Source organism: Euleptes europaea, chromosome 12, assembly GCF_029931775.1.
Source record: "Euleptes europaea isolate rEulEur1 chromosome 12, rEulEur1.hap1, whole genome shotgun sequence".
In the NCBI taxonomy this organism is placed as follows: domain Eukaryota; kingdom Metazoa; phylum Chordata; class Lepidosauria; order Squamata; family Sphaerodactylidae; genus Euleptes; species Euleptes europaea.
Genome location: NC_079323.1, coordinates 51,583,924 through 51,644,871, shown reverse-complemented (window position 1 = coordinate 51,644,871; position 60,948 = coordinate 51,583,924). Strand labels below are relative to the sequence as shown.

Sequence of the window (60,948 nt, the reverse complement as noted above, 5' to 3'; positions counted from 1 at the left end):
CCATTTCGGAAGCATACATGTACCTTGTCAGTACACATGGAGTTCCCAATGGGGCACATAGCACTTCATGGGGTTTTTTGATGTTTGCCAATTAGCATGGGGGAGATTTAAGCCTTATTCCCTGCACCTTGTTGCACTCTCATTATGATTCAGGACTATGTGCATGTGGGAGCTATGGACTCCCAAAACATATCTGCCAACAGAAGAGGGTTGGGCCATAAGGCTGCCAAGTCCGGGTTGAGAAATTCCAGGCTTTTTTGGGATATGGCCAGGTGATGGGGTTTTGGAAGGGGAGGGACCTCAGCGGTGTATAATGCCATAGAGTCCACCTTCCAAAGCAGCTATTTTCTCCAGGGAAACTGATTTCTGTAGTCTGGACATCAGTTGCAATTCTAGGAGATCTCCTGGCTTCAAGGTTGGCAACTCTATTAGGCTCTGAGGATAATTCAAAATAAAGAAAGCATAGCATTGTCTGATCCTGTATCTCCTACATTACATCTGTTTTGATCCTGAGATCTGTGATGAGTACTTCCAACTGAAAGCCACTGTGGTCTAATGGGGAGGGTGCTGGATTGGAGCCAGGGTGACTTGGTGTGAAATCCTCACTCCGCCATTAAACTCTTCAGATGACCTTTGGGTAGTCACCGTGTCTTAGTCCAATTTACTTCACAAGGTTGTTGTAAGGATAAAATGGGGGCAGAACCCTGTATGCCACCCTCAGCTCACTGGTAGAAGAGTGAGATTAACAAAATAGAACAAAAAATAATTTGGGTCTTTCCGAACCAAAAACAAAACAAAAACTCTTCCACTAAGCTGTGGTGTCTCCAGTCTAATCAAACAAGTCACATTTTCAAGTCCCCATAAAAGCAGCAGTACTAAAAAGACAGTTTGGGTTCAAATATCACAGTTAAAAATGTAAAGAAAATAAATAGTGCAAGAAGTGAGCTTAAAAAACAATGGAAAATAGGTTAAGGAAAATTGATTTCCTATTGGATGAAGAAGGTTTGGAACTTGAAGGGGACTGGCTATATATCGTTTGGTTTGCATGTCATATTTTGAATTGGTAAGCTGCACACTTGAGTGGTGGGAGATTAAAAAAACACAGGGCTGTGCAGATAGTTAGACAGTTGGGGTGGGGCACTTGAAGGATCCGAGGCGCAACAACTCTGCAATGTAAAGGGCTATGCAGGAGGAAAGGACTAGAACCTTGCACATTTTTGCCTGTCACAGCGAATACAGGGTGTTACAGTTTGTTTTTATATCATAGACTTAGTTCTTAAAATCTATACAGCAAGCAATAGCCTTTTTATTTTATCAAAACGTCAGTTGGTTTTCAGTGAATCAAATGATGTTTGCATTGAATTAATTTGCCGTGGGTGGAATGATTCATAGTGACTCTGGACAAGCCAATCATAAAGATAACTCAGTTGTTAGCAAAACGTACTCATCATAGTGAATCACTAGTTTCCCCCTGTCTTTTGGAAGCTTAACATTGCAGAAGGGATGCACAAGAAATAACCAGATTGGCCTGCTCAACTCAACCCATGTGGTTTTGAATGATTTACCTCGGAGCATGGTACAGAGAAAACACCACCAAACCTTTTTGATTGCTTGTTGAAGCCTGAGTAGAAGTATATTTTCATCATATTTCTATTGTTATTTTGTTCTGTTCCCCCCCTCCATCCTTTATCTTGTTTCTTTATTTTGCATTCCTTCACTGTCTTTATTTCTTTCATTCCTGATTTGGGGTGTTATCATGGTCCCTTACTAAGTGTGTTCCCTTAGAGACTCATACCAAGTGTCCTCAGACTTCTGTAACAGTGAACCTAGACTGGCCATGCCTCCGTTAGATTGATGTCTCTGAATGATTGATAGACAAATGATACTAACCATTCAGAGATAGCAGAATGATCATGGGGCTAAGTATCCGTAGGACTCTATCCAGCTGAATGGAAGGTTAAGGTGCTTTCCAATGTTGCTGTGACACAGTTAAAACCCATGGTGTCTAAAAAGAAACAGCTGATTTCTTGAAAAACAAAAAGTGAATAATTCAACAGAAATGTTAACTCATTGCGGAGAGGTGCAGTTCTGATTACAATTATATCTACTTGCACTTAGAATAGAGAAGAAGGATCTCTTTAAGCCCCACTGATCCACATAGGAGAGATTAATGTTCCTTATTATTCTGTCTTTCCAGAGGGAAGGAAACCAAAACAATAGATCTCAATGTCAGCCCATTTACAACTCTGGGAAATGGAAGTAATTTTTTTTTCACACTAAGGAGCACATTTTAATAGGTTAAAAATAATTACCACCCCCAAACGATATTAAAAAGCATAAAATAAACATCATAGTGACATAAAAAGAATTGTCTGACTTTAGATTTTGAAAAAAGGAACTAGGGAGTAATGACGTTTGTGCATCCTTAACTGCAGATGACCCTCACAGCACTTTCAAGCACCTTTACTGAAGTGAATGAAAGTTAGAATAACAGTGAAATCACTTGTGATACCAATCGATATTTTATCAAACTTTTATGCAAAGATAAATTACTTTGTTACACTGTAAAGTTATACTAACTGAATTTACAGTACATCAATTAAGGTACAATGTATGAGAAACTAACAAGGGGGAAAGGTTAAATTTAAACTAGAAACAATGGTTTTAGAACTGGCATATACATTAGACATTTTCCCATATATATTCCAAGTGATCAGTCCGTCTCCTTGCTATCTGTAGCGGAGTTATTTTCCTTAGCAAAATAAATGCATTCTTTTCCTTTTAAAGTGGCACATTTTGCTGCTGAATTAAAAATAAAACATTGCATATAAAAAAAGATTTGAACAGTTGCCTCAAGGGGGAGCTTCCAGTTCATGTTGCTGATCCTTTGCAATTTCAAGCCATTCCAAGCAAATATCTGACATGACAATATAAGAGACCCTGCATGTAAAAAAAATGTTATTCCTCCTTTCTTTTCAGTCATATCTTTATACCTCCATGCTATTATCTTTCCTTGGGTTCTTTGAAATCCATAGTGTAGACTGGTCCGGACTAGTTTTTGTTCTTCCTTTACTGAAAAATTAAAAACACATGTGTATGTTTATCGATCTACAGGATATATATTCCTCTCTTAGATTCAGCTAAGGATACAGTAGAAGATTGATGATAGGATAGAATGAACTATTATAAACAGATGCAGAATTGCTTCTACGACTGAATATGCTTTATTTGGCCACCTGTAAAAAACATTATGCACATAGCTGCAAACTGGTTGTAGTCTTAACATTTCAAGCTAAGAGAACATACCAGGGTATTCCATAGGGCATGCACTACTTCATAGATCTGCACAGTCCATTCTGGGGGTAGATGCCTGTTCTTGGACTGTGCTAGACCCAGTAATTTACCATACAAATGGTTTGGATTCTCTCTCCATGAGTGGGAGGGCATTTCTATTTGTAGAAGAGGGAGGAATTATTTCTGCCAACCCCCTCCCCCTTTCCCATTGGGGAATGCCATGGTAAATCCCACACCATTTCTGAGAGTCTCCTGAACTTCATGGGAAGCTTTTTTTATTTTATTTTAAAGGAGACAGAACATGAAGGGAAAGACAGAAAGGTTCATTCTGTAAATGAAGCTCCACTCATGGTTTTGTTTTGTTTTTTGCTCCAGCCCCAATAACATGTTTCACATGTTGTAGGTGTTGTTTCACACCTTAACTGTTTAACACCAAGAGTATTTTAGACTTACCTGTGAAATTATATGAGGTTTCTAAAAATTAATAACCTGATCCAAAGCTCCTGGTAAGCGATCCACAATCCCCCAAATATCTACTAATGACTACTGCATTTGGATCAGACATAAAGTCACTGCACAATATGACTAATAAAGTGGTGTAGATCCCTCACTCTGTTGTTAATATACTGTGCTTGGAAACCAACTTTGCATGTAAAGACATTTCTCCATTACCATAGGTTTCCTTCATACTTTTCCAGAACTGCTATGGCAGCTGCTTTTCCATGATGTCCCTCCAAGCCACTGCTGCACCAATCATGCAAGATCTCTCATTCAGTTGTTACCCAGTCTAAATCAGGAAAGACAACTGGGTGAAAGGACCCACCCAGCTTATAACACACAACTGGTGTCAGCTCTTTAAACATTATACTGGCACTGTGGGATGAAGCCAAGGAACACTGGCTACTATACCACAGCTGTAACAATGTACAAGTGTGTGTTGTAGGAACTATACTACAAAGCACATCCATAAGTAATTATAGATAATCTTAACTTTCAATATGAGGGAGACTAACCAATACCAGGTCAGGAGTTTGTGCAACTTTTCTGGGGAGAGCATGGGATAGTTTGAGGAAATTGTCGGGAATTGTAGTTCCAACTTTGAAATACAATCATACAAACTGAGAAATATACCAAGTTAGAATCTAAACTTTCTGCAAGGCATTCAGATGATAATGGAGATGTGTCATTGAAGCAGTTTCTCCTTGCTTCCCTGGAAGAAAGGAAAGGGAAAGTAGCTAAGCATGAATGAGGAGTTGGTTGCCATGAAGCACAGGGAAAACGCTTGGCTTTATTACCACCTTAATGATAGGACAACACAGAATTTTCCATGCCCTTACTTTGACATTTAATATTACAAGGGGCATCATCATAAGTTGTTATCTCTACAGAAGCAAGAATAACATGGCTGAAAACTCCTCCCTCAAGATGGATGCAGTGTTTGACACAGGTGATTGGATAATATGGATTTGTTCTGCAAAGTAGCACCTTCTTCTTGCACAAGGTGTCTTCTTCTGATGCCAGAGGAACATACTATAATTAGCATAACAAATCCATTGGAACCAACCCAAGATACTGTGTCAACTTTATCTTTCTCAAGCTTTTATTCAGACTTTCCAGTGTCATATGTCATCAGCCAATTGTCTCCACATCCCACATCTACATCATTGGATGCTACTGACAGAAACAAGAATGCAGAAGAAAATTATATCAGTAAGTCTGATTAAGCAGTTTTAGTGCCAGTTTTAGTGGGACCCAATGAACACGTGAACACATGAAGCTGCCTTATACTGAATCAGACCCTTGGTCCATCAAAGTCAGTATTGTCTACTCAGACTGGCAGTGGCTCTCCAGGGTCTCAGGCAGAGGTCTTTCACATCACCTACTTGCCTAGTTCCTTTAACTAGAGATGCCAGGGGTTGATCCTGGGACCTTCTGCATGCCAAGCAGATGCTCTACAGCTGAGCCACAGTCCCTCCCCATGTTGAGAGTCATGTCTAGTTCCATCTTGGTCTTGCTCCTCCTTGTATGTGGCTGAGACTAAATTCACTGGCTTCATACAGTGCAGAACAACAACTGTAATATTCTGACAGTGAGCATAATATGGATGAGGAGACTGCACTGATCCAGCCTTGGAAAGTAGCCATGGATCTTGGCTCCACAGTAAGTAGGTTTTCCAATGGAAATGTGTGCAAGTAGAATAGAAAAGATGATAAATTCAGTTTTAAGTTGAGGAGCCACTAAACCAACATACATCAAGTACAGTGCCAGCCTGCTATTCTTAAACCTTTTCCATATGTATGGGAAGATGGCTTTTTCCAGTCATTCTAGAAGAATGCTGTTTGTGCAGTAAATATCCAGAAGCAAAAAGATTTTGCTGGATGAATATGTCATTAAATACTATAATATGTGTATCCACTCTAACTGCTTTGGTGCATCATTAAATATGCTTTTCTGTTATTCTAATAGATAACACTGGGGCAGAGTTAATTTTGCAATGAAAATGTGAATGGTTCTGCATTGCATGTGGAATGGCCTTGAACATGAATAGCTTGCAAATGGAAATATGAATTTCACAGTGATTGGCCCAAGATCCAATCTTGGCCATGCATAATATTTACCTTTTATGCAGCATCTGGAAACAGCAAGTCCCAAAAGCCACTAATATCAACAAGAGCAGTGGTATAGTTGGTATAACAACATAAATTAGATTGGGAATTAAACCTACAAGAAAAAGGGTCTTATTAATGCCTTTTGTTTGAGGTTACAGCATTGCATTTCTATCTAACAAAACTATATGTAATGTCTCTTTTGTTGTACTCATTATATACAACTAAGCACAATAAGAGAAAGGTATCTAAAGACAGTTGTTCACACACTGAATTAGGGAAACCTGAGTCCAGAAATGTTGATGTCACACATGTTAGTATTTAGGATGTTACAGAATATCATAATGTTGATATTTTTCAAATAGTATTATTTGAGCAGCAATTGGTAATTGCAGAAACAAGACCTTGAACTTAAAAACTTGCCTGCAACTAACCCATGCGCAGGGTGGTTGGAGGAAGAAAATGCCATGTCCCTTTAATGGAGACTTAATGGGAAATTATTTACCAGGCAGTTCTTTTATCTCTACGCCAAGAAAATATTCAACTGATCATTTCTACCTATTAAGCCTCTATTAAGGGGATCAAACATTTTTATCCAGTCCAGTTGGCAACCACAAACAAGGCCGATGTTAAGGACTTCCTCAGCAGATATGTGGAAAGAGTTCATTGAAAGTATAAAGTCTGAAAAACATTTCCCTGAGTATTCTATTAATTTTCTATGCTTAAGCACAGCTCCTTTCAGTGGGGCTTAAGCAGGCCTATTCAAAATAAGTCCAATTTTATTCCATTGAGTTTACTTCCAGGAAAATGTTCTTTGGATTGCAGCCATAATCATATTATACATAGTGCTCAAAATGGGTTGGGGTGGGATGCCATCCCACTTTTCACTAGGTAAAAAAATGACCTAGCAGATCATCCAGCAGATGAAAACCATCCTGGACTGGTCCACGATCATACACATATCACAAAAAGTCACCTCAAAAATGTCTGTTTTTCCATACCAGCCTTAGCAAGGCTAGCTGTAAGCAGGCACTGCTGAGTCCAGGGCTTCAGGATATTGGAGGAAGATGAAGATGTCTCTGGCCAAAGCTCAGTGGGAAAAGCCCGAGTCTTATTCTGTCTAGGCTTGCCCATGCCGTAGATATTTATGGATTGGGAAACAGGAGACACAGGAACTGTGCAGCTTTCTCTTCTTCAAGAAACTAAATCCCCATGAAAGTGATTCTCCAAGTTCCTGACCTTCCCAGCCGCATAAAAAATTATGAGCTGAGCAATGGAAAGAGGCTCTGTAGGGATCGCACACATTTATACAACAAAAATAACTGGACTTATTTGAAAGTATATTATGCCTAATGTTAGGTAGCCTTAATCTTTTTGACTTCGTGTATAGTTATTCTGTGTTGGTAATAGATGAAAACGGGCTGTAATGATTTCAAAAACCGAGTTCAAGGTTGTTACCCAGCAGATGACAAATTTGAATCTGGACTAATCTGAAATGAAACTATTATTCCTTTTGTCCTCCACTGCAAGCACTGGTTGTTCACGTTACATTTTTAGCCAATACATAGTGCCGGGCAGAGAAATCCTAAGGGGGGATAGGTGAGGAGCACCCGCGGATGGCACAGCTGCTCTACCTCCTGAGCAGTTTGCAGCGGTGCGGTTGGAATGAAGAAACGAAATCCTCCCAAAGCCCCGTGAAAATGCTCCATTGAGTTTCACAGGGCTATGCCACCATTTCTGCAGGCACAAGCTGGTGCCGGCAAAGTGGGCGTTCCCAGGGTGATAGTGCTCAGGAAGCCTACTAAAGTCAGCCCTGCCCCCAAGGAATGTCCCCTTTGGCGCTGGTACAAGCCCTTGCACTGGAGAAATGCTGCCATAGTGACTGCTCTGCTGCCCAAGCATGGCGCTGTGGTGCCGCACTCCGGCACTGGCACAAGTGTCCTAGTGCCACCATAGATGTTCATTTCGATGCTGCAAGTGGCATCTATGCTACCACAGGGGTCAAGCTGTCTCCAAATCCCTTTTGCCCCCTTGAGGATCTTTACTGCAAGAGAATGAGCTGTAATTTGGCAGATCACTGGTTCAAATTTCATCTCAGTTAAAAACTCACTGGATGTGGGTCATGGGGGTGAGACAGTCTCGTTCTCAGCATCTAACCTTCATTTACAATATATATGAAGCACTTTTAACACCAAAAGCACAATAGAAATGCTATGAATTATTATACAAATATGAACTTCTAAACAAAAATGTGGCATAATGAAGCTGCATGTTCAGATGGGAATCTGGCTTCATTCTTGTGGATGGAATTTTTTTCTGGTTTGGGAATGATCCCAAAACAGAAGTCAGACAGATCTTCAGAACTTGTCATGCTCCACCAAACTACTACAGCAAACTGTTCCCCAGCTCATGAACTTGTTGTCAAAATCCCTGAGTGGAAGGCATTGATTCTAAAATGTCTTCATGGATAAAACTTTTTGCAAGATCATGTTAATTAACCATGATGGGACCTATTCCCTTAAAATACGGTGCAGAGAACCAAGGCTGGACATGTAAATCTAACTGCAGGTTCTTTTCTTCTGTGCGGTCCTAGAGATGAGGAAGAGAAAATCCTTTCTGGGAGAAAAGGATTGGCAGAATGGATAGGAAACTGTGCCTAATGGTGACTCCCCTCTAGTTTCTAACTTTTCCCCTTTAAAAGCCATTTGCCTTCCCTTAAAAAGCAGTTTGCAAGAACAGCATCCTGATATTTTATCCTGGAGCTTAGTTTCATTTTTCGGTTCTGGGAGCACGGCCAGTTTACTCACATTAGTAATAAATGGCAACTGCACGTCTGCATGGTCTATGGCTTTTGCAAAAATATTACTCAAATATTAGAATCATATGTGCATCAATTACCAGTTTCAGTAACGACCACAGGAAAATTATCTTCTGGGTTGCTTGAATCATGAGGCCTCCCTGCTGGCACTGTTGTTTGGACTTCTGGAAAATAAATTAAACATTACAACAACAACAACAACAACAAAATTAATTTCTGTATCGCTGCATCTGCTCACATTTTTGCACTTTGACAAGGCAATGCTGACTTCACAACTCAACTTCAAAAGCAAATCAAGGGTGGGTGATACAGTTGTCTACAGGACTTTATCGTACCACTGGGATCACATCTGGAATAGGAGTTACAACCTACAATATTTCAAAATATATCTATCTGCTTATAAAAACACACATCGCAAATATTACTCTCTATAGGGTTCATTTTTCTCCCTATTCTACTGCTAGTCTGCTTTTCTAATTTATAGGATTGTTTGGATTTTGTAAATGATGAATTAGATTATATTACTTCACCATTGCAATTCAATCCAAATGTTTCTTACCATAATCTGGATCTGCTCTATCTCCTAATTCTTTTTCAAGGATGTCATCTGTCAAATCAATGGGTCAACAATGAAAAACAAAAACAGATTGTTTACGTTGTTTTGCACAAATCACCATATATCGAAAGACAGACAATGTTAATTAAAAAACCTGTATCATGTATTTTAATCTAAACCTCCACTTTCAACAGACTAAAAGGAAGTGAGCTGTCATGCTCCAGGGTTACTGTGTTTTATTCATTATTATTTACAGCTTTTGCCAGAACATTTATTTACAGCTTTTTGCCAGGGATACTGTGTTGTGCTTGGGGGGGATGGACCAGTGAACATATGGAGCTAGTTGCCTCATACCATTGGCCAATCTAGATCTAAATTGTCTACTGTGGCTGTCAGTGGTTTTCCAGGAAGTCACACAGAGAACAAGCTTTCCTAACACCATTTACTTGGGATCCTGTAATTGGAAGTGGTGAGGACTGAAATGGGGAAATACTGCATGAAAAAATATGGTCCATCTCTGAATAATGGCTCCTCCCTCCTGCTGGGTTCCTAACAATGTGTTTCAGGGTCTGTAGGCACTGGTCCAGTTATTTACTCTTAATTCAACAGTGGATTTGAACCCTGGAAAAGCTTTGGTGCTCTCTTATATACAGGGGAGAGTTATCAAATTGCACACTTTTTAGATAACTTCGTTGGAGGTCATGCCATAACCTGCAGTACCTTCACACTTAAAATATGCTATCACACAGCTATGTCATAGTATATGTTACATTATGGCTATGAGAAAGCAAAGGAAACTTTAAATATGTAGGCCCTTGGGTCAGGTGCATTGCACTATTATTTCCATGTCCCTTTTGAGACCAGAAATACAGCCAACTGAATGTGAACAGTGTAGACTATTTGCTTACTACATTTTTCTCCTGCTCTTTTCCCCAAGGGGCCCAGGGCAGCATTTGGTTGGATTCAGTACAAAATTTCCACTTGTGCAAGTGCAAACATAAGCAAAAAAACCACAGTAGCTGTTGCATGAAGTCATACTTCTTGTATCCCCATTTGTGTTTCTGTTTGTACAAGCTCTTGTGCAACCACTTTTGGGACACTATAATGTACAGGCAATAAAGCATTAGGTGATGGATGAGATCTTGCTCAAGCAGAACTGAATTAAGTTAGTTTATGTTTCCACTGTTGGGTTGCTAGAACCAAGCCATTGTTTCTACCACATTTTATTTTTTTCAACATAAGAGTCTACTTGCATACCAAAACATTGTAGTTGTGAATCAGTGGGTGCTACGTCAATATATCTAATTCTCAACCTGGCCAAATCTGTGGAAACTTAAATCCAAAGACTGGAGACAAGAACAGGCAAGGCAGGCAAAGACAAACCTGAAAAAGCCCCATGTTTGCAGGAAAAAAATCTGAAATGTAAACAAAAATGCATTGGGTTGTGTTTGAAAACCCCAAAATAATAGAAGCCGTGCCTGTAGCTTCAAGAAACAAATGCCCTCTGCTGTGGCCATTGTGAGGGTTGCTGTGGAACCACAACATTGCTAGTTGAGCTATGGTTTCTATCAGGAAAAAACAGGGGAGAGGGCAGGACCCTTTCCAAGGCTGGCCGGAGCTTCGAGGGAGGACTCATTGGGTCCAGGCCTGGCAACAACCACCAGGAGACATGATACCAGGGAACTTGCAGGAGTCACCCAGGACTGGCTGCTTGATACTTTCACAGTGGCTACCCCACAAAGTATCTCTCTAGGATCAGATATGATACCAGGCAACTTGCATGAGTCACCCAGGACTGGCTGCTTGTCACTTTTCAACAGTGGCTACCCCACAAAGATCTCTCCAGGATCAGAGGAGCATGCCTGTTATCTTGGGTGCTGTGGAACACAGGCAGGATGGTGCTGCTGCAGTCATTTTGTTTGGGGCCTTCCTAGAGGCACCTGGTTGGCCACTGTGTGAACAGACTGATGGACCTGATGGCCCTTGGTCTGATCCAGCAGGGCTTTTCTTATGTTCTTATGTTCTTATAGTCACAGTGTAGTCTAGTAGTTAGAGTTTCAGACTAGGATCAGAAGATCAAAAATGAGATGTCCTTGTGGGTCGCCCATTGTTAATAATAATAATAATAATAATAATAATAATAATAATAATAATAATAATAATAATAATAATAATAATAATAATAATAGGTGAATGTAGTAGGTGAATAGTAGGTGAATGACCTACTGATAAATGTGCACATTAATGTGTCAGGTCTTAAGGAGGGATCTATACAGTTATGCAATATGTTAAGAATTCTTTGTTATGCAATATGTTAAGAATTTTTAAGCTGCAACTTGCAACCAAAGGTTATTTTGAAAAGTTAAACAGAAATGACATATGAAGACTGGCTTTGGCATTGCTTACCTGGAGCATACTTGCAGATAAAATTGTGCTTCATGTTGCATCTGTCATCATTCCATTGGTAAAGATAAGGCCCTCCTAAACCAGGATTAGCAGTTGGCTGATGATACATCACAACACATGCTTCACTCCCACAGGAAGGTTCATCTGTATACCAATTTCTGACATAATGTACAAATACAGCAAAAATTTCATTGGAAATCTGGATTGTTTCCTACCAATCTTTCCTCTTCTTTTGAATTCAGGCACTATTCAACCCTGGAGATTTTTTCACTTCATAATAAAATATAAAGTACCAAAAATGTTTGATGCTAGGCTGGATTAGAGGTAACCACTTTGTTCAGAACCTCAATATAATTCTCCCAAAATAAATATAATATTTACTTCATAAGGTTGAACAGACTCCCTCTGCCGTATCAAAGCTGAACACAAAATAAAGTCTATAGAAAAATGGAAACAACCCTAGCTTTTAACTAAAAGTATGCTAGTCTGACCCTTTGATCTCTTTGGCTATTCCAAGTGCATTTGTTATTGGAAACAGAACTACAAGGTAGATCATTTCCTGCCACTATTTGTTCTGTGGCTCTTTGTCACACAATTCCTATATTCACTTGCAGGCACAGAAAGGGCAAAAACGCACGGTCGCTTTAGCCTCCTTTATTCCCTGTTTCAGACAGGATTCAGCCAGGATCAAACACATGTGTTTCACCGAACATGTGTTCTATCCTGGCTGAAACAGGGAATAAAGGAGGCTGAAATGACCATGCGTTTTTGCCCAAAAGTCACATAAGAATTGTCGCTAATGGAACTGGAATAGACTGCCTTGCTTAATCGGTCTGGAAAGCAAAAAGCTCAAGAATAAACGGAAACATACAGAGCTGAGCAACAGCCCGCAGTTATGATCTAGAAAAACAAGGGAATTATGAAACGTTCCTCCAAGATGTGGGTCTCTAAAAACTATAAACTCTATTATTGTCGAAGGCTTTCACGGTCAGAGTTCATAGGTTCTTGTGGGCTATCCAGGCTGTGTGACCGTGGTCTTGGCATTTTCTTTCCTGTCGTTTCGCCAGCAGCTGTGGCAGGCATCTTCAGAGTAGTAACACTGAAGGACAGTGTCTCTCAGTGTCAAGTGTGTAGGAAGAGTAATATATAGTCAGAATTCCACATTCCACATGTTGGATTCCACATGTTAACAGATCACTTCAGGATACAATGGTTCCGTATTAACATACCACACCCTCATTAGCACATTATCTGGATACTTACGGGACAATGGTTAGCACATTACCTTTGTTACCTTTTGCAGGACAATGACTCAGCGCAAACCCAACCCCCTTCTGACTATATATTACTCTTCCTACACACTTAACACTGAGAGACACTGTCCTTCAGTGTTACTCCTCTGAAGATGCCGGCCACAGCTGCTGGCGAAACGTCAGGAAAGAAAATGCCAAGACCACGGTCACACAGCCCGGATAGCCCACAAGAACCTATAAACTCTATTGTTTATGCAGGGACTTACTTCTCTAGAAGCATTATTTCTATACAAACTCTCCAAATATTCCCATAATTTTGTGGACATCTCAATTAGGGCTGTCAGTGGGAGGGCTCCTGCCAGCAGCCCTAGTTGCCTGCCACCACTAGGGCAGCAAGAGAAAAAAAATAATGCCATTGGGCTGCTACATCACTTCCAGGGGAAACCCAGAAGAGATGCAGGAATGTAGGAATCACTGGAAATTTTATGGTTTTACCAGAGTTTTTGGTGATTCTTATAGCTACTCTACATCCCTTTGGGTCTTCCCTTAGTGACACAGTGATGCAGACAGTGTCATTGCCCCACCGCCAACCCTCCTGCCAATTGCCAGGCATGGCCTGGGGGGCCCTGATCACAATATCACTGCAATATAGTCGGACTATAGGTGAACATTACTTAAGGGAAAAGAGAAAGGAGGCAGGAGCCTTATTGAAGGATGCAGACGAGGCTGTGGGAAGATGAAAAGATCCCAGGGGTCAGTGAGGAGAAGGAATCCATGGCCAAGAAAAGAAAGATGAGGAAAACCAGCAAAACAGAGAAGTATGAGGGGGATAATACTTATCTACACATTCAGCTATACCTCTGGCTAAATTTCCATATATATCACATGGTGAGAATCTGCACAGAGATCATTTTCTATTCAGAGGTTTTCGAAATCTTACACAGCTACCTTATCTGACTATTGTAAATCCAGTCCTAAATAACCTGTGCCTATAATTTAGACCCAAAGTCTTTGCGTAAAGCCACACAAACATTATACCTGAAAAGTGAAGTGCTTCCATCTGCCCATTTGTAAAGATCTGGGCAAGCATTTGATGTCGCTTGGCCCTCTCCGCTCCTCCACAGGCCAATCCAGAAGTCACCATCAGAAATTCCATAGCCTGACTTTGTTAGGTTCTGCAACATATTTTCTATTAGTGTCTGTTCTGTTTCACTTTGTAGGCTTAGGAGTACGCCACCATCAATTTCACAGGCATGGCGGGCCTCTTGGAAACCCACACGTCTGGACACATCGTGGAAATAAGCTATCTTGTAACATGGATGTGTTGAATCACCGTAGCATACCTTCTGACCTAAAATAACAAATACATTTCATAGTTAGATATTCACACATGCATAGGGTTGCCACCCTCCAGGTACTAGCTGGAGATCTGCTATTACCACTGATCTCCAGCCGATAGAGATCAGTTTACCTGGAGAAAATGGCCGCTTTGGCAATTGGACTCTACGGCATTGAAGTCCCTCCCCTCCCCAAACTCTGCCCTCCTCAGGCTTCGCCCCAAAAACCTCCTGCCGATAGCAAAGAGGGAACTGGCAACCATATCTGTATTAGATACATGGTTTGCTTCAGAAACTGTATCGATGGTCAACAACATGTACATAGTGTCAGGTTGACCTGCCTCTCCCTCAGCTTTTTATTTCCACTGCTATAGCAACAAAGACCTAGTGTTCTTAGGAGTGATGTTCAGGGCAAGCAATACAAAGAAGCCTCAACCAACGAACTGGGATGGTACCAGTCCACATCATAATTACCTTTTGTTTGCCTATTCCAACACTCATAATTATGTAACAATTCTTCCTTAAACTGTATATATTATGTAAATATAATACATAGTATATGACTTAATCGTGGTGCGAGATAACAACATCCGAGGACACCCAGATTGTTCAAGGAAACCAAGAAATGTGTGGCTAATTCAAATGTTAATCCCGGTCCACTGCCTTAATAACAAGATTATTATTGTTCTAGTTTCCCATGAAAATGAATGCCACATCAGAGAGATTTAAATCCACCACCACATTGTGTGTGAAATGTCAGAAAGTACCATATCAGAGGCATGAAATATTAGTTGGAACGTAGGCATAGTTATTAAAAAGAAAAACATTTGTTCCAGGTCTGAAATAAGAAAGGGGGGGAAACCCTCTTGTTATATTTCATTTAATTATATTTCATTTAATTAACAAATGGTAGAACTCTTCAAATGGCTGTTGTAAACCACCAATGCTTTTCCACGTCGCAGCTTTTTCTTCTTTTTTATTAGTTTTGGCAGCATTACAGAAGCAGGTACGATTTAGTACACATTGCCAGAGCATGATTCTGGGAGATAACTACAAAACAAAATTCCTGTGGCTTCCATTCAAGTGGGATTGTGGTAATGGGGAACAAGATGAACATTTCAAAGGTCCATAGATAGCAACGGGAATAGCAAAGGAAGTATGAGCGGGAACAAGAAAAGATTGAACTGAAAATTCAGTAAATCGGTCACTACAAATTGGGGACCCTTCAGAAATGGGGAGATTTACCTTCCCCTGTAGTCCATTAGTGTGAGACAGGTAATCTCTGAGACTAGATAAATATGTTTCTGCTCACCTAATCCTGAATCTCGGTACAATAGCTATATAGTGCTGATTGCTGAGGGTCAGCCATAGTGAGCCAGTTGCTCTTTTAAAGCCGGTTTGATTCTCCTTAAAAGGTAAGAGAAAATCAGCATATAAAAACTACTTCTTTCAGTCCTCAGCCTGAGTAGTCCAGTATATGGAGAGGGGTACTGGGTGTAACAGTGGAAACTTATGTCAGGTGATGCAACACTCCCATCCTTGCACTAGCAAGGATGCCCAATATGGTACCCATGGGTGCTATAGCACCTGTTGGCATATTTCATTTCATTTCATTAACCTTTATTGGCATACCAAAAGACAGAGATAGAAAAAAACAACAATATACCTCCAAAGGGCAATACATATAAGTTACAGTCGGGTTAATAAAACTTTTCTTGTTCTTTAAGAACTCCTGTAAGAAATTCAGCCACGGTAGCCGTAATTTTAGGATCATGGTCACTCAAAAGAAATTTGCATTTCACTTCATTACTCCTGTATGTCTTGTACTGGAGCAAAGTAGATAGCAGTTTATCCCGCAGAGTCACATAGAAGGGGCAATCTAAAAGAATGTGGTCAATTGTATCTAACAAGTTTAAACCGCATGTGCATAGGCGTTCATGTCTAGGGATCTGGAGGTATCGGCCTAAGAGCATCCTAGATGGGAATGCATTAACCCTAGCTAATAGAAAAGCACGGCGTTGAGAAGGTATCTCTAGGTTATCTAGATACCTAGCCATTTTACCCGATCCATTATTAAGGCCTAGGGCCGCCGGAGAGCAGAGATTGTTTTAATGGTATTCAATGAATTTGTATGGGTTTTACATGTTAGAGGTCTTGAGCCCGGTTTTGGCCAGGAATTGAGGTGGAAATCAAATCAAATCAACAAAGAAACAACTTTTAATAAAGTGGATCAAGCCAGATGGGTTTTTTGCCCAGCAGGGCTTCTGAGTTACTATTGGAGATCTGATTGCTTGTTTTTTTTTTTTTTTTGCAGTAGCAGCAGCTGCCATCACAGCACAAGGATCTTCACTCTGTGACGGTAAACTGTGTGTATATATTGTGTAACAATATGTTAATTTTAAAAGGCATCCTGTGAAATGGAGCTTCTATCTGAAATGTTGAAGAGTTACTATTAGAGTTATGTAGAACCACACTCCCTGACAGTTTGCAGTTGGCTCCACCTCCTACAGCAGCCATTTTGTGATTGGCCCTGCCTTCTCTGGCAGCCATTTTGTGGTTGGCTCCACCTCCTGTAGTAGTCACCTTGTGTCAGAATCAGGTGTCCTCTTTTAACACTAAAAGCAATGAAAGGTTTGAGCATTCCATGCACCCTAGATGGAAGTTTCTCAGTCCTAAACTGGCCATTTTGAGCAAGGCACATAAATCTCTCCCAGTCCTTGTGTGCAGCCCATGGAAGCTTGCCAAGCATGGAGAGATGGCACACTGCTTTGCAACCTCCATCAGTCTGAGCATAGGTACAGGAGATCCATTAGGATTGCCAACCTCCAGGTACTAGCTGGAGATCTCCTGCTATTACAGCTGATCTCCAGCCGATAGACATCAGTTCAGCTGGAGAAAATGGCCGCTTTGGCAATTGGACTCTATGGCATCGAAGTCCCTCCCCTACCCAAAGCCCACCCTCCTCAGGCTCTGGCCCAAAAACCTCCCGCCGGTGGCGAAGAGGGACCCGGCAACACTAAGAGCCATCCAAACCTCCCCTGAAGCATGAGAAATGCAGCAGACTCTCCCAGATCCCATGCTGAATCCAAGGGAGCCTTGCTAAGCAAGGATATAACTTGCTTTGCAGGCTCTCCTTAGGTGGAGTATGAAGGAAATTCTTCTGTACCTCCCTTGTGACAGTACAGACAAAGGAAAACCAACTAGATCTTGTGCCGAGGAAAGTTAGTAAAAGAAGAATTTGACTGCTTGCTTCACAAACATGCCTTAGGCACAGTGTAAGGTCGAGTAGATGGTTCACGAACAAGTAAACCTCAGATTCTTCTTTCTCTCTTAGTTTACCCTTTGGTTTAATGGCAAAAGCACAGAGTGATAGTTTACACCAGAGCCTTCATGCTGGTGGTATTCCATGGCAGTATGAGAAAATCATACATGTGTAGTCTCTTTTCTCTTTAATTGGAACAGTTGTCCTTCTGGGGAAGATAAGGGGGATGGTCATAATTTTTTCTTGATTCTTGGAGGAAGCCTCCGATATCAAGCAACTCTTTTGACTGCACCATTTAGCTAATCTAATAATTAGCATGAAGTTATCTACTATTAGAGGGAACAAGCTGAAAGCCCCACAAGAAATCATGGGAAGGGTAAAACAATTCAAAATCCCATCTGACCACCCTGCCCCCAATCTCCAAGACCTCTGAGTGGCTAATTTAAATTTCATTCTATTTAATCTGCTCATCTGGCTACTTTAACCTCCATTTCTTTTAACTGACATGGCTTTTATTGTTCTGTATTCCTGGGGCATATTCTGTTCTCATCAGTCACTATTTTCTCATCAGTTTTGCCCCCATGGGTTAATTTACAACACTAGTCTTATTTAGGGATTCCACCATGAAACCCCACCTTCTCTGTGGGAGTGTCTGGTTTTTGTGCTTTCATGATTTGCATGGGGGCCAATTCCTTTACTACTGGATATCAGAGGGATTCAGGATGTGGGCTGAAAGTACATTTACAGTGTCATCCTAAATAGTTACACCCTTCAAAACTCATTGACTTCAATGGATTTAGAAGGTAACACCACTGTTTAGGATGGCCCTGTAAATGACAGAAAGAAGTCTAAATGTACCAGTGCTGTGAGCTTACACAAAGGACTCTGAAAATGATAATGACTTCACTAATATCTTTGGTAATGTGCTGTCTAACTATCCAATAAATCACAGTACCTACTTGGTGCATCACATACAATTTCTGTTTTTACGTGCTAGTAATGTACAACAGAAATGCAGAAAAGAACAAGAGATCTCTCTAGTCGTATTTTGATCCATCAATGATGGGTTAATGGTTGACTGAACTTTCAGAAGCAGAACTTGTGATGCATTGAAGCCTTACTGTTGCATGCCCTCTTCTGTCCCATCAATATGATTTTATCTTTACTTTAGGATAAATCACATTACATTACATCTCTTCAAAAACAACTGCTGCAGAATGATTTCATAACTGTACCCTGTCTTCATTAGTCAGAGAAATAAATAGCCTCTTTTCTGCCAAAACACAGTTTCTTCTGGCATTGAGATTGGTCTTTCACCAACATTTTCTGGATATTTTATGTCAAGCTTGCACAATTTGTGACCCAAGAAGCTGAACTCAAATTGCCAGTCATGGCACTGTGGACCCAAGGAATTTGAACACCCCTGTGTTTGCAATTCCAGGCAACAAAAACAGGAAGACTGTGAAGCCCTTGATGGGCCATGATACCTGGCTGGTGGTCTGCTCTTGGCTTAGTGTCTGCTTCCATCAGTTTCAGTCTAAAAAGGATATTGCAGAACTTGAGAAGGTGCAGAAAAGAGCAACTAAAATGATCAGGGGGCTAGAGCAACTGCCCTATGAGGAGCAGTTAAAACACTTGGGGCTGTTTAGCTTAGAAAGAAGGAGGTTAAGGGGAGACAAGATAAAAGTCTATAAAATTATGCATGGTATAGAGAGAGTAGACAGGGAGAAGCTTTTCTCCCTCTCTCATAATACCAGAACGAGGGGTCATCTGCTGAGGTTGGAGAGTGAGAGATTCAAAATAGACAAAATGAAGTATTTCTTCACACAATGCTTAGTTAAACTCCCTGCCCCAGGATGTGGTGATGGCTGCCAACTAGAAAGGTTTTAAGAGGAGAGTGGACATGTTCATGGAGGTTAGGGCTATCCATGGCTACTAGTCAAAATGAATACTAGTCATGATACATACCTATCATCTCTAGTATCAGAGAATCACAGAATCATAGAGTTGGAAGGGACCGCCAGGGTCATCAAGTCCAACCCCCTGCACAATGCAGGAAATTCACAACTACCTCCCTCCCACACCTAGTGACCATAAGATGGCCAAGATGCCCTCCCTCTCATCATCTGCCTAAAGTCACAGAATCAGCATTGCTGGCAGATGGCCATCTAACCTCTTCTCCAGGGAAGGAGAGCTTACCACCTCCCGAGGAAGCCTCAGAGAAGCATGCCTATTATATTAGGTGTTGTGGAACACAGGCAGGATGCTACTGCAATCATCTGATTTGTGGGCTTACTAGAGACATCTGGGCTGTCACTGTGTGAACAGACTGCTGGGCTTGATGGGCCTTGGTCTGATCCAGCATGGCTTTTCTTATGTTCTTAAGTCTGTGGAATAGAGATATTCCCTGAGGGTCTTGCTGATTTATTTTGGTGTTTTGAAATTACCAATATTTAAAGGCTGCAAACGAACCAGATTCAAAGCCAGTCTGTTGGAATACAAAAATCCAATACTAAAGACATCATTGTTTCAACTCTCCTGTTCTACAGATGTGACTCACTGTTGAGGTTCAGAGGCTGCTGCATCAAAAAAGGTAAAAAAAATCTCTAACAGAAAACACAACAAAATGGAGTATCTGGATTTACCGAAGCAACTAAATTATTTCAATCCAGTGTATTCCATTTTACCAAGTTTGAGAGAGGTTATAATTTTAATTTCACTCACATGAAAGGATTTGAGAAACAGTTATTAATGCCATAACACATACCTATCAGTTACATTTTAGGGTTTCATCATAATTAGGGTTGCCAATCTCCAAGTGTAGCTGGAAATCTCCTGGGATTACAATTGATCTCCAGGCAACATAGATCAGTTCACCTGGAGAAAATGGCCACTTCGGAAGATGGACTCTATGGCATTTTCCCCTCTTGAAGTTCCTCACCCCCCCATATCCCACCCTCCTCAGGCTCCACTAGGGTTGCCAAGTGCCAGGTGGTGGTGGGCAAACCCCTGCCAATCCAGCTGGCTGCCCGCCGACCAGCTGAGGGTCAGTGGGCAATGCATGTACACACGCCTGCCATTTCCAGTTTACACCTGGAAGCACCGCATCGCAACGGGTCTTTTACAGCTCAAGCTCCCAGTTTGAGTGGTAAAAGGCCTCTTGCAATGCGGCACTTCTGGGTGTAAACCAGAAGTGATGCAATCATGTTGGCATGGCTGCACACGTGATCTTTCCCTCACCTCTGCCCCAAAAACCTCCCGCCGGAGGAGAGGGGCGACCTGAAAACCCTAGTCTCCACACCCAAAATCATCAGGTATTTCCCAACCTGGAGCTGGCAACTCTAATCATCATTATATGTCTTGATGCTCCCCTCAGGAATCCGGGCAAGTGTGTCCAAATAGACTCCCAGTCCTGGCTGTTGCATACCCAGTGGACACAGATAGGACATACAATATTTAAACAATGAATTTAAAACACTGAAATTCACATAGGAAGCCACTGAAACTTTGGACACCATATCCCTTTTCAGACTCTCAATGCTTCCAACATCTGCAGCATCCATATTATCTGACCAGGGGTGACATGCATATTTTGCATGTGTGTACTGTTTCTGTATGCATAAACCAGAACCCTGTAAAATCTATTGGTTGGTTTCCACATACCAAAACAGTTTGTGTGTGCAAAATACATGCATAGCCCCTGATCAGTCAACATGGTGACTACATGTATCGAGAGGGTCTGTGTGGGGTTGCTGGTCTCCTGGTATTCATCACCATAATGTCTGCAAGGGGCTTCTAAGTATAATGAAATTAAATAGAAACAGAAGAACAGAGAAGGATATTACACAACTCTTAATGTTCCTTCAAAGCACCTGAAAAACTTCTCAATGAAATCTGTATCTGTACCCTGTGATGGCTCATTTCCTATATTTGTTCTTTTTCCACATCAACATAAAACAGGAAAATTAAACACAAGGTTAGCTCATCTAATTTTTAAAAAAATGAATCACAGTGTAATTCTGATGATTCCCTAGGAACCAAGTATGGCTATTAAATCAATTTAAATCTGTGTGCTAATATGCCATAAGGGACCATTATAAACAGCTAATAATTATTAGTTAATGAATGAGAAGACAAAGCTTATCAATCACTATCACACACTAATCAAACATTCACCTTACCAATAGAAAAAGCTGTGTAATAAACTTTTAGGAAATAAAGATCAGTTTAAATAATTAGCATATTACTTTGAGATCATAAGTATTCTTATTGATTTTTTAAAAATTAATTTACATAGATCATCGAACTCTGCCTAAGACCCTGGAGAGCTGCTGCCAGTCAGAGTAGATAATGCTGACCTTAGTAAAGCAATGGTCTTTCTCTGTATAAGGCAGTTTGTCCTGAAATCTAACAACCATCAACTTCTTATGGTGTCCCTGAATTCTAGCATTTTGGGAGCACTGTTATGCTCCCCCTTAGTCCACAGAAGACACTGATACTAGGGTTGCCAACTTCCCGATACTAGCTGGAGTTTTCCTGGGATTACAACTGATCTGCAGCTGATAGAGATCAGTTCACCTGAAGAAAATGGTCACTTTGGAAGGTGGATTCTATGGCATTATACCCCATTAGAATCTCTCCCCTCCCCAAACCCTAACCTTTTCAGGCGCCACCCCAAAAATGTCAGGTATTTCCCAACCTGAAGCTAGCAGCCCTAGTTGACTTAATATAATATAGAAGCAGTGTTTAGGCCTCCTGCCATTACCCAAATAATCATAATCGGGAAGTTCTGCAACAGAGAGAAGCTCCTTACAGAAAGGAGCTTTAAGTACATTGGGAGGCATCTGATTTGTGCATCATTTACGCATCTGATTTAAAGGAAACTTGACAGTATTTTTGCATTCCCAGATTACACTTCCAGAAGAAATGCACAAGTTTAATTACCGGAATCAATACAAGGAAAATGGCTCTCAACTAGAAAGTAAATATCATGCTGAAAGAGCAAATGAACCACTGTTTTTCTTGTTGGATTAAGTGGTGTGCCTTTACCAAGGGGGGGGGGGGAATCAATATATTACAGTATTTCTTGATGGCAATTTTTTTTTTTGACAAACTATTAAAATACTGACAGTTACTTTCCCCTCTAAGTGGAAAATGTCTTCTCTTTTTCTGGCATTTCTTCTACTCCATGTATTTAAGATGCCATAAAATGAAAGGCTGAGACCCATTGCTTCTGTAATAAATGCCTTCTTTCCCCCTCTCTTGATCACGTTGACTTTGCAGCCTTCAATTAAGGGATCAGCTTTGGTTGGCAGACAGCCACAGCTTCATCTAAGAAGCTGATGGGTACTTTGAGACGCTGTGCCTTAAACTGGTGATAACTCTCAAATCTCTGTAGTGTGACTGCTCTCTCTGGAGCAAAAGATGAACTTACGGCATTATACCTTTGTCTTCTTGAAGGAACCCATTGTTTCAGGCAGTAATGACACCATTCTAGCTGTAGAATGGTGTCTTAAGAAATGGTGTCTTAAGAAAAGATACAAAAGCATATCCTACTTTTGCAAGCCAAAGGCAGCAACCCAAAAATCCAACTGGTGTATTAGATGCAGGCCTAGTAGTAAGGAGATTCCCTATTTCTCCACGAAACCTAAGATGGCCTTTGGAAAGCCATTATCTCTCAACCCAAGTAAGTCCTGGGGTTGTTCCTGAGGCAGTTCACTACAGCACTACCAGCTACCCCCTCCGAGAATCCAAAATGAAGACAGGGATCCAGCAATATTGCTGAATGATAGAAGGAGGTTGCTAATGAATGTGCACAGCTGATGCATGGCTAATAGTGCCCTATATAACCCAATTAATCCCCTTCCCATTGAGTTTCCTCCTCATTCATTGGTATTTATGCTGGTAGCAAATAGCAACAAAACTTACCTCTGGTTATCTCATTAGAGTATAGTGAAAATCAATAGATAGTTACATGTATAGTCCTGTATTTGCAATTCCTCCACATGTTGACTGAATGAGCAGAGATGGAGAGCAGGCATGAACATGATGGCTTTGCCTCCACCTCCCTGTGATCACCAGCTTGTGAGCATGGCACCTGTGTGCAGAGGCAGTCACCATGCATATGCTCCCTCCCTGTGATCAGCAACATTTGGAATGCAGTGTTCCCGATCATACAGAGGTAGTCTATGGGTGGACACTGCCTCTGCACATAGACAGGGCATGGGTCCAGTGCGCTCATGCCCACTCTCCCTCTCTGTGCATTCAGTCAATGTGCAGAGGTTGGGTGTATAGGGCTTCTGAGTTCTGTGGTAGAAACTCAGGATACCAATGTGGTGAATGATAAATATATTAATAACTAATTTTTAAAAAATAGGTAACCCAGACTGTATCCCGATATTCAAGGGTGATGATCAGCTGTCAGTCACTGACTGGGAAGGCATCACTTTTCATTTTGTAGCAAAAATCTTCTTATTTGTGTGTGTCAGATGAGGGAGAATCTGATTGTTGTTTTGTATTGTCTCTGTATTGTTTGTGCAGACAACCTGGAAACAGGTGACTGAGCCTAACAGAGACAGCACTTGAAGAATGCAGAAACCCAAGTCAACAACCTCAGGGCATGTTTGCTTAAATCTACACATTCCTTTGCTCAGCTCACCTCTTTCCATCATGGCATCCCCTCTCTAGTTCCAGCTTTGGTTTCCTGCTAGAACTTGCGCTTACACAAGGACCATCTGGAGAGGGTTAGTAACTAGCATCCTGTAGTTACCTAGTGAGACATGGTACCTGGTCTATGAAGAAGGTACAAACAAGTATCCACAACTGTCAAACCAATTCTGTGGACATAGTGGTCAAAAGAAGCTTGACGCAAATGCTGCTGGGACATACTGGGCAGTATCCTATCTTAGGCTGGAGGAACTTTCTCCAGTCTAAGAAGCTTCCCTCCAATAAGAGGCTCTTCCATTAGAGTCACTTTGCTTTGACATGATACAAATGATTGAGCATCAGCAGATTAATCTCTACAAAGAAATACCCTACTTGTCCACTGGGTTGGTTCTCCCTGAACAAGTATTACATCAGGAATAAGCCATACAATACTCTGTGCTACGCTGCACATGTCTTGAAAGAACTGCTATTTGGAATTGCTTAACCAATGATTTGTAAGAGTGTTTTCACTGAAACTACAAAGACTAGGAGAACATTCAGACATACTTCCCCCCCCCTTTCTACCATGAAATCACCAGTCATATATCCTCATGAATTTATCTCACTATAGATCACATTTAAGCTGCATAGTTTACAACACCATCCATCCTAGAGTGAATTTTTAAGTACTTTTAGAAGAAAGTGATGCCATCACATGGAAGTGATAGATTATACAGCAGAGATTAAAGATGGTATGATAATTAGTGAACTCTATTTGTAAATTTTGGTTTAAGTCCCTGCTTATTTATTTAAATAATAAACCTTTTTCAGTTAAAGAATTTGCCCAACAGTAAAAAAAGAGGGCCAAAATAAAACCACGAACTTAAAATATCAACAAAGCAATCGTTCAACCAGAAGAAGCACAATAAAAAAGATTTTGTAAAAATAAATACATTTATTTAAGTTTCAAGGCTACAGAAAGGAAAAAAGAAAGGGAATAGGGGAATGAGATCGTATCATGGGCTCAGTGTCCAGGCCGAGCCCTCAGAAACATCAATACTGTCTCACTAAAAAGATGAAAACCCACACACTAAAAGCAGACTGGAAAAGTATGCATAGTTTTTAGCTGCCTGTGATGAGAGGACAATGAGGGAACAAGATACATGTCCCAAGGAGGAATGTCCCCGACTCTGGGGCTACTACAGAAAAGGCTGTGCTTCTTACGGAGCTCTATCTTGTAGCTGCATAAGATGGAACACAAAGCAGGGCCTCGTGGACATAATTTGCGAGGAAGGGCTTGTTGAGGCACTCATGATGCAGGCTATTTAGGGCTTCAATGGTGATAAGCAGAACCATTTATTGTGTGGTCTTGGCCAAGTCGCTATCTGACGTCCTAATATATCCGACAGGGACTTTGTGAAGATAAGTGGGATAGTAGTCCCCGAGCTTCCTGGAAGTTAGTTATAATAAACAGAAAAGAAACAGTCACACAGTAAGCCCCAGTGCTGCCCTAGTCAGGAACAAGGTACTTTGCAGTTGCTTGTTCCAATACTGTAAATAGCTTCACTCTTCCATTTTTTTTTATTATTTTTTTACTGGAAAACATTGTTCACACTGTTACTTTTTGTATCCCGCTGGGAAAAGCTGAGTTCGTCTGTGCAACCATGTATCAGAATGATGTATCCTGAATTGGAACCTTAATATTTACATTCTACTTAGTTGCTTTATTCATCCCTATGGGAGAATGGAAAATGTTTGAAATTGACATGTACATACAAATAGACTTAAACTAAACGGGGCTGAAGAAGAATAGAAACGATCGCCTCCCCGGCAACTTTTTCATGAAGACTTCTTCCTTACTCATATATATTTTTTGAACTTTTGATACTTGTACCCTTATGGGACTATTCATATAGTTTTGTACATAGTTCTTGTTTGCAATATTGTTGTTGTAGGTCATTCAGTGCACCTAATACACCTTGTTATACACTTGCTGTGTTTAAGTAATATACCAGCCTTTTCTGTACTTATTTCCTTACCTGTGGTATTAGTACAGAGGTCTTGTCTTTGGTTGCTTAACCTCCAGGTACTAGCTGGAGATCTCCTGCTATTACAACTGATCTCCAGTTCACCTGGAGAAAAGGGCCGCTTTGGCAATTGGACTCTATGGCATTGAAGTCCCTCCCCTTCCCAAACCCCACCATCCTCAGGCTCTACTCCAAAAACCTCCTGCAGGTGATGAGGAGGGACCTGGCAATGCTACCTGGAAGTGACGGGGATGCTCTAGTACATCCCTCAGAAAACTCTATGGAAATCATTCCTCCATAGAGTTTTTGGAGGAATATACTAGAGTTTTTGGAGAAATATACTAGAGCATCCCCCTGACTTCTGGGATTGACGGGGAATGCTCTAGAGCTTTTTAAGGACATTCTAGAGTGTCTCCATCACTTCCAGATTTACTCCAGAAGGGACATTATGGGGTGCGCGTGCTATTCGCACACAAATCTCCCCCCCACACACACACACACCAGATCTCCTGCAGGTGGCAAGGGGGGACCTGGCAACCACAACAAGAATCCATGAGCAAAGCCAAATTGCTAAAAATTACTCCTTGCTGTCTGCTTGCACAAAGTGAAAGCAATTTTATCCCTATCTTTTCCGCATGCACAATTCACAGCGCGGGTGTTTCTCCCTGAACAGTTTAAAAACAATTATATTAAATCATGCAAACCATCTCTTGTACTTTACATTGCTCTTGCTGCACATTATTATTTCATTAAAAATGATACAGAAGGGCTACGTGCTGCTGCATCCCCTATGCTATTGCTTGAACAAGCAAAACTGCACAAACTACATTTTCCTTTCTACTCACGCACTGCTGGATCCAAGCCATATTCTCTTGGGCCAATGTTGAAAAGCCTTTAACCACTCCTTGATCTGAACCAGGGTTCAATGCTAGAAATAATGTAAATGCCAGGGTCTGCTCTTCAGTGTGGGATGGGGGTTCCAGTGCAAGAGTATGTTTGAGCATGTGCAGACACATTCAGGCCTTTTATGCATGGGTTGTTTCCATTACAATCACCCACCCACCCCCGACTACTTTGGGACTTTTTTTTCTGACAGCATCCAGGAAACATTGGGAAAGCATGGGGAGAGAGTGAAATGACTTATAAAGGTCGGAAAAGACGTGAGTAATGAAAATGAAGCCCTGGAGTGGCCGGGCAGGGGGTGATCACCACGGAAACAACCCATGCATAAGAGGCCTCTGACTCTTCAAATATTTGTCTGTTTTTTATTTAATTCATTTATACCCTACCTTTCTCCCCAACGGGGACCTAAAGAAGCTTACATAATTCTCCTGTCCTTCATTTTATCCTCACTACAACCCTGTGAGGTAGGTCAGGCTGAGAGAGTGTGACTGGCCCAAGGTCACCCAGCAAGATTCCACAGCACACGGTGATTTGAACCCAGGTCTCCCAGGTACTAGTCAGACACTGTTAACCACTACATCACACTGGCCGGATGGCTCCCATGTGATTAGCAAAATATTTAAGTGATCTAGCTACATGGATCAGTTGCGTGCGGAGGGGGGGGGGTGTAAGAACACCCCCCCAGCATGGGTTATTTATTTATTTAGAAAAAAATATATTCCACCTCTTTACAGAACCTGCTTGAAGAGACTTGCAAATTCAAAGTCAATGTATTTGCAAAGACCAGCAACACCTGTTATAATACCAATCGTGCTAAAATTATCAAATACCATTACTACAATAAAGGACTTACAAATCAAAGCATGATAAAATCATAAAAACAATTAAAATCCATAAACTATTAAAAACCCAGCTGGTGCATAAAAATGGCATCAGATTATGTAAGCATCAGTACTGGTTGGGTTACTTAAATATTAGTCCAGTCATCTAGGAGCCATTTACAGAAAAGCAGCTCCCTCATATCTTGGGTAATGAAATGCCCCACCATTAGGGTTGCCAGGTCCCGTTTCGCTATCAGTGGGAGATTTTGGGGGCAGAGCCTGAGGAGGGCGGGGTTTGGGAGGGGAGGGACTTAAATGCCCTAGGGTTCAATTCCCAAAGTGTCCATTTTCTCCAGGTGAACTGATCGCTAGCGGCTGGAGATCAGTTGTAATAGCAGGAGCTCTTCTGCTATTACCTGGAGGTTGGAGGAGGAAAAAAGACACCTCTGTACAAATATCCAGGGGATAAGAAAATCAGTACAGGAGCGAATATTATTAGAAATCAACAAATTCTTATTGTGACTACACACATATATATTACAAAAATAGTCACATTGACCATCAACATACAAAACGCAACGTACATCAGACACAAAAGGTGAGTAATAAATAGGGTGAGTACACTTCAGTCAATAATCTTTCTATGTTTCTTTTTCCACAGGAGCAGGTTTGTATGGACGAAAGGATGTCAATGGACAAAAGTTCATCGAGAGGATACGATCGTTTCGAAGTCTCAAAATTCAAATCTTCATCAGTCCTTCATAACAGAAGTCTCATAAATTCCTATGTTATCATCCATGTTGCACAATCCCCTTAGGGTAAGGTTTCCAAAATATTGCAATATCAAAATATCCCAAGCAGGGTAAAATTCAAAGTTCCTTCTTCTAAGAGTAAGGTCAGAAAAAGGCCTTTTTCTGACCTTACCCTTAGAGGAAGGAACTTTGAATTTTACCCTGCTTGGGATATTTTGATATTGCAATATTTTGGAAACTGCTGAAGATTATTGACTGAAGTGTACTCACTATTTTTGTAATATATATGTGTGTAATCACAATAAGAATTTGTTGATTTCTAATAATATTCGCTCCTGTACTGATTTTCTTATTACCTGGAGGTTGGCAACCCTACCCACTGTCCAATGTGTATCAGCACTGCACAGTGAGGATGGGGACATGCCATTCCACCTGCCCTTGTGATACAGACTGGCACATATGCCTACCCATGCACTGCTTGGGTCTCTGCATAGTTATTACCCAAGCATGACTAGTTATACATATCATCTGTCCTTGACTTGGCTTCTTACTCTTCTGGAGTTACTCAAATGTTTGCATTTCAGAAAATGGCGAATATATGCGCTGGGCTATTTCCTCCTTTTACAGCTCTTACTCAGAGTGTTATACTGATATGAGCTCAGGGTAAATATTGAGATGTGCATTGGCATAACCAAACAAAATGTCACTGCTAAAAAAAAAAGGCAAAAAATAAACTGACAGTAAGCAGCAGTCATTAAGGCATAATGGCTTTGATTAATACATGGGATGTTAAGTGGCTAGTAATAAGATTAGCTCGCTTTTTTCCTGCCCAATAGATACTTAAAGTAATTGCATTTTTGCAAACTGCATTATCATCACTTTATGTGTTTTATGATGTCATGGGGACAGCAATGCGGGTTATGTAACACTCAGCAGTTTTTCCTGGCCCAGCTTCCTCAGTGGTTTAAAAGCCCAGTTTCCTGCCAGCTCCAGGCATTCAGACCAATTGCAGTATTAACACCAACTGCAGAGAATAAGTCAAGATGACCACCTACCCACAACCTATATTTCTCATTCATTGCACTTATTACCCCCACACATAAAAAGGCACTGAAAGCAATTAGGATAAAGGGAGCTAACTAGGAAAGAATAGTAGAACAAGTCCTTCCTAGCCTGAATACAATAGAATAGAACAGAATAGTTTGCTCGACTGAGGACTAAGGAATTTGCTATTTATGCAATCCATAGGTTTGTTCCATTTTGACTCTATTGTTCAAGAATTTTGTGGTTATTATCAGAAATCTGAAAACTCTGGCTGGCTACCTTTATTTTTCAGAGTTTCTAGGCCTTATTGTAATGCAGATAATTTTAATGAACGATTTGAAAAAGGTCCAGCGTGTTCCCTAATGCTGAACAAGTAGCAAAGTCCAGTTCAGTCCTATCAATAAAAGGAGAACAGGAAATCTAATTTATCTTGAAAAGGGAATAGCACACTACTACATATCAGAAAGCTATTAAGAAGTAGATTTGTTGGTTAATGTTGGTCAAAATAATTGGCTTTATTACCTCTTTTGTGTGTGTGTATGATTGTGGTCTACCCTGTATAGATGCTATTTCACTGCATCTGCTGTTAATATTTCCTGAGTTCAATAGAAGTCTTTCTACTAATGCTGGTGGAAATTCATTTAGGCCCATAGGAAATATTATGAAGTTCATTATGACATTATGTTTTTATAGTAATTAGTAACACTGGTTAGGATACAAAGAAGTGTAACGCTAGTAGTCTAAGTGCAAGGAACTTTAGACCTTTTAATAGCAGCAACCAACCTGCATGATAACCTGCACTGCAAAACTAAAAGAAATTTCAAATGTTGTGTGGGATATGGTTAGGGTTGCCAACCTCCAGGTAGTGGCTGGAAATCTCCTGCTATTACAATTGATCTCCAGGCAATAGAGATCAGTTCACCTGGAGAAAATGGCTGCTTTGGAAGGTGGACTCTAAGTAGGGTTGCCAACTGCCGGGTAGTAGCAGGAAATCTCCTGCTAATTCAACTGATCTCCAGCCGATAGAGATCAGTTCACCTGGCTGCTTTGGCAATTGGACTGTATGGCATTGAATTCACTTCCCTCCCTAAACCCCACCCTCCTCAGGCTCTGCCCCAAAAACCTCTTGCCAGTTGCGAAGAGGGACCGGGCAACTCTACCTTGGCCCAATCACAGTTCTCTCAGAATTATCTAAGCCCAAGTGGAGGCAGGCATTGGCCAACCACCTCCAAACGTCTCTTGCCTTGAAAACCCTTCGGGGTTGCCATAAGTCAGCTGTGACTTGACGACACTCCCACCACCACATGGAGAAGGTAAGCTTTACAAAGGGGAAAAAAGTGAAGAATTCCACTCAATTAACAAAGGCCCTTCAGTGAAGCTCAAATAGATTAGATCCCGTCACTGTTTTCATTTGGGTTGGAAAATCCAAAATGGCTGCAGAAACATAAATAATTAAACTGCAAAGTGCTCAACTTTCTGTTTATTGTCATTGACTTGAATGAGAAATTTGGTCAGAATAACCTCTATGAAAGCAGGGGGCAAACACCAGCCCTCTTCTAGACAGAGTTAAGCATGCCTATGAAATTGAATGGCCTAAAAGGGATCTTACTACATTGGGCAGCTTTGAAAGAATAGCTAACTCCCCTGTGGTGAACAGTGTTGACATTTTCCCCAACTGTCTTCATACTACTGTCCATCTCAGAAAACGATGCCAGAGCCAAAAGCACAGATTAACATTTATTGCATTTTTATCTATACTTCTTCTAAGGAGCTCAGGGGGCATACATGTTTTCCCCTCCTCTGTTTATCCTTACAACAACTCTGTACAGTAGGGTAGGCTGAGACAGACTTACTGGCCCAAGGCCACCGAGTAAGTTTTATGGCAAGTGGGGAATGAATCTGTGTCTTCCCAGGCCTAGTTCAGCAGCACTACTCTACAAGTACAGTTGCCAGGACCCTCTTCACCACCGGCAGGAGGTTTTTTGGGGGGAGCCTGAGGAGGGCATGGTTTGGAGAGGGGAGGGACTTCAATGCCATAGAGTCCAATTGCCAAAGTGGCCATTTTCTCTAGGTGAACTGATATCTATCGTCTGGAGATCAGTTGTAATAGCAGGAGATCTCGAGCTAGTACCTCGTGTTTGGCAACCCTGTCTACAAGGGATCAATGTCACAAACACAATTATAGGTTAACTCTGCAGCAATTACTATGGACTATATACAGCCACTGCATACAGCATCCTCCAGAGATCCACCACCCATGCTTCCTGCTGTTTGCACCATCCAGTGGCACTGTGGAAAGGTTTGGAGGCAGCTGTGAGAATGGGCAATAGGAGCGCTTGCGAGCAGACAAGGAAAGGACATGCAAGCATGTGGGAGACATGTACGTGGGTAGGAGGAAAGGCAGTAGGGTTGCCAGCTCCGGGTTGGGAACTACTTGGAGATTTTGGAGGTACAGCCTCGGGTTGCTAACCTTCAGGTACTAAGCACAGGAGCGACACAACAATGTAGTTACAAAATGCAAAAAGATTCTATTGGAAAAGTTACACATAGTAAGCAACAACAATGCAAAAACAATGGGTCTAACAAGATCCTATATCTATAATAGTAAAGTCCAATAGTCAGTGCTGTATGTATTTTCAAGATAGTTCAGCAGAAGAAATATTGTATCCCCATGTCACCTTTGGAAAACAATATTTCTTCTGCAGAACTATCTTGAAAATACATACATCACTGACTATTGGACTTATAGATATAGGATCTTGTTGCATTATAGATATAGGATCTTTTTGCATTTTGTAACTACATTGTTGTGTCGCTCCTGTGCTTATTTCCTAACTATATAGTATCAGTACAGTTGTGTCTCTTTTTTTATTAACCTTCAGGTAATAGCTGGAGATTTCCTGCTATTACAACTGATCTCAAGCCGATAGAGATCAGTTCACGTGGAGAAAATGGCTGCTTTGGCAATTAGACACTATGGCACTGAAGTCCCTCCCCTCTCCAAACTCCTCCCTCATCAGGCTCCGCCCCAAAAACCTCCCACCGGTGGCTAAGAGAGACCTGGCAAGCCTAGTAGAGCCTGAGGAGGGTGGGGTTTGGGAAGGAGAAGACCTTCAATGAGGTATAATGCCATAAAGTCCACCTTCCAAAGCAGCCATTTTCTCCAGGTGAACTGATGTCTGTTGCCTAGAGATCAGTTGTCATCCCAGATCTCCAGCCACCACCTGGAGGTTGGCAACCCTATGACCCTGTGTTTTCAAGGCAAGAGATGTTCAGAGGCAGTTTGACATTGCCTGCTGCTGTGTAGGAAACCTGGTATTCCTTGGTGATCTCCCATCCAAATACTAACCAGGGCTGACCATGCTTAGCTTCCAAGACCTGAGGAGATCAGACTAGCCTGGGCTATCCAGGTCAGGGCCCTGCACTCCTACTTCACTAGAATCCACCCTTTTTTCCCACCTATAGGGCAAAACTGTAGCAGGCTTTAAAACAGAATGGACAAACAGACCAGAAGAGTAGTGGCAAAGGAGATACAATAACTGTCTAAGGGAGAAGGCAGAAGACGTGGTTTGCAGGTCCAATCCTTGGCATTGGCATATACACAGTGGGTAGCCGTGTTAGTCTGTCTGCAGTAGTAGAAAAGGGCAAGAGTCCAGTAGCACCTTAAAGACTAACAAGAATCTTTTCTGGTAGAGTATGAGCTTTCGTGAGCCACAGCTCACTTCTTCAGATACAGCTAGAATGTGAATCTGTCTTTAAGTAGAGGAGAGTGAATTCAGACAAGCATTAGTATGTAAATGTTAACAGTATGTAAATGTGAATAGCAGGCATGATGGGATTAGGTGTGGTTTGCAGAAGAGTCTGTGATGTCCAGCTGATTTCTCCACACCCATCTCTCCCCTGGACATCACAGACTCTTCTGCATACCACACCTAATCCCATCACGCCTGCTATTCACACTTACATACTGTTAACATTTACATACTAATGCTTGTCTGAATTCAGTGGCAAGATTTGTTTCAGTCCTTATATCCCTCCAACACTAGATATATGCTGCTCAAGATCAATTGAGCAAGGAGCTTCTAAGGGATAAAAGGAAAGGAAAGGCTTGTCTGAATTCAGCCAATAGAGATCTGTTCACCTGGACAAAATGGCCACTTTGGCCATTGAACTCTATGGCATTGAAGTCCCTCCCCTCCCAAACCCCGCCCTCCTCAGGCTCTGCCCAAAAAATCTCCCGCCGATAGCGAAGAGGGACCTGGCAACCCTAGGGGTTGGGACTAAAATGGCTAGGCCATTTTATTTGATAGAACTTTTAATGGGGTATAAACTGCAGGTATCTTGGGGGAGGGGATAACTGGGACTTTATTCTATGTGTTTTATTGGTCATGTTTTAATTGTATTTTGTAAGCTGCCTTGAGCCACCAAGAAAGAAGAAGAAATTAGAGTGTGGTATCAATTCACAACTGACTCATGGAGGCCCCAATCCTGGGGTCATTGCAGGCAAGAGAGGGACCTGGCAACCCTAGCCCTTAAAGACTACTCAGAAACTCCAGTTGGTACAGAATGCTGCGGCACAGCTACTATTGGGCACTAAGTGGAATGTGCACCTCCCTCCTATTCTGCAGACACAATGTTGGTTACTGATCAATTACTGGTTCAATTCAAGGTTCTAGCTGTCACCTAAAGAGTGCTTCACAGCCCTGGATCCATATACTTGCAAGACCACCTCTCCTGCTACATTTTGTTTGCTTGTATTGATTTCCCGTTCTTCACTCCTAGCCCCATTTTGTTGTTTTGTTCAGTAAAAATCTTTGTTGTGTCATTGAATTGTTTTACATATTTTGTATTCCAACTTGAGCCTCAGTGAGAAATGAGGGCTATTATTATTATTATTATTAACAATCACTTGCTCTCTTATGAACCTGATGCTTTCTATCAAGACCCCATTCTGTGTTCACTCACCTTCAAAGGTGAGGGACATGGCTACAGAGATGGGGACATTTCTATGGTCGCACCTCAGTGTGGAACTCCCTCCTCACAGCTTCTTGCATGGTGAGTACCTACTTAGTCTTTGGGCTAAAACCTTTCAGTTCAAGAAGAAGAAGAGTGGGTTTTTATATGCCGACTTTCTCTACCACTCAAGGGAGACTCAAACCAGCTTACAATCGCCTTCCCTTCCCCTCCCCACAACAGTCACCTGTGAGGTAGGTGAAGCTGAGAGAATGTGACTTGCCCAAGGTCACCCAGCTGGCTTCGTGTGCAGGAGTGGGGAAATAAATCCAGTTCACCAGATTAGCCTCCGCCACTCATGTGGAGGAGTGGGGAATCAAAGCTGGTTCTCCAGATCAGACTCCACCGCTCCAAACCACCACTCTTAACCACTACACCAGGCTTCTGACTGGTTTTGATTGTCTTTGTAATATTGTTTGGGTGGTTCTTATTTTTAAAAAATAATTTATACCTCAGTTACTCTGTTAGTTGAGGATATTATTAATTGATCTGTCATTCGTTGTTACTTTATCATCGTCTATTTTATGATTGTTTCTGTTTGTTTCTCATGGGTGTTATTTTCCTGCTGCCTCAGAAGCTGCTGCAGAGCTGCAGAATATGCATTTTTGAATAATATATTTTGAACCTCAACCTATAATTAGGTAAATTAAAGTTAAAGATGAAGAGGAACATCCTATCTATAAAAGCAAGTAAGTTGTGTGACAAGCTTCAGTGAGAAGCTGTGGCATCTCTTTCCTTCGAAATGCTTAGTTCATGACTAAATTCAGTATCAGCTGGAAGAAGCTTTAGGTACAGGGTATTATGAGGGCCCATTGGACTCTTTCCAGCTCTATGATTCAATGAGGTTACAGTCCAAAAATTATGAACATGAATTTAAAGACACATTCCACTGAAATCAGTGGAACATATGATAGGACTGGGAAAAGTTGGATTTAATAAATGTCCGTCAATACATTGTATAGCGTAGAGAGCATGCATACATGGCATCTAATGAGAGGCCCTAGAGATTTCTTTGTATGTTGCTACATTTCACAGTTGCCCAATGAATGTACAAGAAGTGCTGGTCAACAAAGTTGGACAACTGCTCCATTTATTCCATTCCAATGAACCAAGTCTAAAACCTGGTCTTCAACATTCCAGCCCTTTCTTCATCCTACTATCAACAGAAGACCTGATTTGGCGGATGGGGGGTTTGTATAAAAATCTTTCAGACAAAGGAACAAAGAAAAATAACACTTCTATGTTCTTTTCCCCCACCCCAGTAGTAATGAAAACAATAAGAGCTGTAGCATATGGTTGAGGCAGCAAGGGTTCATTCGATCAGCTGGCCTCTCTTCCCCTTTTCTCGCTCCTTTTTCTCCCTCTTTGAATTCTTGGGTTATTGTTGGCCATCTGTTATATTTTTTTATAAACCAACTCACTATTGAGAATGAATGGTGTATATAAAATCAGTTTGTAATTTAGAGTGCCATCTTTTAAGCTAAACCAGTCATTTATAATTTTATATTGTATGTATTTTGTTGGAAGGTGCCGTGAGCCCAACCTGGTTGGAAAAGAGTGGGATGTAAATTAAATAAATAAATAAAATAGCTTAGGGGCAAAATGAATCATTTGCATGTGTTAGGATCCAAATATGGCCCTTTGTGCTTATTCCAGCTTCTCATATTTGTACCTTCACACATGCAAGGGCTTAATTTTGTCTCTAAGCTAAAACTTGTTATTGTTTCCATTACTTCTGGTGGGGGGAGGAAGGGAGAGAGAGAAAGAGCGATAACTTGCTGTTTAACTATGGAATATGATTGTGGAAAACTAAAAACAATTCAAAGGCTAATTAAATCAATGATTCAAATGCTAATTAAACATGAAGTTTGGTAGAAGTTTAAGCCAAGTAAAAACCTGAAGCACCACGTCTGCCATCACCACCCCACCTTGTCCAGCAAAAGAGAACAGAAACCTAACTATCGGTCTTGCCCAACTGTCTCTACCCCTTACTTACTGCAACCTGCTCCCAAACACACACACCCACAACACCCCCCCCCAAAAAAAAGAAAAAAAATGCATATACTCATTGATATGGCATAAGTCTGTTCCCCTCTGCTATGACTTTGTCGTAGTCTGGAAGAGAGGGATGTGTGATCATTTCACATTGGCACCTTTCACCTCAAAGAAAGGTGCACTCCTCTGTCTTCCAGCCTACACTCAATTCCCTATAATCAGATAATGGACAGGGGTTTTGTTTTGTTTTTTTGGCAGGGGTGGACTTCTTTGCAGAATCAACTTGCTTCTCAATCCTCCACAATAGGTGAAAATAGCATCACCAGTTATTACCATCATCAAACGCCCCCCCCCCATGCAAAGAGATACATATCATTGGCACAGTGCAGTGATGGTGGTAGATTCTGCACCTGGTGTGATTTAATAGCACACTTGTTCTTTTGGTCTCTCTCTTTTAAAAATTCAAGTGATTGCCCACTGCCTCCCTATGGGATGTGGCATAGGGTGTCTCCGGGAGCAAGCCTAAGCAGGTCTACTCAGATATAAGTCCCATGTTATTCAATGGGGCTTACTCCCAGAAAAAGTGTCTTTAGGATTGCAGCCGCTGTGCTCCTGTACTCCTGTGACATACTTGTCACTCACAGGCATGTACTGACAATGCAGGCAGGTTGAGATCTTTTTTTAAATTGCCCTTTAACTATGCAAACTGCACATGGGATTAAAGAGATTCAATCAATCTTATTACATTTGTTTGTTTCAGAGTATTAACCCCCACCAAAAAAGAAGCAAGATGCATGCTTCTAAATGTATGCCAGTCTAAAATAGTTCTCTACATGAGGATCAAGGGGCATCAAAGTTTGGAGTGGGACGTGGCTCTGCTTGGCATGCAGAAGGTCCCGGGTTCAATCCCCAGCATCTCCAGTTACAGGGACCAGGCAAGGAGGTGATGGGAAAGACCTCTGCCTGAGACCCTGGAGAGCCACTGCCGATCTAAGTAGACAATACTGACCTTGATGGACCAAGGGTCTGATTCAGATTAAGGCAGCTTCATGTGTTAATGTGGGGTGGGGGTTTGAAATGAAATGCAGCCATCCCTGGGGGGAGGCAGGAGCAAAGCATCACGTTCAGCATTTCAAAGGCTGTAAAATCTCACATCATTCGTTACTGGGAACCCAGCTCGACCCCGAGCAAAGGGTCCGGGGTCACTCTGAACTGCTCCCCAGGGCCAGCAGCAAGAAAGAGAGCACTTCTGTGCGCGTGCAAAGTGTCGCCGAGGCGACCCTTTGGGCGGCAGGGGACCGGGTCTAAAGTCTTAAGGGAGGGGCCGTGGCTCAGTGGCAGAGCATCTGCTTGGCATGCAGCAGGTCCCCGGTTCAATCCCCGGCATCTCCAGTTAAAGGGACTAGGCAAGCAGGTGATGTGAAAGACTTCTACCTGAGACCATGGAGAGCCATGGAGAGGGGCCATGGCTCAGTGGCAGAGCATCTGCTTGGCATGCAGCAGGTCCCCGGTTCAATCCCCGGCATCTCCAGTTAAAGGGACTAGGCAAGCAGGTGATGTGAAAGACTTCTACCTGAGACCCTGGAGAGCCATGGAGAGGGGCCATGGCTCAGTGGCAGAGCATCTGCTTGGCATGCAGCAGGTCCCCGGTTCAATCCCCGGCATCTCCAGTTAAAGGGACTAGGCAAGCAGGTGATGTGAAAGACTTCTACCGGAGACCATGGAGAGGGGCCATGGCTCAGTGGCAGAGCATCTGCTTGGCATGCAGCAGGTCCCCGGTTCAATCCCGGGCATCTCCAGTTAAAGGGACCAGGCAAGTGGGTGATGGGGAAGACCCCTGCCTGAGTCCCTGGAGAGCCGCTGCCGGCCTGAGCAGACAAGCCTGACTTGGATGGGCCAAGGGTCTGATTCAGTCGAAGGCAGCTTCATGCGTGAGATTGGTCCTCCTCCGTCCCGTACTCACCGCTGAAGACCCGCAGGGCGAGGCCGTGCTGCGCCCACAGCACCCAGGCGCCCAGCAGCAGCGGCAGGGACCTCCTCCGGGGCAAAGGCAGCATCGCGGCGGCCGTCGGGGAAGGGGAAAGATGCGCTTCGGGCGCGGTCCCCCCCACCTAAGAGCCTCCGGGGCGGGCAGAAGAGGCGAGGCGCCCCCTGGCGTCGGCCCGCGGCCGGTCCCCTGCCCGCTCAAGCCCGCCGCCGCCGGCCCTGCGATCCCCGCCGCCCGGCCGCCGCCCCGACGCCTGCGCGCATCTCCCTTCTGGCCTCGCCGGCCGCCGCTGCTGGAAAGAGAGGGCGTCGGGCGGCTCGCGCGGAGTTATATAGCCGGCGGCCAGCGGTTTCTTTGGATGGGAGGGGCTTTGGGTGGGATGCAGCTTTGGATGGGAGGGGCTGGGGGGCGAGGGGCTGCGGGGGGGGCGAAAGCAGCAGAATCAGCAGCCCCCTCCTCGTCGAGAGGCGAGCTGGGGGGGTTTCCAGAGCCGCAGAGGCGATTAAAAGGGAGCGGGGTGGCCCAAGCGCATCTGGCAGGAGGCAGCCCCCATCCCCATCTCCCCCCCACCCCGATTAATAGCGTGCCTTTTATTCCCTTCACGTCCCACTCGAGCGAGACAGATGCTCGATGGCTTTCCTCCGGCTCGCTCGTGCAACTCTCCAGCTCCAAGCGCCATGCTCCAGTTTTGAACATCTCCGTCCCGCCTGGAGCAGGGGAGGTTTTGCCTCGGGTTTGCCGCTCGCTGGAGGCGCGTTTCCCCCTTGCCAAATTCTCAACACTCAGAAATAAGCCCCCATGCAGAGTTTTGAGAATTCAGATTGGGGAAATGGGCATCTAGAGAGCGGCAAATCCGAGGCAAAACCTCCCCAGCAGCGGATCCCAAACTTTTTGAGTCATGGAGCACTTTTCAGAAGAGAAATTTGTCGGGGAGCACTAATTTTCACCAACACCTATACACTAAACCGAATGACAGTAGTGTTTTTCTTTCCAATCTCTTTACCGGGCACTAGGAGATGTTTCGTGGAGCAATAAGTGCTCCGTGGACGTGGAGCACAGTTTGGGAACTGCTGATGTAGAGTCTCACAGAATATGTCTACCATGCTTTTCTCTACTGGCATGTTGTTCACCAATGATACACAGCACCAGGAAACTCCTGATTTTTTAAATCCCAACCATTATTGTTTTAGTAATGAACCGTTCCAGGCACCTTTGAATTGGTTTCACATCCTAAAAATTATATGTAACAGATTATCATCAGTCAATCATTCATTCTAAAGCATCATGTAAGGCAGGAGTCTTGTTGAACCTGTGGCACTTTGGAAATGTTGGGAAAGGGTAGTAGGTACCACCACAATATGGCTATTGTGACATTGGGACCAATCACACAGAAGACGAAGAGTTGGTTTTTATATGCACTGCCGACGTTCTCTACCATTTAAGGAGAATCAAACTGGCTTACAATCTCTTTCCCTTCCTTTCCCCACAACAAACACCTTGCGAGGTAGGTGGGGCTGAGAGAGTTCAGAGAGAACTGTGACTAGCCCAAGGTCACCCAGCTGGCTTCATGTGTAGGACTGGAGAAACAGACCCTGTTCACCAGATTAGAGTCTGCCGCTCCTAACCACTACACCACACTGGCAGGATTGGCTCTTTGCTCGGGGGGGGGGGGGGGAAATGACACAGTTCCAAAGAAAAATGAGGATTTGCTTCCTGCACAACCACTATGAGAAATGGCCAGGCCCAGAGTCATAGGTCTCTGTTAAGGAGTGGGGAATCAAACCCAGTGGGGAATCAAACCCAGCTCTCCAGATTAGAGTCCACCGCTCCTAACCACTACACCACACTGGCAGGGTTGGCTCTTTGCTCGGGGGGGGGGGGGAATGACACAGTTCCAAAGAAAAATGAGGATTTGCTTCCTGCACAACCACTATGAGAAATGGCCAGGCCCAGAGTCATAGGACTATCTGTGTCTGTAGCCAAGCTGAGGATATGTAGCTGTGTCACACCTAGCTGGGATGAGTTCAGTACTTCGCTAGTCAGTCAGCTGGTAGGATGCCATCTGAAAAACCCTTTTCCCCTGTTCCATTCAAGACTCTTTGGATTTTACCTCCAAAACCCAAGAAGGAAGTGAGTTCCAGGAAACACACCAATGAGCACCACTGCAGTAAGACTTGACTTACTTTGCTGATTTCACACCAGTTCCAGTGGGTAAGATGTTTCCCAAATATGGGACTCTTAAAATCCTGCTTTAAAGATCTAAGTCCTTGTACTGAGTTGACTCCAGGTAATACCTCCCTGGCAGATATCAGTGGGTGAATAGCACTTTAACACACTTGCCAGGATTTAGTTTCAATTTCTTTACACTTAGCCATTTAAACAAAGAAGATAGGCAGTGATTCAGGTCCTCTACCACATCGCCGGGAGATTTGGACAAGGGGATTTAACCTGGGTGTCATCAGTTTATGAATGACTGCCAGCCCTAAAATTATGAAAGATTTGTCTGAAGGGATTTATGTAGAGGTTGAACAGACTAGGGGGACAGGACTGCACCCTGTGGAACCCCACAGGACAGGTCCCATGCTTATAACAACTGGTTTCCAATAGCAGGCCTTTGAGTGGAGTCTGTGTGGAATGATTCTAACCAGTCCTACACATCCACACCCTGATACCCACTTCTGCCTTCAAACCAAATGTAAAACCAGCCCCAGCTACCAATGTTCACTTGAGTTCTTTTTCATAGCCTATTTTGCATCAATAATATTCACACAGTATCAGAGGCTCATTGGCCAGATCAGCTTTGTAAACATAAAGTTCATCTAGCCTATGAGCCTTTGATCTCCAATATGTGGCTACACTCCTGTTTAACTCACTGGTGACTTGGGGCGAAAACGCACAGTAACTTTAGCCTCCTTTATTCCCTGTTTCAGCCAGGATTCAACGCATGTTCAGTGAAACGCTTGGCAGATTAGTTATAGAGTATTTAGAATAGAATCCAGATACAGCCAAGCTACAAAAGCCAGTGATTGTTTATTTACAGTGCATAAAATCCAGCTCACACACTCTCGACACTCCACCAACTATCTCCCACGCTGTTGGTACATTTCACAGTACATTTATACATTTCAGGTCTACAGGAACCAATCAGCACCCAGCTGACTCATTTTGCTTAGTCATTGCACCTTCTTGCATCAGCTCATGAGCAACACCTGCTCTCTCCAGCTGAACCCAGTTTCCACAGTGCAATGTGTTCCTAACCTCACAGTTCCTGATATGCAATGACTTGCTATCTTGACAGGCTAAAGCGACCATGCATTTTCACCCTTGGAAAGCTCTATGGTTAGACCAGGATGCATTCAGTGGTTCCAGTGATCATGGTGTGAAATGAAAAACTGAGCAGGACCAGAGAAGATGGGTTCTGAACAAAGTTCATATTCCACCTGTCCCTTTAGGAACAAACCACCATCTTACAGAACGGACAGGGTGAGAGTTTAATCAGTGATGTTAATATAAAACAAGACTCCAATATTTCTGTTCTTTGAGGGGAACAGGCTATGGGCAACAGCCAGAATGATTGAAGCTTTGGCTGTGGAAAACAAAACATCAGTGGAAACACTGCAGATACAAGACAAGCTTGATCATCTTCTTACCAATCTGTTTTCATTTTAGCATTTGCTGGCTGAATACACATACTCCACATTGTCCACAGGTTAATCTACAAACAAAAAGGCATTCCTCAGTGCAGATCAGGTTGGGCCCAGTGATCAGCTTGTAAAAGATCTGCGATCGGGATCTCCAAACTTAGTTTACTTTTATTTTTTAAAGCAAAAATAGCTGGTGGGAAGAAATGGGTTGTATAATAGGGTCATGAAAAAGAAATTAAGTAAATTTCAGGTTAGGGTTTTGGGGGGCCCTTTTTTTTTTTTTGTAAACCTGGAATAAGCTGAATACCCATACCAGTAAAGGAGTATTTTGGCTTTATTTCTGGGTTTACTGAAAATATTTGAGCTTATTATAATCTATGGGGATTTTTTTCCCGAAGCTCCTGTGGGGGCATTTTTGGAGGTAGAGTCACCAAGTTTGCAGCATAGCAAATCCTTAGATGGTCACCAAAGTTTGGTGAATGTTGGAACAGGGGGTCCAATTTTATGGACCCACAAAGGAGTCACCCTCATCCTCCAGGCATTTGTGAGCCAAGCTGTCCATCTGTTTTCAGGTTCAGAAGTTCAGCATTGCTGAGGACTGGCAGAAAGAGCTGATTGGCAGGCTGGGCTCCCTTCATATCTGGGGCGCATAGCATGATGTCCGTGCAAATTAGTTTTGATATGCACAACCCTAGTGTGTAACCATTCAGTTCATGCTGATTTACTGATTCAAAGTATTTCTCCTTAGAGCCAAGCATTGTATGGAAAGGTGTCCTAGAAATTTTCTGAATACACATTAAATATTTATCCATCAGGAGAACTCAAGCACAATCCACATCCCAATCATTTGCATTAAAAAAATGGTGCCCCCTGAAACTGCATAAATGTTTGTTTGTTTAGGGTATTTCTATGCCATCCTTTCAGGGTCCTGTTTAAGATGGCTTACAATTAGTGTCACAAAAACAAGCCATTGGATAGCGTAAAACTATCCATAAGACCATTAAAAAGCTGGTAAAGATAAAACCCCTAATGAAAAGCCTGGGTTAAAATGATGTGTTCTGGCCCGGCACTTAAAAGAAAGTAACATAGGTGCAGGTGAGCCTGAAAAAGAAGGGCATTCAAGAGGTGAGGTGTCACCACAGGAAATGCCCCATCTCTAGTTGGCACCTGCTTTACGTCTGAATTGGGACTCAGTGAACAGGGCTTGGTTAGCAGATCTTAACTGGATAGTATGGGCTGGACAGAATCATAGAATAGTAGAGCTGGAAGGGACCACCAGGGTCCAACCCCCTGCACAATGCAGAAAATTCACAATTGCCTCCCATTCACACCCCCAGTGACCCCCTACTCCATGCCCAGATGATGGCCAAAAAAAAACCCCTCCTGGATCCCTGGCCAATCTGGTATGGGACAGTATGCTCCTTTGGCTACCCTGGCCTCAAGCTGTTTAGGGCCTTAATTGTGAAATCATTTTGAATTGTTGTCTGAAATAGGGCTGTCAATTCGGTTCGGCCCGAACTGAAAATCAGCCGAATTTCCCTTGATTCGGCGGTTTTTAGTTCGGGACGACCCGAACTCAAAACTGGCGGGCAACCGGGGGGCCGAATTCAGCGAGTTCGGGAGTTCACGAATAAATTCGGCCAATTCGGGGCCGTCAGTAAGCAGCATAACCGTCAGTAAGCAGCATTCTCCTCCCCCGGCCAATCGGTGGCCAAGCTGGGTCTTCTTCTGGCCAATCAGTCAGGATTGAGTACTGGAGGAATCAGCTGATGTGCGGCCGGCCGGGGAAAGAGAGAGAGAGAGGGAAATCCTCATGTGTGTGTGAGGGGGTGCTTGTGCACATTCGCTCCTTTCCGTGGCTGCAGGGGGCGCATTTTTTGGGGTACTGACCCCAAACTTTCAGACAGGTTTTTTTAAGAGACCACCCAAGTTTTGTAAACATTGGGTCAGGGGGTCCCGAGATATGGGCTCCCCCCCCTTTTTCTTTCCATGGCTGCAGAGGGCGCATTTTTGGGTGTGCCGACCCCAAACTTTCAGCGGAGCATCAGACTAGGCTTCTTAAGATACCCCCCAAGTTTTGTAAACATTGGGTCAGGGCCCCCCGAGATATGGGCTCCACCCCTTTTTCCTCTCCCCCCTTTTCCATTTTCGTGGCTGCAGGGGGCGCTTTTTTGGGGGTGCAGCCGCCAAACTTTTGTCATAGCTTCAGAGAATCCCTCTTAAGAGACCACCCAAGTTTTGTAAAGATGGGTTCAGTGGGGGCTGAAATATTGGCTCCCCCCCTTTTCTCTTTCCATGGCTGCAGGGGGCGCATTTTTGGGTGTGCCGACCCCAGACTTTCAGCGGAGCTTCAGTCAAGGCTTTTTAAGATACCACCCAAGTTTTGTAAACATTGGGTCAGGGCCCCCTGAGATATGGGCTTTCCCCTTTTCCCTATTGGGATGAATGGATCACCCTCGAGAGATGCATACGTATGGATCTTATATTGGATACAAATGGAATCATATTGGATTACCCAGCCCCTCCTGCTGGAACAGAAGACAGCCACAGTAAGACCCCTTTGGGGGCTTTAATCTATATTTTTTCTTTTCTGTGTGTGTGTGTGGGGGAAAGCAGAGTCTGTGTGTGTGTGTGGGGAGGAAGCAGTTTCTGTGGGTGGGGGGGGGAAGCCAAAGGGGGCTTTTGCCGGTTCTGCCTGGGGTGTGTGTTCCCCCTTCAGTCTCTCTCTCCCTGGTTTGAGGGGGGGCTTCATTTTTATTCTTCAGGTTTTTCCTCATTCATAAGATCAGTTAGGTTATTTTGATGCTTGCTCAAAACTGGTTTTCAAATGGTGACTTAAAGAATGCATCTGCCTGGTCCCAAGTCCAATGCAAAAGGAGAAATTCCACCCCCTCCTGCTCATTATGCATAGCTAGCTGCCTCTGTCCCTTTCCATGGTATGCAAACTCCCAGGCATCAGGTGTTGCTATGCACTGTTGCAAAGGTGTTGCATTGCGTGCTTGTGTTGCTTTGCAGTTGTATTGTTTTGCAAAATTCTTCACACCTGCCCCGCCCTTTCCATGTTTGCAAAGGGGTTGCTCTGCCGTTGTGTTGCTTTGCAAAGTTCTTAGCACCTGCCCCGCCCTTGCTCTCATCAGCTGTTTGTCGGGCCGGGAGCTTTGTGCGTGGGCGGCAAGCTCTGCGGAGAGATACACATTAAGGGTGGGGGGGACCCCTTTCAGGGCCCATATCTAAGCCCCCCCTGACCCAATCTTTACAAAACTTGGGGAGTCTTTCAATATACGTCCTTTGAAGCTCTGCTGAAAGTTTGGGACCTCTAAGCCCAAAAATGCCCCCCCCAGAGCCGCGGAAAGGCGCGGTTGTGTTTTTAATGGCTTTATTCGGCCGAAATTTTTTTCCGAACTTTGAATTCCCGCCGAATTGAACGGATCCAAAGTGGGGGAGTTCGGACTTCGGCACGTACCGAACCCACAAGGGCCAAATTCGGCCGAATCCGAACTGTACCGAATTTTTTTTTTTTTGACAGCCCTAGTCTGAAATACATGGGTATTGATTGCTAATCTTTCAACAAGGGGTGATATGATCTCTGTAACCAACCCCTGACAATACCCTGGCTGTTGCTTTTTGTACCAAATGAAGTTTTTGAACACTTCTCCAAGGCATCATTACAGTAATCCAACTTGATTGTGATTAAAGCATGGGTCACCCTGGCAGGATCATGCTTTTTGAAGAAAGGTTGTAGCTGGTGAACCAGCTGGAGCTGATTAAAGGCGCTGTGTGCCACACAGGAGTCTGGAGCCTCCAACCATAGGCCAGGATCCAGTTGCACCCCAAGCTACAACCCTAGTCCTCCAGGGGGAATGCAACCCCCTCCAGGACAGGCTGACTTCACAGTCACCAAGCAACTTCTCCACTGATCAACAGCACCTCAGTCTTCTCTGGATTGAATGTCAGTTTACTGGCCTTCATCCATTCCATTACTTTATCCAGATGCCTCTTCAGGACTTGCACACACCCACCTGGCTAATTGTTGAGGAGAAATATATCTGGGTGTCACTTGCACATTGGTGGCACCTCAGTCCAAATCCCCAGATGACCTCTCCCAGTGATTTCATGTAGATGTTAAATAGCATGGTGAGGGAAACAAGAGGGAACCCTGCGGAACTGCATAGCATAAATACCACTTGGCAGAGCAGCATTTCCCCAGCACTACCTTCTGAAATCACTTGGTCAAGTAAGAGCCAAACCACCAAAGCATGGTGCCCCCCATTCACAACCCAGTCAGCCTCTTCAAAAGGACACCATGGTCAATGGTACCAAAAGCTGCTGAGAGGTCAGGAGTACATCAATGGAGATGTCCTCCACCTGTCACTGTCCAAGCAAAGATCACCAGTCAGGGTCACCAAGGCCATTTCCATCCCCAAACCAGGCCTGAATCCAGATTGAAATGGATCTAGATAATCCATCTCCTCCAAGATTGTCCAAAGCTGTGAAGCCATCACCTGCTTGAGCAGTACTGTATCATGTGTAACCTGACCCTTAGTCATTTTGATCTGTTCCTAACTTGGCCAACTCCAAGCTAGCCATCTTTGATGGTTCTCCAATGTCTCAGAGGAGGTCATTACATTATCTTGGGCCCTTAAATATGACTTGCCAGAGATTGAACCAAGGACCTTGTGAATGCAAACCACGTGCACTATCACTAAGCAACTGACCTATCACACAAGAACAGAAATTCTCAATTCACAAAGTGTTGTGGTGTCTTTGGATCCTTCTCTCTTTAAATTCATTGTTCTATATAGCTTGGCTATTGTATAGCTGACCTAGAATTTAACTAAATTTAACGGAATAGTTTATTTACATTAAAACTGAAAAAAGAGTCTCCTCACTTTTTCAGTAACCAGGAATTCAGAAGTTTGGTCTCATTTTAATTGAGGATGCATTATCTTTCTCAGTTGTATATAACATGCCTGCCTACCAGGAGATTCTGACAGAAGGTTTGAAATGCATGCTTGCTCTTTATAGTTCCATGGGTAGACTGAGATAATAAAAAAGGCTGCCTTTTATGAAAAGCTATATAGAAGCAACAAAACTAATCAAAAGGTCTGGGGACTGAAATCTTTACAAACCTCATCATCAAGTCTGAATTCCTCACTGATAAACAGTATGGTGCTTTCAAGATAAACCAAGAAGACAACCAAGTAATTAAAAAGAATCCGCTAAGTCTCCCAGGCTGGCACTCTTTACATGATTAATGATCTAGAAACAAAGTACTAGTAATAGACATTACTTAGCCCATGTGCAGGCTGCAGAAAAGTCCCTCCATGTGACAAAGATACACATGGGGAAATCAAAATAGACAGTTCAGTGCTGTGCATGCTGATTTGAAAGTGATTGTGTTCTTTGTGGCTAAGTTACAACTAGGTAAGTGTGCACAGGACTGCAACCCTAAAACATAGCTTACACTGCTCGAAGCACCTAAGATATATAGTGGCAGCCACTGGTACTGGGTTGCCAGAAGCATACAGCTCTGTAGGGAAGATATCTGGAGGGCTATGCTCCAAATACTAAATTTTTGAATGTTACTCATCCTTTGTGAATATGAAACTGACAGGGAGCTTTTTATGTAGTCAGCACACAGGGCAAATAACATCTAAACCAGCGCTTGGTATACTTTGACAACTTTAAGATCCATTATCCATCTTCAGTCTTGAAATGTCTGTCTTTCACATGATGTGTTGGAAATTAACAAGCATTAGCACAATTAACCTTTGCTAATCCTGAACTTTTTTTAAAAAAAGAGTACATTCCTGAACTCAATATCATCCCTAAGTTAGGAATCATATTCAAAAGTCAAAAGAATTGATAAATCTTTGATTCCCCCACCCCACACACACACACACATATTTTGGCCCAAGACTATCAGGTGTACAGACTGGTTTTAATGCATATTTCCACAGTGGGAAAAGTGGGTTCTTAAAGCCACTGCATAGTCAGTGCATCCAACTTGGGGAGGGGGGGCTTTAGCACATATGTATTCACTGCATTGAACACGACAAATTTCTAAGTAGAGAGGGATAAACTCTCATGACTCAGGAGGCAGATTGCACTTGCAGATACAGATCATGCCTATCCCATGCTGGAAGTTACAGGACCGGTGAGAGCAAAAGTAGGGTTGCCACGTCCCCCCTCTCCTCCGGCGGGAGGATTTTGGGGCAGAGCTGAGGCAGGGATTGCATGCGCACGGCCATGCCAAAATGATCGCGTCACTTTCAGTTTATACCCGGAAGTGCCTCATCGTAACGGGCCTTTTACCAGTCAAACTGGTGCTTCCGGGTGTAAACTGGAAGTGATGCGATCGCGCCGATGCAGCCATGAGTGCAAGCGATTCCCGCTTCTGAGCCGGGCAAATGCCCTCCAATCTAAGCAACCTGGCAACCCTAGGCAAAGCCATGTGGCCTGGGGAGCTGCAGTGAGGAAAACTGAGCCAAATCACCTCAGTCGCCTCTTCTGCCAGTATTGCTTTCACTAGTAATGCAGGCTCTTTTGATGCCACAGTGAGTTGGAGGCGATTTTGCCCGGGTTTTGCTCCTCACTGCTGTCCCTCAGGCTGCATGACCTCCTTTGGTCCACATGGATTCCACATGATTCCCTCCAGCATCAGTGTTTTTTGAGGTTTCAACTGTTGTTGGCATAAAGGGGAGTTGAGAAGATCTGCCTATGAGCAGCTGCCATTCACGCTTCAGAGGATCAAACCCGCTGATGTCAACGAGGATCTAAATAATTGCACATTCCGTTTATCATCACAGATTCCTACACAATTTTAATTGCTTTTTAAAATATTTGACATTCAGTGCCAGGTAGTACCTGATATTACTTATAGCTGACCTAAAATGATATTCAGCATTTGAATATCATATAACAAGTTCAACAGTACCCATCCTGATTTGTATTTGTATTATATGTATTTATTTATATCCCCATTTCAGACTCGAAGTGGCTTTTAGAACACTGTTCGTCCCTCTTCTTTTTTTATTTTTTTTTATTTTTATTTGAATCAGGGGATACAGAAGGAAAAAAGGAGGGATGGGGGAAACCGTCTAATATGAAAAAAGCATTTTTTCGAACAAGTAAATATAAAAACTTAGTCGATATTCAGACTGTTATTCAACAATCATATACGTTGGTCAGATATGTTTACATTTATCTAAACAGGTATTCATATTTCTTAGAATATATGTGTCAGTCAATTTGTCAGCCTATAAGTATAAAGTGATTACCATTTCTCGATAAACAATTCATCATAGAAATCAGCATATATGTCGTTCTAACTAAACTTTTTTTTTAAGTATGTTCTTCCCTCTTCCACTTTCTCACAACAACCCTCTGAAATAGGCCAGGCTGAGAGTTGTGGTGGGCCCAAGATCACCCAGCAAGACCACAGCAGAAGTGGGGATTCGAACCTGGGTTGCCCAGGCTCCTAGTCGGCCACTGTATCCGCTACACCATGCTGGCTCTATTTGACAATATCTGACAGGTGACATGCAAGAACATTTAGTAAACACTCATTTTAGTATTGATATTAGTAATTCATTTAAGCACTAAGAAAATAACCAGATAATGAGAAAAACAAACACCTGTTAAAGTCAAAACCTGAATTATGTTAAAACAATGTTTGCCTTTCACATCACATGATTGTATTTCATTATCTTTTTTCTCAGATTTTGAATTGTTAGCTCTTGTTTGCAGACTCATGAGGGAGATTAACACATAGATATCAATTTTTTTAAAGTCCTGACATTCAAGATTTCAGCCAAGTCTCTGGAAGAGAACTGCCCAAGGCTACATTGTCAGTGGCAAGATTTGTTTCAGTCCTTATATCCCTCCAACACTAGATATAGGCTGCTCAAGATCAATGGATCAAGGAGCTTGTAAGGGATAAAGGAAAGGAAAGGAAGAGAACTGAAATAGTCTGGGCAGCCCAGAACAACTCATTTGTTCTCATTGTAGCTCAGATGGTTAACAGCTAACACTGTGATACAAGAAGAGAATTTCATTTTATTTTATGGTGGCAAAGCTAAGCTTCAAAACTTGGTCTGAGCTAAGTATCAGAAAGATCGCAACCTTGCAAGTGCTTTCCTGCTTTAATCTGGGATTGCTTCCTGCTTTCTCAGGTGCTTTTCCATGTCCAGCCCCTGAATGGGTCAAAATGGCACGTGCTTTAACATGATACAAAAAAAGGGACAGGTGTGGCACCGGAAACACATCTGCCCTCTTTTCCAGTGTGTTCAGATCTCATTGAATTCTATCTCTGTCTTCTGGCGTGTTTGCTGCTCCTCCCAATTTGGTGTCATCTGCAAATTTCAGTATGGTCAGTATGGTTAGAGTAGAGGATTAAGATCTTGGAAACCAGTTTCAAATCTCCACTCTGCCATGAAGCTTTCTGGGTTACCTTGGGCTAGTTACTCTTTCTTTCTCAGCCTAACCGACCTCACAGAGTTTCTGCAAGGGTAGAAAGTACAAAGGCAGAACAATATATTGTCCTGAGCTCCCTGGAGGAATGGGCAGCTTCAGGGGATGACTCTATTGATCACATCTCCACTGAGCTCCCCCCTCCCCCAATATCCAACTTCCTCTCTCCCTGGTACTATCCCCAAAATCTCCAGGAATTCCCCAAGTCAGACTTCAGCTACAATCCTAAGGATACTAAGATTTCCTGGAAGTAAGCTCCACTGAATAACATAAGACTTCCTTCTGAGTTGACCTGCTTAGGATTGCTCCCTTGGCAAAACTGCTGGGGAGACAACTGCTAGATCTAGGGCTTTTTCAGAGTTTCCTCCAGTTTTATGGAATAATCTTCCTGAAAGTTGTTAGGTGTCCACTTTGAGAAGATTCTTTTAAGTTGTACAAGGCTGAACGATTCAGTAAGACTTTTAACACTCCCACATAACTTTTAATCACACACATTTGTTGGTTTTGATGGCTTTTTAATTGTATATAGTTTTTTATTATCATAGTATCTCACCTTGAGTCCAGTTTCAGAAAAGGGAAGGCTACCCATTTTCAAATAAATGGATAAACCACTTTACCTGTTTCTGTTGCTGACAACTCATAAAAATCAAATACAGACAATTAAAGCTGGAAGAAGTTATAAGTAAGACCCACTTGAGAGCATGGCTGCCCTGCCTAGTAAGGGAGACAAGCTATGGCCATGAATTTCAATGGTATTGTTGTATATAAGTGTTTGTAAGATTCAAGCCCAGCAATTGTTTTTCTTGCAAAAAGAAACCATTAACTGTTTTATAAGTCTAGTTAAAGTGATTAACTTTGTAGAACAGCTAGCTACAAATCAACTGGGAATGGCGACTCTTGCTCACGATGAATAAAAGCATGCATGGTTTTCATTTTTTCCCTCCTCTAGCTTTGCTTGTATTGGTGAAGTTTTCACAGTTTTATTTGAAAACCTAAATGATGCAGTGCCTCGTGACAGTTTGGGCCTAGTTGTTTGTATATTTGGAAAATTCTTCTTCCTTTGCATTAATGGGCTGATAAAGCATTTGGATTTTGTAGAGGTAGGATTAAATAACACTCTTCAATGCTACTAGATGGCCTTTTGTTTAAAATTATATTTCTCTGCAACACCGTTGTGAAGCTTTGTTGCTAGGGTTGCCAGCCTCCAGGTATTAGCTGGAGATCTCCTGCTATTACAAACGATCTCCAGCCGATAGAGATCAGTCCCCCTGGAGAAAAATGGTCGCTTTGGCAATTGGACTCTATGGCATTGAAGTCCCTCCCCTCCCCAAACCCCACCCTTTTCATGCTCCACCCCAAAAACATCTTGCCAGTTGCAAAGAGGGACCTGGCAACCCTATGTGTTGCCTATAGGTCTGTTACTCTCAAATAAACAAACATAGGAATGTAGCTCCAGGTTTTTAGGCCAAAAATTTTTTTGTACATTTATTTTTGTTGATTACTTAAAAACTGTAAATATTCTACCTATACATTTAATAAGCTTTAAAGCAGCTCTTCTAAGTTAAAACCATCAAAATCCAAGTTCTGCATCTAAGGCTGAAACGTTTTCCTCCTCAGTTCTGCTAGCTACTTTGCATTCTTTTCTGTCCCAGAATTTGCCTTACTTCAGGACTGAAATAATGGATTCTGAGTATATTTCAGATGAAGAGGTAAGAATGATTTTGCAGTATGGACTGATGGGCCTCTTGAGGTCTTTTAGGATGGGGAAAAGGTCTGTTTAGTTGGTCGCGATGGGAAGACTGACAAGATTATAGCAGATGTGGAGCTCAGTGGCAGGAGAAAAGCAGAAATTCAGCAGGTAAAATGTATAGATGGGGTGGTGGGGAAAGCTTGGGTAAAGTCTTACCATGCTACTGCTTAAAGGTACGGGAAATTGGTTTTTAAAAATGTACCCTTAACAGCAGGAAGAGGAATGTCCAGTTGCTTTTTTGGGGTGGGTGAGTGTTCATTCAAGTATACACAGTACAGCTGAAGGTGATCACTATCACTAGGGGAGCCAACCTCTGGGTTCTAGCCAGAGATCTCCTGCTATTACAACTTATCTCCAGCCGATAGAGATTAGTTCACCTAGATAAAATGGCCACTTTGACTATTGGACTCTATGGCATTGAAGTCCTTCCCCTCCCCAAACCCCGCCCTCCTTAGGCTCCACCCCAAAAGCCTCCTGCTGGTGGCAAAGAGGGACCTGGCAACCCTAATGATCACACTCGGGCCTGCCTGCTTGCTACTTGCTCAGGGCGTGAGCAACGGAAAGCACTAGGGGCTGTTTCCTGTATTGCTGTTTCTTCATTTATGTGCCAGCTCACTAGGGCAATGTTGTTCCTTCTGTTGAAGGTAGGGTTGCCAGCTCCGGGCTGAGAAATACGTGGAGATTTTGGGGGTGGAGCCTGAGGAGGGTGGGGTTTGGAGAGGGAAGGGACTTCAATGCCACAGAGTCCAATTGCCAAAGTAGTCATTTTCTCCAGGTGAACTGATCTCTGTCGCCTGGAGATCAGTTGTAATGGTGGGAGATCTCCAGCCACTAGCTGGAGTTTGGCAACTTTAGTTTTGGTGGGGTACATGACAGTGTCCTAACCTGCCCTCTCCATTCACCCAAAAAATCTGGACTGGCTCTGGGCTCTAAAACGGTTAGTTTGGCCATCTTAAAAGATCAGATACTTTGCCTTCTAGAGATGCCAATTCCTTACCAGTACTTTAGGTCTACAATAATATTATAATTTGAACATATGAAGTAGGTAAAGTTTTTCCTTGTCTGGAGACAGTGGTCAGGAAAACCTCACACACTCTTTATCTTTCGGAAGATGTAGGAACAGGGCCCAAAAGAGTAGTACCTTGCTTTGAGGAAGAAGCAGCGGTAACAAAATCTGCTTTGCCTCTGATTAAAGAGAGAGTACCCAAAGTTCCTTCTTCTTGGTTAATCTTATATGCTTGATCTTCATGAAAAGCTCCAGGATATATTGATGAGTAGCTATATATAGTATTTTCAAACAAAAACTGTTGGAGCAACATGGGAAGATGGAAAGCAATAAGAGAGGAGAACTTCCCCTTGAGAAAGGTAACAGCTTCAAAATGCATTGGGCTGCAACTGCAAGAGTGATTGTGTGTGAAGGAGGGCTGGGTCTAGTCCTCACATGACTCCTTATGCTCCTCTACTTTCAAATATTGTGCACAAGGGGGAAACTTGCCAGATGCATTTTTCACCATGCCTGGTGGCTTGAAAAACTGCACCTGGCAAAATGTTCCATTTGTGCCTTTCCTAAAGGTGTAGGAACAATTGGACTGGGCAATTCTGTGCATCAGAGGCATGTGTGCAAGTTTAGAAGCTGAATTAGATAATTTTAGCATTATTTCTGACCTTCATACCACAGTATGAAGAGACTATTCCACTTGGGGGAGAGTATTTGTGTCTTGAAATGTTTCATATGAGAACAGTAGAAAGTGTCATGATTGAAGTAGATTCACTTTCATACTTCCTGTTAAAATAGTAAAGTCTATGGTTGTTAGGTGGGAAAAACCCACATGAAACTTGGATGGTAGGGTCAGTTCTGAGGACTGCTTTCCATATACATTGCAAGTACAAATCCACCTAAAACCAAAAAGGAGCCTGTGTTTCAAAACTAAACTTTTTTTAAAAAACGTATAATAGACTTCCTTATCCTGACCAGCCGATAGAGATCAGTTCATCTGGAGAAAATGGCCGCTTTGGCAATTGGACTCTATGTGAAGTCTAACACCAGCCCAAGTAAGTATGAACTAGGGTCTTGAATCCTGAGGAAATATAACTTCCCGACTTCTTCTTTGTTTCAAGATATCCACAAATAAAGAGAGACATTCTCGCCTTGGAGAAGATATTCTGGATGATACACTGGAATATGATTTTGGTGACCCACCTTTGAAAGGGGAAAAGCTAGAAGAATTGCAGAAGCTGGATAGTGAATCACCAGCTGATCAGGACACCAGTCGTGTTGTAGAAACGAAGGGGGGACCTAACTTATTACTAATGGGTGTGTCTGTCCCTCTAGCTCCTTTCCCAACAGAACCATCATGTGTTCTAATGTCCAGCTGTCCCAGTTCTCCTTGCACCTACAACATGGATGTTCCTGGCATCCAAGAAACTAAGGACAGTGTTGCAGATTTAGAACATGGCGTGGAAAGATCCCTTAGTACTACTTGAGGAATCTGGGTTTCTGTGCCTTCTATTTTCTTTATTCTAGCTTCCTTTATTGTCCTTTGTATGTATTTCCCACTGTTCTTTCTAGAGAACTGGACAACTGGGATGTAAAGTAACAGTATTTACAAATGAGGCAATGCCTTCATAAATGTGTCAGTTTTACATATTTAAATCATCTGAACAGCAAAACTGAATAATGCTAAAACTGGTTAAGAATGCTATCAATAAACTGAAAAAAAAATATCCCAATTTGTACCTTAATTGTCTGAACAACTTTGGTATTGGGAATAAGGCTGTGGAATAGTGCAATCTGATCTGATTAATTTATCTTTTAAAGAGCAAGTCCTCCTTAGACCAAACCTAGGGGGTATTGAACAGCCAGGGATCTTTACCTAAATGCCAATTTTTTTCATGATATTCTGTTTGTCTTTGGATCTGCTGCTGTATTGTAAAGCCGAGGTGATACCTTGAGGTTGGCAACCCTAATAGTAATAGATCACAATGGGTAGCCATGTTAGTCTCTCTGTAGCAGTAGGAAAGAGCAAGAGTCTAGTAGCACCTTAAAGACTAACAAAATTTCTGGCAGAGTATGAACTTTCGTGAGCCACAGCTCACTTCTTCAGGTATCTGAAATTTTGTTACTCTTTAAGGTACTACTGGACTCTTGCTCTTTTCTACTATAGCAGCATTTGAAGGGGTGGGACTTGATTTGAGTTTAGGAGACTGCTTTTCTGTATTCATGGTTCAATTAGCACACAGTTTCGTCCCTGATCATTCAAGCCAATGCATACAGTTTTCCCCAACCCAGGTTACTTTAATGTGTGATGAACCCAGGTTAGGGTTGCCAGGTCCCTCTTCACCACCAGCGGGAGGTTTTTGGGGTGGAGCCTGAGGAGGGTGGGGTTTGGGGAAGGGAGGGACTTCAATACCATAGAGTCCAATTGCCAAAGCAGCCATTTTCTCCAGGGGAACTGATCTCTGTCGCCTGGAGATCAGTAGTAATAACAGGAGATCTCCAGCTAGTACCTGGAGGTTGTGGAAAAGAAACAGAGCAGGCTCAGAGTATCAAAAAACTATATTCAAAGTTATGAATAGTGCAAAACTCAAACAAGCAAGTGTAACATACATATATACAACAATGTATAACAACTGTTAAGAATATCAACAGCAATTACAACAATAGGCACAATGGCCATCTCCAAAGAAAAGGACGTGAAGCAAGTCCAAAAAGGTAGGTGATCTTGATGTTAACTTCCGAAGGTGGAATCCACAGTCCTGCCGCTGCCAGTGGAACGGACAAGGGCAAGACGGGGAGGAGGAAACACTTTCCTGGATAATTATAGCGCTTTCACCTTTTAAAGCTTCATCAGCCTCAATTAAGAGGATATGTTCCAAGTTTGCCTGGGAGGATCAGCTTATTTTGGCAAGTCAATCAGACTAAATGTCTTTTATTTCATTTTGCTATTTTTGTTTTTTCTGTAAAGTTTTATGCTCCCAAAGAGGACAGGGCTGCAAATCTATGTCTTAGGCTCTGCCCCAAAAACTGGTGCCGAAGAGGGACCTGGCAACTCTAATTAGAATAGAATAGGATCTGGGAGTCCCAGGTTCAAAGCTGCATTCTGCCATGTTTCACTGTATAAACTTGGGCTATTCCTTCTCTCATCACAATCTACCTCACAGGGTTGTTGTGAGGATAAAATGAGGAAGGAGGCACCATCAGCTCCTTGGAGGAAGGATGGGATACAAATGCACTGGAGAGAGACCACAGATACAGCTTTACCGCAGAATACTCGTCAGTCACAAGTCTTTTAATTCTGGCAGGATGTATGAATAACTTCCTAGGAAAATGTCAAGAAAATAAAGATATTTTAATCCAAGATTCTATAAAACGCCTTTAATAGAAGGGAAGCTTTTAGAGCCACAGAAAATAGAAAGCACTTACTTTGCAGATAGTGTGAGAATTATTAGTGTTTTACAGTCTGTGCTAACCATTTCATTCTGGTAACAGCATGCAGAGCACAATTCTTCCTGTCTCATAACATTAATTGATACATTTTTCAAAGCCTCCCTTACTAACTGTTCTTGCAGGCAGCTCTAAATTTAATTTTCATTCTGAGACTAATCCTTCAGATGTATAATTCTAGTTAGTTCATTAGAACTTCTTGAATGCTTATGCAGAGAGGTATTCCAGAAGATAGTCTGTCAGTAAATTGTATTATTTATTTTGCCATCGGTGCTTTCAGCAATTTACAGGCTACAAGATTACTGGTCCCTGCAATGAAAAGGTTGCAATCTAAAACTTGACATAAGGAAAATTATAAAAGCAGGAAGAGTTAGCAGTGGAGGTGAAGAATGTCTTAATTCCAGCTACAGGTGTGTAGATGTAGTTTCAATGTAGAATTGTACAGTATAATCCCTCTTTGGCTTCAATGGGACTCATGCAAACTGGGTGAATGAGCAAATAAATGGATGAGACTGAATATAAATTATGTATGAAACTTTGCAAAGTGGAATGTATAAAAACTCTGCTTTTATATAGCCACTGAAGAAACCTGAGTAAGCTGCTCTTCCTCAGGAGGGAGTTCTCAATGAGCTATCCATCATGCACTCAATGAGGCAAATTAAAATAACAAGGCACCCTAATGCCATCATGCAAATCTACAATATGGCCAAATGGAATATTATCTACGGTGCTCAGTATGCTGTGGGAAATGGAGTACAGTGCACTCCATATCAAAGAGGATATTGTAGAACTGGAAAAGGTACTGAAAAGGCTAATATGGTCAAGATGTTCCCTCCCTTGATAGTAGATGTAAATGATTTAATGAAAAAGAACAGTTTGCTATGATCTCTTCCATCACAGAAAGGATTTTGAAATATTCAGGGCAACAAAGATCTTGAGAGCGTCCCTGATTTAGGAGAGGGGAAAATGTGGCTTGTCATATTAGGAATCCAAGGAACAAAGATGACCAATAAAACTGGATTCAACATATCCTTAAGATATGAAATTGATCAAATTTTGGATGTCTGCTCATTAAAAAGATTTCATCACCGAACTTTCAGAAACAAGTGTCTAATCTTCCATGAAAGAATGCTCGAAACTAGCCAAAGTCAAAAGCTAAACTTCTTGGCAAAAATAAGTGTTGCCAAGACCACTGTGCAAAAATGTCTATGAGTCCTTTCTTATTGTCTACAAAAACATGGTTGCTTCCTGGGTCATTAATTCCTTCCATTTAGAAAGCCTGTTGGAGGGGGGTTTGTATGTTATGTTGTATCTAGGCTTTAAAAATAGTGGTAAATCACAAGTAAAATGGATATTAGACTGCAATATTGTTATGGTTTGGGGGCAAGTTTTGATGCAACAAGGACATGTTACTGAAAAACATTGCTAAATGGACAGTGTTAACCAGTTCAGTTTCCTAAACAGAATATAAACATGGCAGTGCAACCATGTGGGTCTCCTTAATCCTAAATTCCACAGTCACACAAGTCAGCTACTTGTTCTATATTCCCCATGCTGTTTACAGGCTGCACTTTCCACTTTCCTTAGCCTCAGAGAAAACTGAAATGAAACACAAAGTCCATTGTCCTCAGCATATTGATAACAGTCAACCCCAAAAGCTACAGATGAGCTATGGATAAAGGTTGCCATTTCTGGTTGTGTACTACATCCAGAAGTGATGTTACAGTGTCAGTGACCCTGGTTTGCAGAGTCTCCACACTCCTAGACTACTGAATAAGGTCATCTATAGCTTTTAGCTTAGGGTGTCATCAATACACCAAGGACAGCTGACTCTGTATTTCAGAGCCTCCAAAGGAGGTTTCAGCAAGGCACAATAAATCTGTGCAACCCTCATAGGGTTGCACAGGAGATACGCCACCTAAAAGGTGGCATATCTCGGGGGGGAAAAGGGGTGTTCCCAGGCTGAAATGGCACAGGAGGCCGCCTAATTGTGGCTCCACCCCCAGCCTGGCACCGGAACACCTCTCGGGATGCCAGCACAGCCTTTGCTGGCATTCGGACACCAGTGGAAGGCTCTGCCAGTGTCCCGACCGGGCGTGGGGGGGTGGGGGGCTGGATGCCGGTGCAGTGCCTTCCTGGACTCCTAAGGGTTTTCGCCCTGGAGGCTCAGGAATGTGCTGGTATTCCGTTTCCTGACTGCAACAAGACGTGGCAGGCATTTTAATTATTTTAACCCTACTAAAAAGACATAAATATGTCATCAGATCATACAATATAAGAGAATGAAACAATCAATTCAAACAACAAAACATAGAACTGACATAAGAGTAGCCATGCTGGATCAGACCTATGGTCCATCTTGACCAGCATTTTGTTTTCAACATTGGCTACTCAGTTGTCACAGGGAAGCCAACAAAAAGGACCCGCAGAAATAATCCTCACCTATTGACAGCTTCCTGGCATTTGACAGAGACATTCTGCTCTTAAACTGGAAGCCACATTTGGCTATCATGGCTAATAACCACCTATAGACCTATCCTCCACAAATCTGCCCAAGCCAGAGGCTGTCACTATATCTTGTGGCAGTGAAGTTGCTTACCCAACCCTTTTTCAACATCAATAATAAAACAAAGCAGACCTTCTTGAACACAAAGAAAAAAATTAATATGACCCATAAACTCAAGTGAAAGCCTGTTGGAACAGAAATGCCTTGCAGAATGTTCTAAGAGACAATAGGGAAGATGTTTCCATAGTCTCCTCTAGCAAGCTATTTTGTTGTCCTGTGACCAGGACAAAAGGCATGCTCCTAATGGAGGACACATAACAGGAACTGTTAGAGCCCAATCACACATGGATTTGTACAAGGAGAGATGGTTCATCAGATACATAGTCCCAGGCTGTAAAGAGTAAGAACCAGAAACTGAGTCTGGGAATAGATAGGGAACTACTGACACCATTCTAGAACACCTTTATGTTCAAGCTAACATACACCAATAAATAGATAAGCTGTTGTATTTTGTATTAATTGAAGTTTACAAGTTGTCTTTAAGAACAGCCTTTCATACAGCATGTTATTGCAATCCAGCTTTGAGGTCACATTAGCATGGCCAGATCAACTGTGTCTGGAAGGGAAGATAATTTATAAGAAATAACTGAAAGAAGGTATCTTATGCCAGCCTGCTTTTTCCATCACCCAGTCTGGTTCCAAGAGCAACTCTGATCTCTTTACGTTATCTGTCACCCTCCAGAATAGGTACTAAAATCTTTTCTTGAACATCAGTCTTAGAGCATTATCTTGTCCAGAATCAAAAAAGAAACAAAAAGGCCCTGTACATCTTTAGGGGTATAGATTATTCTTGGCTTTCCAAGAATCTAATTTATTTATCATTATTTTATTGTTATTTATCTTGAGGGGTGCTGCAGATTTTCACATTGAACTTCTTAGTTTGTATTGTCTGAATGATTGTTGTAAGCTGCCTTGGAAGTATATGTATTGAGTGTGTGCATACAGCAACCTCCAGCCGTGAGTAACCTGTACTTCCTTGGCTTTGACCTATTTGGAAAAATGCCAGAGTATCTAAGAACAATGGAGACTGAGAACAATTTTGAAACTGGGTTTAGAATATGATTGGCTTTCTGCCAAACTCCCTTTCAGTCCCACAGCAAAATATTATATCATATATTTTATATTGCAATGCTTATCACTGACCTCTCTCTAAGCCCCATAACCAGTGATGCTCCATTCATCATAACTATGCACAAGAATGTAAAAAATATCCTGCTGAATCAGAACAGTGGTCCATCTAGTCCAGCACCCTGTTTGATACAGGGCCCCACCAGATACTCTGAAGGGCCAAGTAATAATACCTAGAGGCCAAGGCCGTTCCTAGATGTGATGGGCATATCCTCCATGACTCTG

The 60,948-nt window shown here is 42.5% G+C and overlaps 1 protein-coding gene across 1 annotated transcript; it reads right to left on the bottom strand.

Annotated features, from left to right (window-relative positions):
- Positions 1-2,851: 2,851 nt before the first annotated feature.
- Positions 2,852-38,789, bottom strand: CHODL (chondrolectin). Its single transcript, XM_056858397.1, has 7 exons — positions 38,696-38,789; positions 13,972-14,284; positions 11,681-11,838; positions 9,278-9,325; positions 8,799-8,882; positions 5,913-6,015; positions 2,852-3,072 (listed from the first exon to the last, which is right to left on the bottom strand). The coding sequence occupies exons 1-7, from the start codon at positions 38,787-38,789 to the stop codon at positions 2,988-2,990; spliced, it is 885 nt and encodes a 294-aa protein (XP_056714375.1). The 3' UTR covers positions 2,852-2,987.
- Positions 38,790-60,948: the final 22,159 nt, after the last annotated feature.

Excerpts from the sequence above, each read along its gene's own strand:
- CHODL (XM_056858397.1), bottom strand. The coding sequence starts at position 38,789 with ATGCTGCCTTTGCCCCGGAGGAGGTCCCTGCCGCTGCTGCTGGGCGCC. Across the intron at positions 14,285-38,695 it reads CGCCCTGCGGGTCTTCAGCG|GTCAGAAGGTATGCTACGGT; the intron begins GTGAGTACGGGA and ends TTGTTATTTTAG. Across the intron at positions 3,073-5,912 it reads TTCCAGATGCTGCATAAAAG|TAAAGGAAGAACAAAAACTA; the intron begins GTAAATATTATG and ends TTAATTTTTCAG.